This window comes from Mytilus trossulus, chromosome 12 (assembly GCF_036588685.1).
Source record: "Mytilus trossulus isolate FHL-02 chromosome 12, PNRI_Mtr1.1.1.hap1, whole genome shotgun sequence".
In the NCBI taxonomy this organism is placed as follows: domain Eukaryota; kingdom Metazoa; phylum Mollusca; class Bivalvia; order Mytilida; family Mytilidae; genus Mytilus; species Mytilus trossulus.
This window is the reverse complement of record NC_086384.1, coordinates 38,954,227-39,012,528: the sequence shown is the minus strand read 5'-3', so window position 1 is coordinate 39,012,528 and position 58,302 is coordinate 38,954,227. Positions and strand designations below refer to the sequence as shown.

The 58,302-nt window shown below is 32.2% G+C and overlaps 2 protein-coding genes across 2 annotated transcripts; both read right to left on the bottom strand.

Moving 5' to 3' along the window:
* Nucleotides 1–846: 846 nt before the first annotated feature.
* On the bottom strand, nt 847–11,121 carry LOC134693338 (uncharacterized). The gene is made up of 6 exons (XM_063554094.1): nt 10,706–11,121; nt 9,119–9,274; nt 7,882–8,005; nt 6,441–6,629; nt 4,072–4,331; nt 847–1,060 (listed from the first exon to the last, which is right to left on the bottom strand). Exons 1-5 carry the CDS (start codon nt 11,095–11,097, stop codon nt 4,143–4,145), a joined length of 1,050 nt encoding a protein of 349 aa, XP_063410164.1. The 5' UTR covers nt 11,098–11,121; the 3' UTR covers nt 847–1,060; nt 4,072–4,142.
* A 10,260-nt stretch (nt 11,122–21,381) lies between these two features.
* On the bottom strand, nt 21,382–41,095 carry LOC134693337 (uncharacterized). The gene is made up of 3 exons (XM_063554092.1): nt 41,036–41,095; nt 24,734–24,818; nt 21,382–22,214 (listed from the first exon to the last, which is right to left on the bottom strand). The coding sequence occupies exons 2-3, from the start codon at nt 24,789–24,791 to the stop codon at nt 21,403–21,405; spliced, it is 870 nt and encodes a 289-aa protein (XP_063410162.1). The 5' UTR covers nt 24,792–24,818; nt 41,036–41,095; the 3' UTR covers nt 21,382–21,402.
* Between the last annotated feature and the right edge of the window lie 17,207 nt (nt 41,096–58,302).

Sequence of the window (58,302 nt, the reverse complement as noted above, 5' to 3'; positions counted from 1 at the left end):
AACTAGATACCCCAATTATGAGTGTGGCTAAGTTTGGTGTAATTTGGCTCAGTAGATTCAGAGGAGAATATTTTTGTAAAGGCTAACGACGACGGACGTCCGACGCCAAGTGATGGGAAAAGCTCACTTGGCCCTTTGGTCCAGGTGAGCTAATAATAAAGGGAATGGTTGGACAAAGTCAACTGTGAACACAAAAGGTCTGGTCGAGTCAATTTATATGGTTATGGGGAAGGTATATAAATAGTCTTCAAGATATTCAACAGTTATTGATATGAAAAGGGTCTTGCATGTTCTCTTTCTTATCAAGACAGCTTTTTTTTCTTTCAGTATTATATAGTTAATGGATGACTTTATTTAATGGATTTAAAAATAGAGGGCTGAAACAAAATTTGCACTGAAAAATAGTCATTACAGCGTTTCAAAATATATATTCACTTTGGGGTGGGGTTATGACAATAGTTGATACATCTTAAAATGTCCAATATAAGATGGTAGGATATGACCCAAGCTAATTTTTCTCAATAGAATAAACAATTCCAGTACCAAAATAAAATAGACCATAAGTGCATAATTTTCATGAAACACCTTCTCATATTTAAACTATTTAGCAACTAGTAAACATGTATCAATTCAAGAAAACCTTGTAGTGTGTATTTACTTTAAATAAAGCCTACTTAAGATTTCTTTTCATTACTTAATGCATAGCCCCTTTAAATTTAAAAAAATAAATAACAGTAGTAAAATAGGATGTATAAAACACAAGTTATCTATATTAAAACATTTTTACTGATAAAAGACTGGCAAAAATGTCAATATCAGTGTACTTGTGTGATCTGTAAAAACCGTGTACAATATATATATAGCCATTAAAATCTTAATTTAAATATATAAAACAAGATGGTATTACTTTCATTTTGACTTTATACAATAGAGTATATTTCTCATTTACAAAATAATACAACGTCTTCATTCGTTTAGTCAATGTATTAGACTATGTACCACAAATCATTCTGTTCCTCAATAGGAGTATGTCTCTCTTCATCTTTAGATATTTTTTGACCTGGAAAATATAAAAAAAAAATGAATTATCATAAATCCAAAACAATAAATGGGAGACCAAAACAATATCATGGCTTCATTTTTTCTTTCTTTTTGATCTAAATAATAAAGGGTCTAGGACAAATTGAAATTGTATGCAAAAGGTCCTCACAATAAATCAATGGTCATGTATAAAGAATAATTGTAAAGAATGGTATGTTTTAGACTTTTGTAATTTATGAAAATGAAAATCTTCTTCTAGAAAAGTCATAGGTTCCAGATCTCTGACCCAAACTCATTTTAACCCCTGAATATTTTAAAATGACATTTTTTCAAATGCCTTTAGTACAGACCCATGGCAAAAAATGAATATAGTTATATGAGGTACCCAAAGTCAGAAGGTGTCAACAAGGTCACTGAATGAATATGTGAGAATACATTAAAGCTTTGTACAGAAAAAAAACATGATTGTTGATTTAATTGAAATTAAGTCATCAAACTAAATTATAAAAAACATTTAGAACAAATTTTGATAATGATTTTTTTTAGATACAGCTTGGTCTAAATCATTTCAGAAAGTATCATGTTAAAAACAAATGCATGTCTAGGGACAAAAAAAAAAAAACATGGATATGCTATAAATTACATCAGAAATTGATTTATCTCCCTTTAAATTGTCAACCAGAAAATTGCCTCATTTTAATGTTGCTTTGGTTTCACTGGCCCATATATATTCATGTATGTGTAATTTAATTTTAACATGCTAGTATTGTTGATGAGAATGTTTTTATGTTTTTACATTTCTTATAATGAGTAAATGATATTTCATTTTACAAATGCAAAATATGATATATTAAGCTGTTAAAAAAAACAACTTGTATAAGTATTGTTTTATAAGAAAAATGTTGTATTGTCTTTCATAACTCTTCTCTATAGGGACGCTCATGTGTTAACTTGTTTTTAATTATGCTGTATAGGTTATATGTTACAAGTTGCATCCATATTATGATTTGATAATTTGGAGAAGTTCTGATAATCTCCCCTTAGATAAAGTCTTTGATTAATTTACTTCAGGAATTTAATCATCTATTGAACTTCAACTGTACCACACTCAAACAGAAATAGAATGAATGTTGCATTTCTATGGCGATTACAAATATGTACAAAAGTAAATATATACAAATACATAATTTGTTTGTTTGGATTTAATTATTACTAGAACACACTTGCAAAATCAGGGGCATATACAGCTTGTGAACTGTTGTAGGATGCTTTTTTGTAAAAGATATTATGTATGGAGAATTTCATAGAAGGTACAAAAAGCCCCTTTCCCTTTTTCCAAAGTACCATATTTGTTTCCTTTCTGTTAAATTCAACTATTTTCATGTTTCTGGCCTCAGACCAAAATTATTCTTTTCCTTTGCTACAATGCATCTTTTGGTAAAAGTCAAATTAAATTGAAAAATTTGCACCGCTTAAAACATGAAATAAATATAACTACTTATATCAAGACCATTATTATAGTCTAATAACATTTGCTTCTAGGGCAATCCATCCATGCGTTTTCTTTTGAGAGCCCTATTAACATGCCAATGGTAGGATATGAATCTTGTATAAATGACTAACATGACTAACACTGACTAAGGCTAACTTGAGTGGTGTTCAGAGGAGTCCTGATCCTGCAATCCTGAGATGCAGAATTTACAGAAATTTTATCCCAAAATCACGAAATCGAAAAATATATTCCCAGATCCAGTAAGGATCAATTCCTAAATGCTGCGCTTAAAAACAGCCAATCCCAACGACCCTAAAAAGGTCCTGCCTCCCTCTAATATCTTTCCTACTTTTATTTTTGCCAAATCACTACCTTCACTTTTAACAATAAATTGTTATGCCCCATTTATGGGCATTATGTTTTCTAGTCTGTGCATCTGTGTGTTTGTCCGTCCATCTGTTCTGCTTCAGGTATAAGGTTTTTGGTTGAGGTAGTTTTTGATGAAGTTGAAGTCCAATCAACTGGAAACTTAGTAAATATAGTGCCAAATGTGGCATCCGTGTATCATGGACATATTCTTGTTTCCACATGTTTTACTTAAATGACCCCTAAAATAGTAAACATTTCAAAGAAAACAGAAGACAGATAGTCTCTTTATATTAAAGAAGTATAATAGTAGTTTACATGTAGATAAACCCGAAAAATAAGGAGGTATAATAGTTGTGGTTCTTGCAATCTAAACACCATGATACAGAGAACGCTCTGATTGGCTAGTTCATTTTTCTCTTTTGTTATCTATCATATGATTGGTTGTACTTGTGCATGTTTCAAATCAGAAGTTTTATCTATGACTAAAATAATCATTATTAATAATGGATGACAAATGTGACTTTGCATATAAAAAAGAAGATGTGGTAGTATTGCCAATCAGACAACTAACCACATGATCCACAAAAGACCAAAATGACACAAACATTAACAACTATAGCATGTATAGGTTACCGTACGGCCTTCAACAATGAGCAAAGCCCATGCATGGTAACTATAAAACACAGAGGCATGATGATTAATTTATTGTGGAAGGAAGAGAAGGGACACACAAAATGAGGCCTTCTCGTTTAATTTTATAGATACTGTAAATTCAGAAATTAATGCATGCCTTTATCATTGTTTATTATTGTGAATCACTTCTAACTAGTTAAAATTGAAATTTTATTAATTTGATTGCTAACATTTTTTTAAGTAAATCACAACTAAAATTAGGATTACAAGTCTTCATCATTACAAACATGATAAACCATGTATACTATTGCATTTTTTTTAACTTTAATAAAAAATTTGCAATTATTTCTGATTTTACAATACTACACGATGACAATTCAGACAGAGAGGTACAGCTGCATACCGTGTACATGAGAATGTCAATCAAACTCACAGATTTTCTTCTACATCTGTGCAGCTACTTCTTACAAAGAAAAGATAGTTATATTGCATGTAAACAAATATAAGTTTATATCTATATATTTAAAAAAAATTACCTGCAAAAGGCTGGCAAAAGACTGGCAAAAAGGGCCACCAAACTGGAAAATGTTCTTGTACATCTGTACGACTACTTTTCACAAAGAAATTCCATTAACTTTCCTATATCTAAGAATGTTTGCACCAGAAGTTTTCTGTCTTCTTTCCTTAGAATATTGTATTGATCACTGTATGTTACAAATGCTTCCTTTTGATGCAAATGTCCACTGCATAAATTGTCATAATACCCATCATCTGCTTTAAAAGCTGTAAGTGTCACCTGAAAAAATAAAATTGCTTTCATTATATAAATTATGTATTTATCATAAAACTAGAGGCTCTAAAGAGCATGTGTCGCTCACCTTGGTCTTTGTGAATATTAAACAGAGGATGCAAATGGATTCATGGCAAAATTGTGTTTTGGTGATGGTGATGTGTTTGTACATCTTACTTTACTGAACATTCTTGCTGCTTACAATTATCTCTATCTATAATGAACTTGGCCCAGTAGTTTCAGTGGAAAATTTTAGTAAAAATTTACAAATTTATAAAAATTGTTAAAAATTGACTATATACATGATATAGGTAAATAACTCCTTAGGCAGTCAATTGACCATTTTGGTCATGTTTGCTTATTCTTAGGTCTTACTTTGCTGTTCACATTTATCTATATCTATAATAATATTCAAGATTATAAAAAAAACTGCAAAATTTCCTTAAAATTACCAATTCAGGGGCAGCAACCAAGCAAGAGGTTGTCCAATCAATCTGTAAATTTCAGTGCTGATAGATCTTGACATAATAAACAATTATACACCGGTAAGATTTGCTCTAAATGCTTTGGTTTTTGAATTATAAGCCCAAAACTGCATTTTACCCCTATGTTCTATCTTTACCTGTGGTGGCCATCTTGGATGGATGTCCAGGTCACCGGACACAAATATTAAACTAGCTATCCCAAAGATGCTTTTGGTCAAGTTTGGATTAATTTGGCCCAGTTGTTTCAAAGGAGAAGATTTTTGTAAAAGATTACTAAGATTTACAAAAATGGTTAAAAATTGACTATAAAGGGCAATAACTTCTAAAGTGGTCAACTGACCATGTCGGTCGTGTTGACTTATTTGTAGATCTTACTTTGCTGAACATTATTGCTGTTTACAGTTCATCCCTATCTATAATAGTATTCAAGATAATAACCAAAAACAGCAAAATTTCTTTAAAATGACCAAATGAGGGACAGCAACCCAACAAAGGGTTGTCCGATTCATCTGAAAATTTCAGGGCAGATAGATCATAACCTGATGAATAATTTTACACCTTGTCAGATTTGCTCTAAATGCTTTGGTTTTAGAGTTATAAGCTAAAAAATGCATTTTACCCCATGTTCTATTTTTAGTTGTGGTGGCCATCTTGGTTGGATAGCTGGGTCACTGGACGCATTTTTTAAACAACATACCCAAAAGACGATTGTGGCCAAGTTTGGATTAATTTAGTTCAGTAGTTTCAGAGGAAAAGATTTTTGTAACAGATTACTAAGATTTATGATTAATGGTTAAAAATTGACTATAAAGGGCAATAACTCCTAAAGGGGTCAACTGACCATTTCGGTCATGTTGACTTATTTGTAAATCTTACTTTGCTGTACATTATTGCTGTTTACAGTTTATCTCTATCTATAAATAATATTCAAGATAATAACCACAAACAGTAAAATTTCCTTAAAGTTACTTATTTAGGGGCAGCAACCCAACAATGGATTGACCGATTTATCTGAAAATTTCAGGGCAGATAGATCTTGACCTGATAAACAATTTAAGCTATTTCAGATTTGCTCTAAATGCTTTGGTTTTTGAGTTATAAGCCAAAAACTGCATTTTACCCCTATGTTCTATTTTTAGCCATGGCGGCCATCTTGGTTGGTTGGCCAAGTCACTGGACACATTTTTTAAACAAGATACCCCAATAATGATTGTGGCCAAGTTTGATTTAATTTGGCCAAGTATTTTCAGAGGAGAAGATTTTTGTACAAGTAAATGACGCCAGATGACGGACGCAAAGTGGTGGGAAAAGCTCACTTGGCCCGGCCCTATGGCAAATATATGACAAGAATTGTACCTGTGAGAGAGCTAATGAGGTCAATTTCCATAAAATTTAATTTTTCCAAGGGACATAACCTTTTAAAAAAAATGTCTATCAGCCACCTTTATATAATTTGTCTGAATTATTGCTGACATTAACTTATTGATAAACATGATAAAGTTTTATAAAAATATGGCAGGAAAAGTAACTGAGAGTGGTTGCAAAAAAAGCAATACAGGACAGACGTACGGACTGTACAGACAGATAGTATTTCTAGGGTGTTCTGAGATGCTCTAAAAGGGTTACTTACTTTTGTTCCTTGTACAAGGAAGCCAAACATTCCATTCTTTCTGAACACAGAATATGGTAATGTACACAAGAACTGTCCTGAATGTTGACCTTTGAGGTTGGATCCAATATGTTGAGCATTTGATCCTCTCGGCATGTTTGCTAGATTTCTTGTGTGGCCACTGTCTTCATCTTGCCTGCATCCCTTAACCTGAAATACAAACCAAAAAAATCATGTGTGAATATGACTAAATATTATCTGGAGGCCTAAGTTTTGTTAATATATGCTATAAAAATTAAACATGTTAAATCAATTTAAGTCAAGGTGTTTGGTACCAACTTAAATAAGTGGAGCTGAATAGTATCTTACTAGTGCATGTAGTGATCACTTAATACTGAATACTGTTACATGCAATGCAGGGCAAGCTCATGTTGATTTGTCACATACATATGTTTTAATGGCATATTTGTCCAATTTCTGTATTGTACCTTCGATATTCGTTCACTTAGATACATGAAATTAACTGAAACTCGAAAATTAATACATTTTATGAAAAATCAACATGAGCTTGCCCTGCATTAGATATAACAGTATTCGTCCATACCAATTTTAAGCAAATTAATTTGTCTTGCAGGCCTCCAGATTTTTTTGAAAATTTGGTGTTCACCCAAAGAACCCGCGGGTTTGGCCACAACATAACAATTTCATGTTTATTTACAATTTACACAGTGTGTATAGTATGTTTAAATGAACATATGTTCTCATAGTTTATGACTTTATTCATTATAGGTTGACAAATACAGGCAAAGTTTAGATGTTTATGAAGTGTCCTATATTTTGACTTTAGTGGAACCTTAATATATAGACAAACTATTCAGATCACTCGACAATCAATTGCATGGGAGGTTCTTATGGACAGTCAATGAGTTGAATAGAACTCTAAGAAACCCATTATTAACTATATTCAGTAATGTAAAATATTATTGTTGTCATGATTGTGACAAAGTCTAATTTTTTCAAGTTTTGTTTCAGCAGATTTTCATTTGGAGGCCTTTTATAGCTAACAACGGCACTATTCCAGTTCACATAAGCAATGTCACCACTAGGACAGTTACTATTTCGCCAAATGCCATCTAATGCGAGATACATTCAGTTTCTGTAGCTGATATAGAGATATTTTCATTTCGAGGCCTTTTATAGCTGACTATGTGGTATGGGCTTTGCTCATGTTGAAGGCTGTACGTTGACCTATAGCTGTTAAAATATATAACTTCTGTGTCATTCTGGTCTATTGTGGAGAGTTTTCTTATTGTCAATCATTCCACATCTTCTTTTTTATATTTAAGAACACTTTTTTCCCATTGATTATTACAAAAGCAGAGGGTTAACGGAAAAGTGAGTTCTGTGGTGTTAACTCTAAAATTAAAGAAAACAGAACCAGAACATACATGTTTTTCTTTACCTGTATTACAGCACAAATCTTGTCGTCCCCAGTTTCTGTGGGATGGCATATGATAGCATCAGGTATGGAAACAAAAGTGTTTCCATTTATTGTCATTGAGTATTTTTCAACACTTGGACTACTTCTGTAAAAAAAAGTATCTACTTTTCGATTCTGATAATTTTATGAAAGCCAGAGAAAAATGAACTGCATCCTTTTCTTTACTGACAATTGTATGAAACTCAATTATAAAGACCTAAAACTAGAGGTTCTAATTAAAGAGCCTGTGTCATTCATCTTGGTATATTTGCAAGCAGCATATTAAACAAAGGACACAAATTATAGATGAGAATATAATTCATAGTAAAATTGTGTTTTGGTAATGATGTGTTTGTCAATCTTACTTTACTGAACATTCTGGCTGTTTACAATTTTCTCTATCTATAATGAACTTGGATCAGAAGTTTCAAAGGAAAACATTTTGTAAAATTTAAGAAAAATTTACATAATTTACAGGGAAAAAAATAACTGTAAGGAACAAATTTACCCCATGTCAGATTTGCTCTAAAGGCTTTGGTTTCAGAGATAAGCCAAAATCTACAGTTTACCCCTATGGTCTGTTGTTAGCCATGGCGGCCATCTTGGTTGGTTGGCCAGGTCATGGGACATATTTTTTAAACTAGTTATTCCAATGATGATTGTGGCAAAGTGTTTGGTTACATTCGGCCTTTTAGTTTTAGAGGAGAAGATTTTTGTAAAAAGTTTACCGATGCAGGATTCTTCGTGCCAGGTGAGCTAAAAAATAAATCTTTTTTCTTTACTGATAATTTTATGATCCTGAATGACGCCATGCAAAGAAGAAAAAAAACATACTTGAATCTTTGCAGGGTTTTCTTTCAAAAAAAATAATATATGTATAATTTTTACCGATTTTTCATTGAGTGTCATGACAGATACATTTTGTACATCTATTTTTGTCTAGATTCTCTACCGCAATCAATATAATTATTGTCTTAAAAAATTATGATTTTATACCTGAGATAAAAAGTTATAGCATTCAGATTTTTAGTGAGAATTTGCAAACACAAATTAATTATACGTCAAGTAAAATGTCTGAGAAAATTAAGGGGAGATTATTCAAACATTATAATTAACTTATATAAGTCTGTTTTATTAACTTCTTCAGGTAAATAAAGATTACTTGTACAAGTAGTACCCATGACTGCATGTATTAACAAAAATATACATTTGTACTTACACAATATTTAAGCCAAATGTTCTAGCAAAAGTAACAAAGAGTTGCTGAAACATTCCTTCTGACAATGCTTGTGATGTCTTTCCTTTTACTCTTCGGTGCATGTATAACAGCTGCCACACAAAAGTATTCAGACTTGTAGACAATTCTCTACAAATTCTATAAAATAGCCAACATAAATAATTCATTTCATTTTAGTATTAGGTGTAAATTGTACATCTATATGTTAGTAAATGATAATTAACAAGATATGGATCAACAAACATGACTCACATAAAACTACATGCATGATTGACACACATAAAACTACATGCATGATTGACATATATACTATACATGTATATTCAATTTTTAAAATGAACATTTGGTTCATCATGTTCATGTCAATAAACAATTTTTAGCACATGGACTATACATGTAGTCATGATAAATAAGATAATTGTATACTTTTTTTCACATGTTTCAATTACCATGATTAACAACATTTACAAAGTTCATGAGCAATATACAAAGAGTGAGTTATTTTCTAATACATTTTTTAAATATAAATCCAGAAATGTGCCTAAAAAATCAATGAAAATACTTACGTTCTTTTCATTTACCTAATGATGTTTGCTTCATTTGCAATGTTATAATTATTTTGCTGACATCATGGACATGAATCTGAACTTGTTTTTTTTTTTAAATTCCCCATTGATTGTTGAAAAATCAAGAAATCAAGGTACATGTAAGTACTGGTATATTCTTAGACTTATATATTATGCTTATAATCATGCTTATGGTTATTTGCTGGTGAGAAAAATTTTGGTCATCATAATTATGTACATTGCGGCCGACTGGGTTTTGCTCGTTGTCAAAGGCCCTATGTTGACCTTTAGTTGTTGACTTCTATGTCATTTGGTCTCTTGTGATTAGAGTTGTCTCATTGGCAATTATACCACATCTTTTTTTTTAAAGTTATGCAAAATTTACCTTGCACAAGAATCATGAAAATGCACAATGTTGTACATCATGTACATGTATTTGTGTACATGTTATTGTACATTGTCATTACATGTACATGTACAATGTACAGTATGTATGTATAAAAGCATAATACCCCATTGTACACACAATGACACAGTGACATGTAACTCCAAATGTTTTAACATGAAAGATATGTATGTATTTATTAACCCTTGGCTTTCAATGTTTATGTTTTTACTTCTAATGTTCCTCATAAATTTTAATCTTGTTAACATACACACTGTATATATACACTGCTTATGAAGCCCCGCCATCAATCAATCATTTCTTCTTCTTCTTCTTCTTCTTTTGTTACAGAAAACCATCAACGTACTGATGTTTACTTTCGGGCGCATGCCTGGTTAATGTTTTCAAAATAAATTTATGTAAACAATTTTTGTCAAAACATAAATTAACAAATATTTCTTGTTCAAAGTTGTTGTTTTTGGTCACATATTTTCGTATTTCATTACTGTACAGGAATTTGTTCTGTGTGTATGTCTATGATAACTGTATAACCTAATTGTCATGGGCAACACCAATTTGATAACAAGGGAGTATAAAGAATTTAATAATCTGTATTACCTTTCTCTTGCAAAGCGTTGACATCTATCAGAAATTGCTACAAAGTTATCAATCCAATTAGATTTCCCAATCTCCTTTATTTTCATGATTTCACTTATAGAAATATCGTCTATGTGATGACAGTCAATGTCAAAAACATCCAGAACTGCATGTTGAAAACACTCTTTTTTCTCTTCATCTTCTTCGCTTCGAAACCAAAATAAATTTACAACTTCAGAACGGATTGTCTCTTCAACAAAATGTAAAACACCCTTTGAGAAAACTTTGCTTATAGATTCTGGTGCACACGTGTCAAATTTTATTCCAATATTTGATAGTACCACCTCTGTCCATTCTGATGTGTTTGTCCTGATTGTGTCAAAGACACTAGTACTGTCAGTGTCGTTGGACATCCCGGGAAAAAATCTGCAGGTGAATAAAAGTAATGGGGAACGAAATCAATATAATGTTCGTATGTTTTGTTTATCTCTCCGTAAACTAGGAGAACCATCTCACGGAGGGAAAAGTGAGAAATTCTCTGTTGGTAATGAATGAAGGGAAAAAGTCACACTATATGTTTTGTATGAAAACTGGCACATATGCATACTTTTTTTTTATATAGGGGGAAATCCATCTTCGTTTTGTATGAAAATGGTATTGATCGCATATAAATATATATATATATAACATCTTCATGCCTTATATATCATGTACTGTAGTACGCCGCTAGATTAAAACTGACGTGGAAAGGTAACATATGCCCACCGAAAGCTCTTTTTTTGAGAGCCCAGGTGGTCGTGTGGTCTAGCGGGACGGCTGCAGTGCAGGCGATTTGGTGTCACGATATCACAGTAGCATGGGTTCGAATCCCGGCGAGGGAAGAACCAAAAATTTGCGAAAGCAAATTTACAGATCTAACATTGTTGGGTTGATGTTTAGACGAGTTGTATATATATATATATATAGGGGGGAAAATCGTAATACTTATTTTGTTTGGAAATTGGCAATAATTTTGATTGGTTTCACATTTGTAATTTGTAGGGCCCTTTGTAGCTTCAATTTGTTGTTCGGTGACGTGAGTCAACATGGTCAAGGCTCCGTGTTGCCTGTCTCACGGTCTGTCCGTCCGTCCTTCCGTCTGTCCGGCGACCACATGTCGCACCGTAAATGACAGCAACTTTCTGGGTAAAATTTCATGAAAATTAACATAGTTGTTTCTTTTGATGGTCAAACGATCTGTATACTTTGTGGTGAAAATAGGATTCAAACTTTTTGAATTACATGACTTTTTAACTAAAACAGGTGTGTGTTTTTCTCACATGCGTATTGCTTTAAACTTTACACACTTCTTAGTTATATTAATCTGAAGATCTGTATATTTTTTGGTGATGAATCAAAATTTTATTTAAGAATTATTGAGTTGTTGTAAAAAAAAAAAGAAGGTTTTTTTCACATGTTGCACCGTATCTCAAATACGTACGTACCATTAATGATTATTGCTTAAAATTTACACACTTCTTAATTATATTAATCTTAAGATCTGTATATTTTCTGATGATGATTCAAAATTTTAGCTTAGAGTTATTGAGTTTAAAAAAAGGGGGGAGGGGTTCACATGTCGCGCAGTATCACATAAACCATTACAGATTATTGCATAAAACTTCTCACACAAGACGGAGGGCGTAGAATGCGCTCATGGCACAGCTATTTATCAAAGTTAGGATAATCCTTCAATTTAGTGTTAAACAAACGAATTATCCCCACAAAAAACATGCATGCAACTTTGACGCATTGAACTTTACTAATTTGTTATCTCGTTTATAGTTTAAAAAAAACACGTAAAAATACGACGATTTACAGCCTACAGTTGTTCACGGTGATGTTACGTTTGTTTTAACATTTTGTGGCATTTTTTCACCTACATTTAATTTCTCACTTTAAGTTTTGATGATGCATACCGTAAAAACGAAGTTGGTGTCCCTAGCATTATTATTTTACATCATCAAAGCGAAAATTTATGTATCAACAAGAAACATCTATGAATTGGAATTAATGAATTCCGTGATAGAAGGTTGCAGCTCACAAGGAATCTACTTAGTCTAAGAGTTCCAAGTGCATGAAGAAAGGCAAATTGTCCATTTGTAAGTTTAGCGGACACCATCACGAGTTGAATGACCGATATGGAATATCCGTTTCACAAATGAAGCTGATAAATTATTCCATGTATATAAAATATAACATGTATAAAATTTCTCTTTTCTACTTGAAATATCAATGCTTTAGTGCTTAAAAGTTCTGATAGAGGGAACACATTGTTTGAAATTTTTTCGTCGTTCAGTATTTTTGTAATTTTACCTTTTAAATTGAGGCCACTTGAACGATACATTTTGAATTCAAAATGTTTGAAACAATAATTGTCGTTAGCAGTGTCCAGTATTAATAAATATTATGTACATTGGCATCATTTGGTTCCAACCTTACTACGACTATGTCAGTTTATTTTCGATTAATGAGTTTGACTGTTCCTCTGGTATCTTTCGCCCCTCTTTTAGACATATATTGATCGACGCCTACCTTGAAAAACTGCGCATTATCCTTTATCCGCCTTTACGTCAGTTACCAGACTCATCCTCTGCGTGAATCCATATATGTGCTGACAATGCAGAAGTTGTTTTAATATTAATGCAATAGTATTTCACATCAACACACTAATAACTTTTGTACTTGTCCATATTACTTGTCGGGAGGGTTACTTTAACAGAAGGAACTGAATTGACTGCAAAACCATTGTTTGAACGTTACTGAATGTCCCGAAGTGGATAAGTCTAACAATGTGGCTGAAAAACTGAGCGTGATTTTTTTTTATTATTGTTAAGAATTTTCAGAGGATTTTCTTATCAAACTGACCGATTGAAAAAATGGATTTTATTATTAGTTTTTTTGGCTAGAAGTCAGTCGAAAAAGTACCAATCCTATTATGATTTTACTCATAGAGGTAGATGGCTAATACGAACCTACATATAAAGTAAACAAGATTGCATACGATGAAATGTCTCGCCATTTCAAAACTTATCATTGAACATGTTTTTACAACAACTAACACATAGACAACTTTACATGATCCAAGAAAATGAGGTTAATGTCATATAAATCAAACAAGAAATACATGTTGAATACAATAAAAAAAAGTTGACCTATTGCTTATATTGGTAAGAAACAGACTTAACCACGAAAACTAAACATTGACCATGGAAATGAGGTCAAGGCAAGATGAACCGTGCCAGATAGACATGTAAAGCTTACAATTCTTCCATACAAGAAATAGTGTTCACCTATTGCTTATTGTTTAAGAAAAACAGGTAAAAACTCAAAAACTTAACACTGGACAATGAACCGTGAAATGAGTTCAAGGTCAAATAAAACCTGCCAGACTAACATGTACATCATCAAATATTTCCATGCACCAAATATAGTTGACCTATTGCATTTAGAATTTGGAAAAAAAAAATAATACTCAGAAACTTAACATTCACCACTGATCCATAAAAATGTGATCAATGACATCTGCCAGCTAGACATATTCACCTTACAACCATTTCATACACCGAAAATAAAAGATCTATTGTATACAGTATAAGAAAAACAGAACAAATTTCATTTTAATGAAATGAGTTCGAGGTCAACTGAAAACTGTTTAACGGGCATTAGGACCTTGGAAAGTCGTATGTATGAGACCAAAAACATCATATGCAGTAGCATCACCACTACATCTATCCTTTAAATAATCAGCTTTATGGTGTATTTTGTTAAAACAAAAGTGCACACGCTGAAATGTCTCGCCTTCTTAAACCAATCGTTGATATGTTGATAGTCCTAAATATATAGCTTTATTACAAGTCACATAAACTTAACCAAGAAAAATAAAAAGTGAACAATGAACTATGAAAATGAGGTCAAGGTCAGATAAACCATGCCAGGCAGGAATGCACAGCTAACAATTATTCCATACAACAAATCTAGTTGACCTATTACTTATAGTTTTAAGAAAAAAACAGACCAAAACACAACAAGAGTGCACACACTGAAATGTCTCGCCTTCTTTAATAATCATTGATATTATGTTGATACATTTTGTAGTTCTAAGAATAAAGCTTTATTACAACTGTCACATAAACTAAACATTAACCAAGATAGCTAAACAAAGACCAATGAACCATGAAAATGATGTCAAGGTCAGATGAACCATGCAAGGCAGACATGTACAGCTAACAATGCTTCCATACAACAAATATAGTTGACCTATTACTTATAGTTTAAGAAAAATAGACAAAACACAAAAACTTACCACTGTGCAATGAACCGTGAAATTGAGGTCAAGGTCAAATAAAACCTGCGGGACTGACATATAGATCATAATATATTTCCATACACCAAATATAGTTGACCTTTGGCATATAATATCAGATAAAAAGACCAAAACTTAAAAACTTAACTTTGACCACTGAACCATGAAAATGAGGTCGAGGTCAGATGACATCTGACCGCTAGACATGTACACCTTACAATTATTCCATGCAACAAATATAGTAGACCTATTGCATAAAGTATACGAAAAACAGACCAAAACATAAAAACTTAACTATAACCACTGAACCATGAAAATGAGGTCAAGGTCAGATGACACATACCAGTTGGACATGTACACATTACAGTCCTTCCATACACCAAATATACTAGCCCTATTGCTTATAGTATCTGAGATATGGACTTGACCACCAAAACTTAACGTTGTTCATGCACTGATCCATGAAATGAGGTCGAGGTCAAGTAAAAACTGTCTGCCGGGCACGAGGACCTTGCAAGGTACGCACATACCAAATATAGTTATTCTATTACTTATAATAAGAGAGAATTCAACATTACAAAAATTCTGAACTTTTTTTTTAAAATGGTCACTGAACCATGAAAATGAGGTCAAGGACATTGGACATGTGACTGACGGAAACTTCGTAACATGAGCCATCTATATACAAAGTATGAAGCATCCAGGTCTCCCCCTTCTAAAATATAAACCTTTTAAGAAGTGAGCTAACACCGCCGCCGCCGGATCACTATCCCTATGTCGAGCTTTCTGCAGGCTCGACAAAAAACTTAACCCTGAGCAATGTACCGTAAAAATGAGTCCAAGGTCAATTAAAACCTGTGCGACTGACAAATAGATCATAAAATTTTTCCATACACCAAATATAGTTGACCTATTGCAATTAGTATTAGAAAGAAATTTTTAAACATAATAATAAAGTACTAACACCACATACAACTGTTTTATCCATGTTTTTATCATAAAAAGTGGTACATTTAGAAAATGGTTATATTGTTGCCTTTGGCAGAATAAATAGTACTGTTTTTCCTGTATAAAGAATGCTTTTAAACTTTATGAATTTACACACAATGTGGGATTGGATTGGAACTCATTTCTATCTTTTATATAATATATACATGTTGTCCCCCAATTACACAAATTATCTTTCCCTTTTTCTCAAATGTGAACGAAAAAGACTTATCCCAGGGTTTGTACTAACATGCATTGATTAACACGGCGAGTGTCACATAGTGGAGCATAATCTGCTAACCCTTCCGGAGCACCAGGGATCATCTACGGCTTTTGTGGTGTTAGTGCTGCTCAGTCTTTAGTTTTCTATGTTATATTTTGTGAACTTTTTGTCTTTTCGTTTTTTGTTTTCTGCAATGAAAGTCACATTCGCAGTTGATTATACTGTAATAATCTTTAAATTGTGTATATTGAGTTTGAATATTTCTTCGCCTCTTTTTAACGAAACTCCGTAAAATTTTTGTTGAAAAGTGTATTATATACAAATTAAAATTATTAAAACTAAAGTTGGAACCTATAAAAACACTCATATTTAAATGATACAAAAGATATAAAAAAGATCCTGTAAATTGCATGTTTCTCAAATCTCTTCATCGTGTTTCAGAATGTCCTAAAGCAAAACTCCTCTGAATTGTTTCTCTTGCATGACCAGTTATTTGTTCCACAAGGACCTTCGCGAACTTTAACCTGAATAATCCAGTCATTATATTACGATCACTAAAATCACTCCATTAACGAGAAAAGAAGTGGATATAGAGGGCGCTGAATTATTCAAGTTACGCGAACACAAAATACAACAAAATTGGATCTTCATAGTATAAAATTGCGAATCATTCAATTCAATAATGTTCTAATTGTTTTTCTTTATTTTTCGCTTGTTGTACCCAATTGTGTGCGATTACAAAAAAACTTTGGTTTCGTCTTCTTTTTCTTTTTATAAAATTAAAATCAAATAATAATGTCCGTGGGACACAGATGATGTGCCCGCTTGATTAGACCTAACCAAAGAACGGTAAAAGTGACGCCATGCACTCACATTGCAATCTGATCTAAGTGTTGTGGTAATAAGCATTGTGTAGAGAACGGAAACCAATTTTTCGACGTATGGGCGGACGGGCGGACGTACGTATCAGCATACGTACGGACGAATAGAGGTACCCTTAATGCTCCCTGCGAGGATGGATGATGAGGGCATTCTTACTTAGATTACATTTGTGGTGAACATTGCTGACATAACTGTAATGTTTGCCACTTGACTAATTAAAATCCTTCAAATCACCTGATTATGTTACGCTTTCCCCAAAAATGGAATTTAAACAGTGCTCAATATTTAATGGATCGTCCTGAACATGCAGCAAAAATTTGCCACTGAACGTTTTAGCAACCAACAATCAATCAATTAATGTTTAATCCAAATCATTAAAACTAAAGACTGCAATTACACAAACCACACTTAAAACTTGGGTTATTTAGGAAAGATATGCATATTATAACCAAAACCTATGCTCCACATGTGGCACCCGTCGTGTTGCGCATGTAAGTACAAACAGTTGATATGTCTGAATGGGTAGTTCACATTCGGGGAAAGGAAACGGAATTGTAGATACGAAAATTGAAACATATTCGTAATCATCTATGAAACATATACTTCGCGAAACATGATTATCATTTGATATAACAGCTAGTAACATTAACAATACAAAAGTCATTTTATCAGATGCGCAATAAGTGTCTCTTCAGTAATGCAAGTGGCCCAAATATGTTAACTGATTCCAAAAACTAATACCAAAGTTGAAACGCTGAAATCGGTCAAATGGTTGACTTGTAGGATTGTGAAATACGAACCTGACTGAATGGCCTCCGAAGAATTACCGAAAACTGAGTGATGCGCCTGATCACTCAACGAACGAATACTCTGAATGACAAGACTACTCTGGGACAGAATTTCTGGTATGTTTAACTAACTCTTGAGACTTTCGAGCACGCGATGTACAATTTAATAATTCAGCATGACACACTTTTATTTCCGAAATACTGTTTTCAGTGTAAAGTCTTATCTTATTTATTAAAAGTACAAACATGTATGTGCCTGGTGTTCATATGATGAAATCATAATCTTTCAGTCAGTTTAATTGAAGTCTGGAGCTGGCATGTCAGTTAACTGCTAGTAGTCTGTTGTTATTTATGTATTATTGTCATTTTGTTTATTTTCTTTGGTTACATCTTCTGACATCAGACTTGGACTTCTCTTGAACTGAATTTTAATGTGCGTATTGTTATGCGTTTACCTTTCTACATTGGCTAAAGGTATAGGGGGAGGGTTGAGATCTCACAAACTTGTTTAACCCCGCCGCATTTTTGTGCCTGTCCCAAGTCAGGAGCCTTTGGCCTTTGTTAGTCTTGTATTATTTTAATTTTAGTTTCTTGTGTACAATTTGGAAATTAGTATGGCATTCATTATCACTGAACTAGTATATATTTGTTTAGGGGCCAGCTGAAGGACGCCTCCGGGTACAGGAATTTCTCGCTACATTGACCTGTTGGTGACCTTCTGCTGTTGTTTTTTTTCTACGTTCGGGTTGTTGTATCTTTGACACATTCCCCATTTCCATTCTCAACTTTATGTATACACTGATGTTAAATGGTTGTCGTTTGTTGATGTGGTTTATAAATGTTTCTCGTTTCTTGTTTTTTTTTATATATATTATACCGTTGGTTCTCCCATTTGAATAGTTTTACACGATTAACTGTTTGGGGCCCTTTATCGCTTGCTGGCAGAGATGGGTCCGATTACTTTCAATGTAATTGATTAAATTACAATTACTTTGTCATGTGTACGATTAAACTAAATTAATGATTACATCATTTCTGAAAGTGTCTGATAAAATGAATGATTACATTGGCAAATTAATCATGATTACATCTGATTACAATGAATTAAAAAGAAAACATTTTGCATGATGTCAATGAATATATAATATATAACTACAGCATTTTTTAGAAAGTATTGTGTTTCCTTATTATTAAATGATAACTTCAAACTTCATCTATTTAATAAACATCAAAAGTTCACTTCATACATACATGAACATTGTGTCACTGGTTATGTCGACCCATTTTAACTTTATCATCATTATTAAATCTCTGAACTATTTTGACTTCAATTGAATATAGCTTTTTAAAAAGTGTTTGCTGTTTGTCTTCTGACATATTATAAACTGTATTGTTTTTTGTTTTAAGGTGCAGTTTATGGGAGTTAAAATATGGATGAAATAAAGTGACCAGTGTAATCAAATAGTAAACAATATACAAGTACTACTAAAAATCATTGCATTTTACATGTTCAGTCTAAATACATACAAAAATTTGCTTATTTTAAACAAGATATTTGTCCTACTTTTAATAAATTTTGTGCTTATTAGTATATAATCACAAGTCTGATTTATCTTTTACCATACATATTGTCCTACAGCTATAGTCAGTTGGTAATTGCAATACAAAACAATCCTTAATTGGTTTCCTACCTGTCAATTCAAAGTTGACAAAATCACAACATTAACAAAAGATTATAATTAAGGGTTAAAAGAAAAGTATTACTTGAATATAACAGTTATCAGCAAATATATATGTATAGCAGAAATAGCAGCAACATCGCTTAGACCAGATATAGTCATTTGGTCACAGGGAACTAGGCAGGCGGTCTTGCTGGAACTGACAGTCCCATGGGAAGACAGAATAGAGGAAGCTTATGAAAGAAAGATGGCAAAATACCAGCAGCTAGTAGAGGATTGCAAACAGCAGGGATGGAGAACGTGGTGTTTGGCAATAGAAGTAGGGTTCAGGGGCTTTGCAGGACAGTCAATGTGGCGGGCACTTAGGACCTTGGGAGTGGTAGGAGCAGAGAGGAAGAAACTGATTAAAGAAGTGTGTAGAGAAGTAGAAATGGCATCACAGTGGATTTGGAGGAAAAGAGACGAAGTGTGGAAAAGTACAAAGTGTTAGAACAATGAACAGTTATTGTGTAGATAATGGACAGATATAGATATACAGAACAGCATTCAGTTACAGAAGAACAGCAATGACATCAGCTGAGACATCGGAGCCGTGTAGGCCATCATGTTCCAGGTTCAGATTGATCACCTGAGCCGGTGCACCTCTGGAGGTTGTTGTGGAATAGCGCCGAAACAGCCAAGGAAGGAGGACCCCACCTAATGATGGAATTGGATCAGCATTCCTTTGATGTTTACAAGGTAATACATCTTTAAATTGTGAATATATGTACAATATCTTTTACTAAGGCCAGACACATATAATTGTATTATATGTCTCTTTTTAGGCTAATGATGACTTTTCAATACTGTAACAGTTTATTTTTTACTGAAGTATACAAATTCATCAACATGATTTATAAAAAAAAAAGTAAACCAAACAATCTTTCACATATAAATTGAATAAGAATAACAAAAAGTTTCATTTATTTAACATAAACACAGTTTAAGATTTTTTTCATTGTGATCAGAATGTAATCATAAAGTAATCAGGATTACAGGGTATTTTGACAAGTAATTGATTACATTAAATTACATGTAATAAGATTTTCGGCTGATTACTGATTACAATGATTACTTGAGAAATTATAATCAATTACAGCTGATAACGATTACAATTACAACTACCCCAACTCTGCTTGCTGCCCGATATTAGCGAAGACTCAGTGTTAAAGACCGTACCTTGACTTATAATGGTTTACGTTTATAAATTGTGACTTGGATGGAAATTTGTCTCATTGGCATACACTACCAGCTGAGGTTTTGACTCAGTGTGAGTAATAAAAGATAAAATTAACCTCTGCATTAAAAACGAATTAATTTCCGATGGTATCACCAGCCAAGTCCATGGTCATTACTTTGGAACTGCCTGGAATTACGCAAGTTGGTGTCATTGATATTTCAGTTTATACCAAATTTCAAAAATTATTCTAAATCAAGGATACAATCTCCATCATGCTAAGCTCTGGTTATATGCACAGCATTAGCTGGATTTTCTTTTCGTTTAAGTTTCATTAGCTCTTCAATTATATAGGCCAGAAAAATGTATTGTCGAAATCCGCATTTATTGTAATTCAGTTGGTAACATGATGAAATGATGATTATCTCTTCAGTGATACTCATGGCAGTTTGATCTTTATTCTTAGTTGTTATTTTACTTTTCATCTAATTAGCTCTTAAATATAAAAAAGAATAATATATAAATATATAAATCAATTTAATTAGCAAAACTTTTAGATTTGAAATAAATAGTCTCATGTTTACATATTTTGAAGTTATCATTTTTGGGCATCAAACACAAAGGCTTTATCTCCATTACAGTTCGACACAAGAAGCCGATTTTCTTTCTTATCAAAATAAATTCCCCTTGGTGAGTCGATCCCTTTTAAAGTAGTAAGAATAACTCTGCATTTTGTACCATCAGGTGATATCGCGACAACATTGTTAGACCATTCCCCAGCAACATAAACATTGTCATGTCTATCAACGGTTACTCCATGTAATCCCGCGAGATTTTCCATCCTAAATTCCCAGAAGATGGCACCTTGCAAATCACAACGGTATAATATTTCACGATCCGTACACAGCAATCTCGTATCATCAACTTTCACGCAAGAAACATCATCTGAAGGTAACATGATTTTGCCTTTATATTTTCCCATTAAATCGACGATTTTCAAAATACGGCCACTTACAAAGTACAATCGGTTTTTATAACATGATAGTCCCCAACATTCATTTTTGCTATCTATTTGAACCTCCACTTTATGTGTATATATGTTTACAATCTGAACGATATGAACCATAGGATAAGATATAGCAACAGCATCGTTACGTATTCCTGTTATACCCCAAGGTTTATACGGCACGGGTATGTAACTAATATCGCTATTTTCTTCACTAAAAATTACTAACCTACTATTAATTATGTCAGTAAATATAAATTTATTTTCAAGGATAACACAATCAAAAAAACTTTGCTGTTTGTCCGCTGATAAATGTATCTCCTTGTTCAGATATACAAAAACATGAAGATCAGTTTCGACTATAGGTATCTGAGCTTCTCGGCAGACAACGTCCAGTTTTGTTTCTGAAAACATAGTTTGAGTGTTTCAATTTAAAACAGAATGTTAAGATCAGATTATTACATGTCATTTTTTAAATAAGACGTATGAACAGTCCTCGAGCCGTTTGCTCTTGGACTGATATTAACCATAATACATCTGCTAGGAAAAATGACTTGTTATGATATTTTTATAACATGCTTTAACAATGGAAAACATAACAGATTAATATATTGAAGTACATTGTAGAAGTTCAAAAAGTGAAATGTTCACAGGCGTCGGACGCCAAATGGAAAACATCCAATATAAAATCATTCTATTTCATATCTCAACAGAGTGGAAAACAACAGCTTAACACAGTTTTATATTGACCATAAAGTAAAATCAACAGTACACAATGCACACTGTTTGGAAAAGTTAAAAATCGTAAAGTAACTTTCTAACATGTCTAATATGCAATTTTAGAAAAATGCTTTTATTGTATCATTATTTTAACTTTTTGTAATTTTCATAATATATTTCCCTGTTTCTTAATACTAGTACTTGTTTTGTACTCTACTTTTTAGGTTTTCACTGAAAACGTATATATACTGAGTGCCAATGAAAACGCAACACTTGGTTTTTCAAAAATAAAATTTATATTAGAAATGATAATCTTTCAAAATGTTCTTGAAAATTAACAATTCTAACAATAGATCGATATCAAACAAAAATGTCTCATTGTCATCTTTCAGACGCTATAGGTAAACGAAACATCCAATGTCGAATCATCAACTTACAGTCCTAACAAAACATGTTACAACCCCGTTGTGCAGCGCAATCTCGATAGCGCCGTAGAACTAATCATCCCGGACGCTTAATGTAATCTCGAGAAATGTTGTTCCACTTGTCCCGCATATCAAACTCAAGCTGACTTTACGATATTGGTGGTGGTTTTCATCGTCTAAACCATGTCCAATCTGATGCAAAATTTGGTCTATCGGACCAAAATCGGGCGAAACACGTGACTTTTGTCCAAAATGGGTGCCACATGTCTATGAAACCACCACTGAAGGGTTTTGGTACACAATGAATGATTTTTGGTCTACAGAATTCGAGTTTTACGCCTTACGGCCGTTTAGATGTCTTTAAAAAAGACTTTGGTGCTTTTTAACAATTTATGCGCAAATGGTGCTTTACTGAAATTGCTCCAAATGATCTACTGTGACCACCATTGAACTCTCGTGACCTTTGTACACCAATCAGAGTCAATATCGAATATGTTTAAGACCAAATGTATCGATCTGGCTGAGCGTTTCTTGCTTTTTGTACCCCGGGATTTCGCTTATCATTAAATGATCATTTTGGTTGAATTTGTTGATGATTTGGGTTATTGTAGAGGCAACAACTTCAGTCTTCTCGTAATTGTATGCAGTGAAAGGTTTCATTGGATCATGCCCAAAACTGCATGTTGCTGTTTGTCACAAAGTCCTGGCATTTACTCAGATGTTTATTGCAGTTTCCTTACAATAAGGGCGGGAAAATTCATGACATTAGCCAAGCTTTAAATGACAAAATAGTGAAAATGGTGCGTATGTTGAAAAGCGGTGAACTCGGTTTATGTCCGTTCAAAATAGTCCTTACTTCGCATTTGTTCCAAAAATCACTCAACCATAAAGTTGTCGTCAATTGTCTTAAAAGTCATTTTAAACCAACTATACAAAGTTCTAATATAAATAAAATAAAAATTGTAAGATTTTTTTGAAAAACAAAAGTGTTGCGTTTTCATTGGCACTCAGTATATATACCATTGAGGTGTATTTCCCTGAATTCGCCGAGTAAATAACGCCGGGATGCCATACGGTAACGTTACGGAAAGGCATGTGATAAGAATATGCATGGTAAGCATGGTAAAAAAAAGCTTATCAACTCACAGTCAATGGATATGCTTAATATTAAACACTATAATTTAAGCAAAAGTTAAATAATGATTTAAAAAAAAGACAATAAGCGTATGAGAATATAAAATACTATCTGTGATGTACTTCTTGTTAAATCGCTCCACATGTCTATATCATTGAAGGCACTACGAATACCCTAGTTGCTACTTCATATCTTATTTGTTCCAAGTAGTTAAATCAAGGCACCGCTGTTTTAATTTTTTCCAGTGCATTCATGTTTTAGCTATATTTGCACTATGAATTTATAATTAAATGATACATACAATTTGAGAATGGGGAATATGTCAAAGAGACAACAACCAAAAGCCAACGACGGGTTTTCAACACAGCAAGCAAATCCTATAGGAACAATATTCCCCAATATTCAAGCAATAACCCTTTTATTGTATAGCAATATAATATTTGAAAGTAAAAACTAGGTCTTAACTAAGATTTCGTCGTTGATGACGTCATGAATTTTGAAGATTTATTGCACTAGTGCAATATTAGAAATTATTGCACGCTAACTTTTGGTTACTTTCTGTTGGAAATATTATATTGCTATACAATAATATGTATTATTGCATGCTAACAATGGTTTCAAAATCGTATTAAAAATATAATACCTTCAGATTTTCTCTTTTTGTAGTCCTGTGAACGGATAGTTTCCTGTGCTTCCGCCATTTGTTACAGTACGAATGATACAAGAATCTGAAAAGATCAATACACATTTGATATGATTCATCTCTTCATCAATATAGACATTATTACAATATCGCATGAAGTGGTATTTATATCCAAAGTAAGTAAGTAAGTAAGTAATTATTTATTATAGTGACATGTGTATCACAACATACATTTATACAATTATATACATAGCAATTTTATATTTACACCCGGCCCATTGGACCTATATGTCACTTTAAACAATATGATATCGTATCCGAAAACGTAAAAATTTACAAAATAAAAATACAGAATTAGAAGTAAAGTTGTTTTTTTCTATGAATAAAAGCCGAATTTACAAATTTTGCAAAGTACAGTGAATACACCCGCATCACACCATTATATTTACCATCATTCCGAAAATATTTGTGTTGGGCAGGAAAACCATTTTATTCAAAACGTATTGGAATAATTATTAATATGTTAATTCCTGAGACATACACATGTTATTTACTAGCAATTGGCCCATACCACTGATGGTGGTCAGCAAGTTCTCAAGGACATAAGCAACTCAATAGTCAAGAAATCAGTAATGGCATGATTTTTACCAATTTAATTATAAATTTCCCTGATGATATACGAAAGGTTTAAGAAACTAAGGTTTCAACTCGGCCTGGCAAAGTTCATCTAACTTCACTCAAAGTTAAATACATTAGAACTCTTTCGACTTCGATGCCAAACCTATGATTTTAATTAACAACATTCGTGTGATTAGGGTTTTTGTCAATTCCTTCTGATATTGAGCTAGTGGTTGAAAAGAATATGATGCTTAACTACACCAGTTTTATGGCAAAATAAATTCTTATAATTGATAATCAACACTGTTGTCATTAGGTAATTTTTAAGTAATAAGAACATACAGAACAAACATTATTTTATTTTATTTTTGCTTATCATGTATAGCTCTTTCGGTGAAGGATATAACTCGAAAGGAGTTTATCGTGCATAATTGCTTATAATTCATTGGAATTTCCATCATATACATTTTTGGATAAGTTTATCACATTGCCCTTATCATATTTTTGACAAAAATAATTTTGTTTTGTTTTGTTTTCTATTCTGACATCAGACTCGGACTTCTCTGTATGATTTTTAATTTTCGTTTCTTGTGTATAATTCGGAGTTTAGTATGACATTAGTATGACATTATCACTGAACTAGTACTCCGGGTGCGGGAGTTTCTCGCTATATTGAAGACCCATTGGTGGTCTTCGGCAGTTGTCTGCTCTATGGTCCGGTTGTTGTCGCTAGGACACATTGCCCATTTCCTTTCCCAATTTCATCACTTCTATAAGGCTATTAAAATGTATCGCGCAGCATATACATGACTTCCAACATTCCAGCACATACATGTGTTAAATAAGTATTATAAATAGCTGAAGAAAAAAATGTTGATGTAACACATGCTCAATTTAAACTAATCGTGCATTTGCTTTTGTTTTCTCTCACTGCAGCTACATTTTATTGTCTGTAACAATTGATGAAGATTTAGATGAAGCACGTCCTTTCTTAAATTTGAATTGTTTAAAATTTCCTCAAAATTTCCTCAATGTATTCATTTGGAACAATAAATTTGTCATTTTCAATCTAACACTTGAGTTAAAAGTTTTTTTTTTTTTTTAACTAAATCAAGTTTACAGTAGTCAATTAGTGGTTTTTGAAGAATCAATATTTATAAACTTTATCACAGTTCTCTACTAATAACACAATATTCTGTATGGTTAACAAACACGACGTTGCTAGTCAACTTCCAATTTTTCTCCCCACAATGAACCAACAGTAAAAAATTCTTACCACTTCGCATTAGCAGTCGTTACTCATTGACCTCCAGAAAATTACTGAATATTTATCTGACAAATTAAATAAAGATATTATCTGCTACTGAAAGTATGGGAAAATTTCATAATTTTGTTACTTTACAACGTTTCCTTTCATTTACACAAAAAGATATGAATATAGATCTGAAGTGTTAATATCCTATCCAATCTTTCCAGGAAAACTCAATAACATTTTGTTTAAGGGGTGATAAGTGATTTTTTCTATTATCACTTAATATATAACTATGCTCACTTATAGTTAACGTTTTACGTCCTCAAAACACTCTATTGTCAATTACAGAGAAAAAAAATTATGTAACTAAAATCAATAGAAAAGTAGTTCCCTTAATCATGAATTAAAATTTGTGAAACTTTAAATATCTCGTTGTTTCTAAACCACAGTGGATATGAACAAATAACCAACGGCCTAATTTTATTTCTGTAAATTTTGATAAAAAATTGAAGACTAAAAAGTTATTGAAAAAAGTTTACTCTATGAAAAGGAATTAGTATACATTGTATTTATGTTAGAATAATGTTTTTATGATAAGTTAAAAAAAGTCGTTCTCTAACAGTACAAGTCCTCCTCATACAATTAAGAATTCCTATATCTACTAGTACAAATGATATTTTAATGTATACTTAAAACAAAACAGTTCAAGAAATTATCGCTTTACTTTTATCTTCAAGTAGAAATTGTGAAATGCAAATGTTTAACCTCAGAATCGGGGATTGTACGACATGCATACGTTCGTAAAAGTACACATTAATAACACTATTTTTCTTCTTCATAATGAAAGCATCCTATTTTTTTAACACCTATAATGAGAAGGTAAGTCTTATTTTCATTTAATATATTTCACAACAATTTTATGTCCGAACATTGATTAGAATGATTTAAGTAAAAGGAGGAACGAACGATACCAGAGGAACAGTCAAACTCATAAATCAAAAATAAACTGACAATGCCGTGGCTAAAAGTAAAAACGAAAAACAGACAAACAATAGTACACATGACATAACATAGAAAACTTAACAATAAGCAACACAAAACCCACCAAAACTAGGGGTGATCTCAGGTGCTCCGGAAAGGTAAGCAAATTCTGCGCCACTTGTGGCACCCGTCGTGTTGCGCATGTTATTACAAATCCGGTAAATAGTCTAATTCGGTAGGTCAAGTAAAGATACACACATATGGTTCAAAAATTCAATTCGAATAGATTTCTTCGTGGACTAAATTATATTGAATTCCACCAAGTGAAAGTCATTTTCTGATTGTGACTCAATGAGAAAAACAAATACAATGAATTATCCCTTAATGTGATTACAGCTTGAACTCTTGAAATACTTCTGATTCACAAACCACCTGTTTTTTGGGGAATATCTAGTATGCATAGCTATTTTGTGTTGTTTGCGTATCTGTTTCTGGCAATGATCTCTATGAATCTTCTCAAAGAGACTCAACTTAACATGCTTAACTTGACTGAAAACTGCATGTTGAATAGCGGACATTCAAATTGAATTCTAAGCAAGAACAAAGGTAAGCAAGGCTGAAATTATGCAGCATTGCCCCATGTTTTTACTATTACTAACAAATAGTGATAGTACATATGACCAACCTCTAGGCCCAAGTGATTATCGTTGTTGTTTAGTTCCATAAGCATTTACATGTTGATAAATATAATGTAAATGATGAAGTAGAAGGTGTTCTAAATATTAATCACGAAGCTGTTAAAAGTGACACAAGGTATAACAGAGGGACATTGAAACTCATTAGTCGAAAACATCATGTTGCATCCGTCGTGTCGCTCATGAATGTACAAACCCGAGGATAACACTTATTAAAAAAGCGGTTTTCGGAAAAGGTAATAGTGTTAAAGTTACGCTACAAGACTATATCCGTCATCATATGTAAAACAGATATTCCATAACGGTCAACCTACATGCATTGGCGTGCATAAGTTATCAAATGGATGATTTCAACTTAACCGCGTTGAACTTCTGATTCAACATCGTTCTTGTCATTTGAAACCCCCTGTAAAAGAATTTTAACACTGAGTTATACTCCAGTGATTCAGTAGGAATACGCCATTGCGGAAATAATGAAAAATAGTGAAGTAACAAAAATTTCGAAATAGTAAAATCGAAGGTTCTAACACATCAAATAAAGAGACAGCAATTGTCTTATTCCTAACTTTATATTACATGCATTTTATAATGTATAGAACATTTGAATAAACCTGGTTTTATAGGTAGCTCATTTAAAACCTGTCATTTGTTTGAAAGTCACATTGCATTCCATACTTTTGACAACTATTTGTGAGCAAGAATACATAGACGTAATATGCCAAGGCTCCGTGTTGACGACCGAACTTTGACAAGTTGTGACTTGGCTGGGAAGTCTTATTGGAACGCATACCACATCTTCTCATATCTATATACTAGTAATTAGTAAAATTTTAAAACAATATGGAGTACAGCATTCAACATTGCGTTATATTATTGATGTTCATCGTACCAATGGATAAAAATTGTTGATTTTGATGGGTATGTTTGTTGTTCCTACAGAAGGTGTACACATAAACGAAGTTTTACAACTTTGAAATGCACCCTCTCTGGTAACAACTGCATTGTATTGTATTAATTGTCCTTGATATATCGTCTGCTTCATAAAAATGAAGCTTTCGGTGGCCGGGTGCTACCGTTCCACGTCAGTTTTAATCTAGCTTCGTACGACAGTACATAATATATAAGGCATGGAGATGGTTTTTTTTTGTCTCAGAGTAGTGTTTGAGTCATTTTTGTCCATTTGTTATGATGAAACTTAATCACTATAACGCGAACAACTATGTCATCAAAGAAAACCAACATCTGAACTTTATTGACAAATCACATAAGCAAAAATAGAATCATAAGAGCCTGTGTTGTTCACCTGATTTTTTTTTAACCATGGACACTTTTAAAAATCATCACTGATGGGGTTTAAAACTATTACGATTTAACTGCAAATTTCGATAATGTTAACTTTTCCTGCTGATAATTTTCCTTTTAAAAATTTGTTTTTATTTCATATTTCTTATATAGTTCTTCGAATATTATGCAAAAACGCAATTCAGCAGTTATGAGAAACATTTCTGGTAAAAGTCGACTGTTAGTTATGACATAGAGGAATCATATGTAGAGCTCTCTATTTTAAAAACTATTTTAAATCGAATTATTCTTTTTACATCGTTTTTTAAAATAATAGAAAAAACTTTCATTTTACCTTATGTTCAAATTGAGCCACGTAAGCCATCCTGGTTGACAATATGGTCATCCGATATATGTTGAAACTAGATTTCCCAATGATGACTGTTGCCAGGATATGTTAAATTTAGTCTTGTTGTTTCATGGGAAATAACTGGTTAAAGTTAGGAGACGACGACGGACGATGATAGACGAGGAACACCAAGTGTTAACAAAAGCACACTTTGCCTTTTAGGCCAGATGAGATAAAAATGAAAGACAATAATATTAATAAAGAAAATTCAAATCACAATAATATAATGGCAGCATGTCTAAATACCGAGCCACACCAAAGGATATAACAAAAAAAAACAAGTACAGAATTATTAAAAGACAAATACAAAGAACATTATAATACTAAATTGATAAGGGGAACAACCTCAGTTCCTAAGGCCATCGTGTATTATATGTAAGTTGATACGGAATATCTTGGTATCTGCTGATGAACCTTTCTTAGAAAAGGTAATAGACGTTTATAGGCATAACCCTGGTTTATCAAATTTCTGCTCAGACGCTTGTGACGTTTTATTAATCGGAGTAGCAGCTTCCAGCTCTTGCATACCGAATACGTTCGGAATGTATACGACGTCGGTAAACTGCTGCTACGGTGGCAATATATAAACAATGGTATATTCCAAATAATGTTGAGCAATTTATGGAAGATGATAGTAACCTTAACAATATTGAGTCAACAATAAGAAAGTTATTATGATCTATAGTTATGTGATCACAAGCATTCATTGAAAGCACACCTAATGTAATAATCACTGTATGTGTGAAAGTTTTGTTAACGTTGTTATCTTATTACACTCAAATAATTCAATTAATTTTCTTTTGAATTTGTAAAACTATGAATTTGTCTACATATGTCATTTTGGAGCCTTATGCGTTTGGGTTTAGCTCATGTTGGAGACCGTACGGTAACCATTATCTGTTAACTTCGATATCATTTGGTTTCTGGTTGAGTTCTGTGTCATTCGCATCTTTTCAACTTTTTATTTTTATAATGTTTCTCATATTGATGATAACTATACTTAGGATATAAACCAACTAAATAACAAACTAACTAGCTTTGAATTAGCTTTGAATAACTATGAGTACTCTTGTGTGCTTGTGTCTATTGGTTTGTTGTAGGTGCGGGCGTTTATACCTCGTACCAATTTATTGAATTAATTGCTACTATATTTACAGTTAGTCTTAATGTTTTTCTGAATATTTTCGCAATTTGCTTGCTATTAGGGGTTCCGATGTGAACATATTTGTTCACATCGGAACCCTTATAGCTGACGTCATTAGATCAAATAGGTAATTCACGAGTAAATCTGTAAGAACCGATTCCCCCCATTGATAATCACTTTGTAAACAGAAATGCATCTTAAAACCAATGAAGGTAAAAACACATTCTTAGGTACAAGACATAACGATATACATCTTAAGTAAAGGTACATAGTATTAGGTCCCTAACACATGAGATATGTAAAAGTTAGTAAAAGTATGGTAAATATTCTTTGAAAAATAAAAGAGAATAACTATGGTAATACATGGCGTTGATAGTTTATTTTCGATTTATGTGTTGTAACGTCCATCTGGTAGCTCTTCCCCCTCTTTTACGTCGATAATCCAGATCATGAACAACATCTTAAATTCATGATTTAAAGTTCAACTTTCAGTAGTTGGGGTATGTACTTAATAAGTAACGATTTTTTTGTCAAAACAGAGAGAATCTAATCAGGACGACGAACTGATGAAATCATTAATGATTGAAAACGCACTTTTCACCCAAAAATTATAGAAAAATAAAACAAACCCGACCAAAAATTGTCAACAGTTAAAGCTCCACTCATGATACTTGTTATGTGACGTCTGTTTAAAGACTTCGACTTCTAATCTCTAATAGCGCATCATGCAAAAAAGTTTACTAAATGTCTGTTAATTTATCCAAAGACAAGACTAAATATTTAGACAGTTTAATGTGCCATTTATTTTAACAAAGTATTTCAATATTCAAAATGATTAGAATTAAACTATCCTTTGAAGTAAATTAGAAATAAATATGATCATGCTAACACTTAACAAGTTTTCATTCTTTTTGGTATTAAAAACGACAATTGTATCTCCACTACAGTTGCACACAAGAAGTCTCTGTTCGTTCTTATCAAAGTAAATTCCCGTTGGTGAGTCGATCCTGTCTGAAGTTGTAAGAATAACCCTGCATCGTTTGCCACTTGGAGATATGGAGACGACATTGTTTGACCATTCACCAGCAACATATACATTCCCACGTCCGTCAATAGTTACCCCATGTAATCCGGTGAGTGTGTCAACCTTGAATTCCCACTTAATAGTACCTTGTAGATCGCAGCAGTACACTATTTCACGATCTGTGCAAAATAATCGTTCAGCATCCACAGCTATTTTGGAAATATCAGCTGAAGGTAATGGAAAAGAGCCTTTCGTGTTTCCCTTAACGTCTTTTATTATAATAACACCACCACTTACATAAAACAAAAGATTTTCATGAAATGAAATTCCCCAACATTCATTTCTGGTTTCTATTTGAACGTCCACGGCACGAGTACATATATTTATTATCTGAATAATGTGTACCCAAGGATATGAAATTGCTACTGAATCGTTTGTTACACCTGTTATACCCCAAGGTTTATATAACAATGGTAAATAACTAATGTTGTTATCATCCTCATTAAAAATTACCAATCTGCTATTATTTATGTCAGTGAACACAAGTTTATAGATAAGTATAATACAGTCAAAGAAACTTTGTATTTTGTCAGCTGATAAATCAATTTCTTTGTTCAATACAACAAAAACAGGAAGATCATATAGAATTCTGGTAACTGGTATCTGTGCTCCTCTACATGCATCGTCGTTTGTCAATTCTGAAATTTATACATATTTTACTTGTATGTAATTGTATTATTTAGAAGATATCTAACGAACTAGTATCACTGACTTTAATTCGAGAATCACTATACATGCTGTAGTAGGACTATGAATTGTATTTGTGTTTTGTTACGGTAATGTTCGTTGATTTGTATATAAAATAAAATATGAACCCCGAGCTGTTTTCGATTTGTTTAATATCATTAATTAATTATTTTGTAAAACAAGAAGAATCTTTGAAGTTCTTCAAATCTCATCAAATACTTCCCAATTGCTTTTTAACAATTTTATCTATCATAGAGTGTCACATCATATTCATCAAATTGATAATCTAAGTTGTAGGTTCATAACCATGTCAAAAAAGTAATCTTACATTACCCGAAGAACCTTTTCAGTTTGTTTGGTTTTGTTTGCAAATATTTTTAACTTACCAAGATGTGAAGCGCATTTATATTTGATCTCCTTTCTTTTTCCCAAACATTTATTTTGTTCAAATTCGCATGTTTCTTGGATTCCAATATGATGTACGCGACAAAATACGTTTTTTTTTTTTAAAGAAGAATAAAACTTAGCAGCCACAAATATATAAAAAAGTAAGACACTGACCACTTTTCATTTGCAAAATACTCATTTACAAATCCGCCGCCTCAAATAAGAGCTGCAATGTCATGTACATAACCAAAATGTGGGGAATTACATGAGATTTAATAATTTTCTACTGTTACTATTATATTTATTTTGCTATTTGATTTATAAAAATATGAAATTTTCACTATTCCATTGGACAGGGTAATATCCCATTAGATTGACCATTATCCCATGCGATTTTGGTTAAATCCTTTCGGATTTTATTTAGTTCCATGGGATATCTGTTCACAAAAAAACTCATGGGACCATAATTATCCCATGAAATGTTTAATATCCCATAGGACAATATAAAGTTCTATGGGATTTAATTTATAAATATATAGATATAAATGTACAGTTATGTATATGTTACAATGGGACAATAAAACTAATTAAATGAAATTAAAGGGAAGTCAATGAGGGTCATCCCACCCCGTTGAATTTGCGAATGTGCTTTATTTTGTGAACGATCCAGATCCTTACCCTAACTTATATATATATATATATATTATAGGAGACAATACAATAAATGAACTGAATTAAAAGGGTTGTCCCTAGGGGGTCAACCCATCCCCTCTTGTTTGAAAACTTGTAAAGGATCAGGACCCCCACCCCTAAACCATATATATTCTGGTATGGAACAATAACACACATCAAATATAGGGAAAGTCCATGGGGGTCACCCAACCTGACGTTTTGAACAACTTTTAAATGGTGGAGATCCAAGGTGGTTAGGTGAATTTATTTCCGGATACCTCAACCCCACCCCTGAACCATATATATTCTTGTATGAAACAATAAAACAAATCAAATGCATATATATGGGACCATAGGAATGGCGAGTTTTGGAAGACTTTTATTATGCATGTCTTTTCACTACTGTTTTGATTAAATGGCATGTTGAACCTTTTTTAGAAGCCCTATCGCCTCAGAGACAAAATGATGCACAAGTAAGGTAAAGGTACGAAATAAATGCAACTATGAGTAGAAGCCATACCAGTGGAGGATTCCAAGAGTTGGAAGTTCAACTTGTAACCCCCTTTGTTTGGACAATCAATAGATTTAAATGGAAACATATAGATGGAACACACCCCTCCCTTTTTTGTCCCCGGTTGAGAACCCCTTATTGAAATGTTTGGATCTACCCTGGCATACCGCCTAGCTAGCTATAAAGGCTTCAAAAATATGAAATAAATCAAACAAGGAAATTAACGGTGTAGACAACTGTTTTGAATTTTAAAAAATAATAACAATTTAAGTATGACTTCAAAATTTTGTGTGCATTTATGTTTGCTTATTTTCAATAATGGTCAAAATTGCCTGATTGATGATTGTAATTTAAGAAAAATCTGCATACATGTTATAAAATGGGAAGTGGAAACTAGGAATTTGTCAAAGAGACAATAACCCAACCAAAGAGCAGACAACGACCGAAGGTCACCTATGGGTTTTCAATGCAGTGAGAAAATTTCGGCACTGGTCTTCAGCTCATAAATATATATCAGAAATGAGAATGAGAAACAGCTCTCAGTTGCATTTATCAAAAAACCTTACAATAAGTTCTAAATATCAGGATATACAGTTATTTTGCACGATTCTCTCGAAAGAGGCCGAAAGATAACAAAGGGACAGTCAAAATGTACACATGGAGCTGAGAAACTGTTAAATTTATCATGCTTATTTAACATTGAAGGCCTCGGAATAAATCTTAATATACATACTCTTGTACAAAGGAATGTAAGTATACAATAGATATATGGTCTTTAAAATTAAGAGTATTGATGCTATTTTAATGTTTATGACAAGATCTTAATAAAGTACATTAAACATTATGTTAAATTTTGTAATAATTTTGTTTTGTTTAAATATTTCGGCGGTTAGTATGACCTCCTTTTTTGGTGATGATGTTTTCGTTTTAAGTTAGGGAAAATTATTTGTATCAACAAAAATTAAAACAAACAGTTAATCCAGAATTATGTTTTATCATTTTTTATGTTTAGGTTGTCAGCAAAATGAAAAGAACAAATATATAGTTCAAATATCAAAATGTGTATGAGCTGAGGTTCAAGGTCCTACCCGTTTTCTATTTTCATATCATGAATGAATTTACAGTTTATATCATGGATAGCAGAGAAAGAAAACAAACTTTTCAATTTTCCTGCTTCTGAAGGATAAATGTAAAACATCTTGTTTTCGGTAAGTTTAATGCTCTGTTTTAATAGTGTTTGTGCATTCATCTGTCCAGTCTTTCCTCTAAATTGTATCCTCTATAAATTTTTGGTGAGTGTTCGCCATGGATTTCATTAAGTTTCTTGTGGATTTTCATGTGTATACTCAAAATATAGTACTAATATTAATGGGATTTTAGCATGACGTCCTGTCAAATGCTTGTTAATCATGTTCATGTTTATGTTTCGTTCTTATGTTGTACTGTTATAACACTGTCTCTGGTTATGGGGAAGGTTGGGATCCCGCTAACATGTTTAACCCGACACATTATTTATGTATGTGCCTGTCCCAAGTCAGGAGCCTGTAATTCAGTGGTTGTCGTTGGTTTATGTGTTACATAATTGTTTTTCGTCATTTCTTTTTTGTTAAATAAGGCCCGTTAATTTTTTTCGTTTTAATTGTGTTACATTAATGTCTTATCGGGGCTTTTTACAGCTGACTATTCGATATGGGCTTTGCTCATTGTTGAAGGCCGTACGGTGACCTATATTTGTTAATGCCGGTGTCATTTTGGTCACTTGTGGACAGTTGTCTCATTGGTAACATACCACATCTTCTTTTCTATATTACATTCCAGAACATATGAGTATTTGGACTGTATGCGTACAGCCTGTCGAATTTTAAGAAATTGGTCAAGTTCATTAAAAACAAATGTACATTACAGATCAACCTAACAGAAATCTTATGAAGATTAATACGAAAAGTTTCATTGCAGTTGAAATAAAAGCACATGACTTTGTTTGGTTGAGCTGGTACTAGACAGTACAAGTATACTCAAATGGTCTGACTTCGTACGGTTCAAATATTGACATGGTGTGGAACATTTATACATGGCTTAACATTAATATCAAACACATTCAATTTATATTTTGTGAACTTGGCAATAAGGTATTGGATAGAACTTTGAAATTTTGAGATTATCAAAATAAAACAAATATCCAAATTTTACTTGAAACAAAGAAGATGATTATTGATGTATGTACAACTGTATATAAAAATGAGACAGCAAGCCAAACAACACAGAAAATAAGGACAAAACAATATAATTTTTTATATCAATGTTATAATTTCAATTTGTCCAAAGAGGTCAAGGTAGTTTTTCTTTGAATACAACACAAGTTGAACTTTGTCAGAACTTCAAAAGCTTAAAGAAATATTGTTTCTGTTGTTTGCGTTTTGTATAATATTTTCAAATTCTTATGGACTGTTTATTATAATGTTATGATTGTCTTAAGTTTTAACATTGATCTTTTTATATATATATATATATATTTTACATACTATATAGTGTATTAAAATTACATTTTTAGGCTATCTACAATATCTATATCATATATATATATATATATAACTTGGGAATATTTATCAAAGGTACCAGGATCATAATTTAGTACGCCAGACGCGCGTTACGTCTACATTAGACTCATTAGTAACGCTCGAAATATTTATAAAGCCAAAAAATACTCAAATGTTATAAAGAAGAATAAAGTAATTGATTATTATATAGTATTAGAATAGGAAGTTGTACGTAGTATATTGCTAATTTAACAACTCTCCATCAGAGACAAAAGGATGTAGGAGGTGAGCAACTGATGATAGTTATCAAAAGTACCAGGATTATAATTTTATACGCCAGACGCGACACTGGAAACCATGAACAATCAGTAAAATCCAGAACGCATAGCTATTTTAACTGAAAATTAGATTATTGCTACATGTATGCAAATAATTTTGTTTATCATAACTTTAGATTAAATTGGTTCTTTTTCAGGAGGATTGGAATTCATAACTTAGAATAAATGGAGAAAACAAAGAAACAAGACCAGAATAAATTCAGAGACAAAAGTTGGTTCAGTTTTTATTTTCATCACTCAGTCAATGATTTGAAGATCTTTTAAATATCAAAAGATATTGAAAAAGGAAAAATCACAAAATACTGAACTTCAATCAATTCGGAAAGTCCATACTCACATGGCAAAATCCAGTAACAAAACACAAAAAAAAACGACCGGACAAGAACTGTCATATTCCTGATTTGGTACAAGCATTTGGTACAAGCATTTGTACCAAATGTAGAAAATTGGGGATTAAACCTTGTTGTATGACGCTAAGCCTCTCACTTCTCATCAAATTCTGTTATTTTTACATTCATGCGGTAACTAAACAGACACAATAAATTAAATACGGTACATCAGTCATCATCATATAATAACAATGTTTTGAAAGCACAATAGTGTCAATGTAATGTTCTATGCTGAATGACCAGGAAGTGGAATATACGATCACACAATACTGGATAATAAGAAACAGTCAATGTTTTGTGTGGAGGCTAGGGATATTGTGCGAAAATTTTTAGATGTACTTAAATATGTACTAATATGCTATGCCTAATAATAGAGTTCTTCATTGATTTCAAATGGTAAATAATTGTGTTTCAAGAAAATATTCTATAATTCATTAATAATTCAATTAACATTTCCAAAGAAAACAAGATAAATTTATAATTTGAATCCCATAGAATTTTGTTTTCTCCCATAATCCCATGGGATAATGGTCAATCCCATAGGATTTTGCCCTGTCCCATGGGATATTGAAAATATCATGTTTTATAAATGAAATAGCAAAAAAAATATAATAGTAACAGTAGAAAACCAATGAAAAATATTGAATCCCATGTAATTCTGTACATTTTGGTTATATACATGGCATTATAGCTCTTATTTGACGGGGCGGATTTGCAAATTTGTGTTTTGGAAATTAAAAGTGTCAAGTGTAATAAAACAAATCAAATTAGGGAAAAAACATGAAAATACCTCTAACTTTATCATAGCATACCAATACCGGAAATCTGACTTTTATCGATCAATTTTTTTTTTTAAAATAAAAAGATTACGAGTTGTACAGTTGGGAATACTCATGTCTGTAGTTCATATTGTGTTTTCTCTGCGACTAATATATTAGTATTCTCAGATGTCACGACATTCAATATATTCTCTGGAGCATATCAGTAGTCAGACCTACATAGGGACCTATCCAAGTCTTGATTTGAACAATGTTTGATTTATTTCGTTGAACACTTAAATTCGTCGATTGTAGGATATGGATTGTTTGAGTTGTTTTAGGTACTGTAATGATTGTATAGGAATTTTCAATTTTTGGTCTATAAGCATGAATTCAGTAGGTCTATTATTAATCAATGCGATGGACCACTACGAGTATCATGAAAATTGATATAACATTACACATTACCTATAGATTTACTCTGTTTATGGTCCTTTGTACTGTCTACTCGCTGTGAAAGCTTTGAATTTGCATGCCCCATATGTTAATAATGTGAATGATCTGAAAGTAAATTTGATTGACCTGTGTTTATGCGATTTACAGCAGTCTATAAGTAATAAATAGTCATTCGTTCGATGTGTTTGAGCTGACCAGTTTGGCATTCAAATTAGGGCTGTCTGTTTTGATATCACTCAAAGTTCGTTTTTTTTTGGTGATTTTACATTCTAATTTAAAAAATTTGCTTGGTACATGTAGATTTAACGATTTTAAGTATCTACTAAGACAATGATAAAAACTTTACCTTAATATTTGTTTTAGTTTGCTCGAAATTTTGTTATCGTTTGAGGAGAAACATTATCATGATTATAATCTACAGACAAAAATGGAGAAAAAAATTTAAGAAGTTTCATTCGAAGTCAATTCCAAAATTTGCATTTGAATATGATGTTGGAGATTCCTGAAAAGTAATATTCAAAACGGAAAGTTCTTTATCAAATGAAAAAATCAAAAGTTCAAACACATCAAACAAATGGATAACAGCTGTCATTTTCCTGACTTTGTACAGATATTGTTTTGTGTAGAAAATGGTAGACTGAACCTGACTAATCCTCTAACTTGTATGACAGTCGCATCCCCTTCCATAATATTTACAACGATGCGTGACAAACAGACATAAAAGGTAAAATGTCAATAATAGGAATACATCAGTCAACATTGTGTTATAACCTTACTCACTATAAAACATGCAAAACCAATCAAATATGTAATAAAGAAGCACGAAAAAAAGGCAAACATATCAAATTAAACAATCTCAGTCATTGCTTATCCAAATCCACTAATAACGAATTGAACGCTTGTAAGAATTGGGACCGAATCCGTACCCTGACATGCACATTTTTAAGTAAATTTGGCGATATTTAGAATAAAAATCATTACATCGTTTTGCATCAAATAGGTCATAATAAAATGACAGAGTGATTTGTTTCAGCATATAATAAATAGATAATCAAATATCCAATTTAAGACAATGTCCCCGATAAGCCTTGTCAACATATATCAAATCAGTAATTGAAATTGTTTGTTTTCCATACAATCAATATTTGAGCGAACATACAAGTACATTCCGTCTTAGCCGTTTTCCCTGTATATTATTGCTTTGTCTCCATTTGAAACTGCTCTTTTGTCTTGACACTGCCGTTATCAAAAAAAAAAAAAAATCATATTTGTTTTCAGCTTTTGTTTTTAGTTTCATTGTCATAATTACCTAATGCAATGGTTATCGGAGATAGATCATCAGATGTTAGTTATATACAGTTTGTGTTGTTAGATGTTAATTGTATCTAATGTTTTGTGGCAAATACTACATTGAGGTTTATAAATCCCTTAATCGTTTTGTAAAATTGTTCTCCATTGAAACTTCAATTGGTAAAGGATAAATGAAGATTCGTTAGTAGAAAAGGATGTTTGAACAAAACCTAAATATACAAAAAATAAGTTTGTCAGTCAAAAGTCGTCTCCGATCGTAAATTCGTCGGTTGTTACATGTAATCCTGAAAATTTTGAAGTTCATAAATTTTAGTCAATTTGTTCAATGTTAAACAACACATAACTTTATTTTGATGACGTATACTCGTCTCGGTTGTAATCCTAATATTTCATTTTTGAGTTTAGTATATAAGGTAGCTTTATTCAGTAAGAAAACCAATTATCATAAGGTTGAGACTACAGATGTGGTTATATTAAAATACCATGAAAATGTACTATTTTCGGAGCTTTTATTTTTTTTGAGTTTGATGTATTTGTATTAAATTGGTAGTTTAAAAATCTAGACTAATAATTTGTATTCCGAATATCCTGTAAATAACTTTAACAAATCGAAAAATTCACTGTGAATAAACTTCATGATGTTTTTGAGAAAAAAAAACTTATTAAAACTTTTAACAAAACCATGTGCTCCCAGCAACAAAAATTAGTTAACAGAAAGTTAAGTGTAAGTCAGTTTCAAATAATTTCAAACTCAGATTTAATCGATATTTTGTTATGGAATATTGAACTCACCTCGTTGTCACTATAATGATGTTATTATGTCTTCTGTTCTGTCACGATATGTATTTCAACGCGCCATAAAGAGGAAGTTCAAATACTCATTGAATATACAGTATAGTGCACTTATCATCTAACTACATCGGTTTAAATACCCACAGTATATATATATTAGGCGTTTATATATAAATATATATATATTCACAATACAATGTTTAAATATTTTGATAATACACATGAATAGATTGTCATGATATATCACCCACGTTTAAACACAGTCACCTTATTTATTAGATGAGGCTTCTCCACTGTACTCGACACAATATAAGTTTTAAAGTCATCATACAACATGAAATTGTTTTACTTATAACAGTAGCTGCATGTAGCTTCTCAAAGTCTTTGTTCTTTATGTACCATGATTGTCGTATATTCGTACCTGTGCCATTGTGTAGGTACCAGACAAATAGAATAATCTGCATCGATTGTGTTCTATTTCCGATTTTTACATTTTGTCTGACTGTAGATTGACATGGTGTGTGATTTTGTTGACCGATACGATACAATGATAAATTCGTGTTCAAAACACTAGCAATATTGTATCGCTGTCATTAGTCTGTAAGTACTTTACACGTCGTATTATCTGTACCTATTTCATTCTCTAGGCACCAGACAAATCGAATAATCTGCATCGATTGTGTTCTATACCTATATATATATCTATATATTTTTCTTAATGTAGATTTCACATGGTTATTGCGAGTGATATAGCAAAGAAATAGACGCTTATGCTGTAAATGCAACCGGTGATATTTCAATTGGAGGCCATGCGAATCTCTCCGTCATTGTGAATTACTTTTGTTCATCTTCGCAATATATATATATATTACTTTCAAACATCAGTAATTTAGGTTGCATGTTTTTAAATACTGCGATAGCTGGTGTTAATATATGGTCCGCTTTTCTCACATCGGAGAAAAAACATTTTTGATTAAAACCAATCAAAAAATATTTTACGTAATGTACTTTGGTCGTAGTTAATAGAATACATTAAACTATCAGTGAAAACAATGTACTTTAGGATTGTCCTAATCATTTTCTCGATAAACACTGATGATATTAACCTACATGACTTAGACGAATCAAGAGTTTAGAGGTAAGTTTTAGTATTCTTTGACCCCATAGTATACCGTCGCTGGGCTTCTAAAATGTTGTACATTAAAAAAAATCAAGAAAAAAATATCTCCCAAACAGGCTTTGAAATTTTTTGGCAAAATGCATGCTTACAAAATGTTATATGTGAACTTGAACATTTTTGTAAATAGCAGTGAAATAAAAACTTTTACATTTCTGAATTATCCAAGAACTTAAATTATTTAAACAGAAATAAAGAAATGTACAATTATTTTTTTCCCAAAGCCATTCTACAACGATTTGCAAGTTTTCATACAACATTTTGGAAGCAAACTTTAAAAACAACTGACATTGGTAACTTTGTAATATGTCTTATTTTACACATTTTGATTGGTCTAACTGCATGCTATTTTGTAATACCAAAGATTTCCTCCCGCCCAGACCATTGGTGTAAAAAAGTATTTTTAGTAAAAAAGGCATATACGACATTTTAGAAGCCCAACGACGATAGATATAGGAAGATGTGGTGTGAGATACTTGTTTTAATTTTAAGGATATATTTTACCAGCATAGAAAGCTTGAGTCCATGCGGCAGAAAGCAATGGGTATATCCCAATAGTGCAACTTAAGCAACACGTTCGGTGTGACATGTGGATATAGTAATGCATTCTGTTTTACAGCATCTTATCATTCGTGCTTTACTGCCTGATTTCTTTTGTATTTAATATTTTGAAATATTTCATTAAATTCTTTGTATATGCAAATACAGTACAGGATGCAGAAATAAATCTTTCAAATATATCAATATTCTATATGTTTTGAACATAAAGAGGTTTTTAATACCTATAAATAACAAGTTATGGATCAATTGCAAGGAAAATGAAGATACGTCATTATTCATTAGTTTCTCCTTCTTAATGGACTACTAGTATATCATTTTGTTCAAACGGATTTTCTCCACGGATACATTTTGTTTTCGAAAATGAAAAACTGTCTGCCTCTGTTCTAAGTATCGCAAAGATTTCAATCAGTTTAAAAGGTAATTTCGGTGACATAGTATTGCAAAGGATAAAACTTTAAACATATTTTATTTAAAAAAAAATCATATATATTGGTTATGGTAAACTATGATCTACATTGTTATTTATCATTTACCATTACAAGTTCGACAAAATTTAGTGCTGTGAATAGAAAAACAGTGTGTAAACTTTACTTACTATGTCAAAATGAAGTATCTGTCCATTAGAGTTGCTCTTTAGACTATACAACCTGTTCTATAGCATATAAGATCCTATATTACATTATCTGTGTTTGATGCTTATTCAGTTAAGAAGTTATTCACGCGGGTTGAATATATACTGATTTCATCAGAAACTGACCCGTTATGCTTAGTATTTTACCCCGAGCGAAAGCATACAGAAGAGATATACGTTACGTTTGTTGAAAGTCTAAAGTGTATGAACCAGTTAATGAACCTAAACAAAATCAAAAGGTTCTTGACGTAAAGAAATAATGCCTCTTGTCTTTAAAAACAGTGATAATTGTAAATGATTTGAGAGGTGTGTCGTTGAAGGCACCATTTATAATTGCAAATGATCTACACATATACCACCCACAAACAACTTTACATAATATAAAGCAAAATTAATCGTCAACTAAGGTTGAACACCCCAAAGTCAATTATGACCTATCAAGTTGAGAATATAATTATGTCATTTGTGGTCATATTTTTCCAAATGTTTCTTTTCTCTTTTGTCAATTGCTTTAATATATTCTGCCTAGAGCGTTACTAATTAAGATGAAATGATTAAACGCGTTATGCAAATGAAAATTATCCCCTCTCCTATTATGCACGATAAACAAATTGAATATTCTAGTAAATTGTAGCTTTCATTTTAATCATCGAATTTACATAATGGCTAGACACAGGCCATTACTGTAAGCTTTGAATATGAAAAAGAAGATGTGGTAGGATTTTCAATGAGACAACTCATCATAAGGGACCAAAATGACGCAGACATGAACAGCTATGAGTCACCGTACGCCATTCAACAATGAGCAAAGCCCATACTGCATAGTCAGATAAAAAGGCCCCGAAATGACAAATGTAAAACAATTCACACAATACAGTCTAACTACCTGCCTAATGTACAAAACAAATGAAAGAAAAACAAATATTTAACTCCTGAATTGGGACAAGTGCATACACAAAAATATATAGAAATATGCACAGTTTATTTTCATCATTATTACTCTTGTGCAGACATCGTCCGCGTTAAAAGAACAATCGTTTAAATATTTTAGGAGAAGCTTTAATATAACTATGGACATATTCTTATACATATCTATTGTTTCTTGAGTGCGCTCATACTTGTAAATTTATCTTTATTTAATAGTTGACGTAAATCAATGATGTTGTATTCCTAACTTGAAGGAAAATACCTCACTTCATTTTATCTCAAAGTGCAAAAAGATTGCTATATATATTCTATTCCTAGGATACATGATAACATTATATCGGTTATTCTGTTGTATCAAGGCTCCTTGTGGAAGGACGATCTTAAACATATAATGGTATACTTTCTGAAATCGGAAAATTAGCTTATATATAGAACCTTATCTTCTCAACCTTGAATAGTTTAGCGTTAGACGGTCATAAGAATTTTAAAATTAAAAAAGGTAAGCAGTTGACATAGTAGAATAGAGAATTGATGGAGATTTTTCTATAAAAAGTAGTTTGCACTGGGATTATCTACTGTCTACTTTTGTAAAGAAGATTGCACAAAGTTTCTCAAATCAAATCAAATAAATGATCTATCTGGATAACTTTGTTTTGGTTACTATACAGGTTGTAATCTTTTTAATACAAAACCAAATAATCGTACGAGATGGCAGGCTATTTTACCTCAGAATTTAATTTTCTAATATTATATGGGTGTATGATATGAATTAACTGCAATACAGGGACACTTACTTGTTGTTTACGTAACGTATTGCAGCGTCACATGTTCATTACGTCTTTGAAAATCATAACGTCTTTAGTCAGAATAGTTAATAGTCAAACTTGATACACGTCTTTAATTATTTACACAAAAAAGCGGAGTACTACCATTAATCCCAAACATTGGTACCGTGACCTTTGGAGAAGTTGAGAGCAATTCATGGTGGACACAGAAGCGCCGTCACAAGATTAATCAACAGAACTAAAGAGAACATTGCAGAAAATAACATCGAAAGTCAAAAACTATCGGCAGCAACAGAAACACTGGTCAGGAAAAGGAGCTTACTCGGAAACTAGGATACACAGATTTTGGATGGAACAGAAGTTGGAGACATAGAATCGGAAATTTTGGACAGTCATCAATAATTATTCAATTTACATTAAGAAGCGTCTATTTATAAATTCAGAATATTACACAAAATTCGGAAGTTAGGGTGAGGTGGGTTTTAAATCAAGGTCTAGCAGGACATATTTCAACACTTCCAACAAATAGTAATAATGATCACAACACAAATCAGACACGGGATGCTATTCAAAGCACTTTACTACATCACGGAGCAAACGCTACTTATAACCCTTCTCCGAATTTCTATTACAGACTACCAAAGTAAGACTTTACTTCATTTTTGGGAGATATTTTACAATGGCAGACTTTTGGGGATTCAATACGAAGCATCACAGTGTACCACAGGGTAAGCCCTCACTAACTCAAACTATGACCAGGCAATCAATTAATAAATAGAGCGTTACGGTCAGCAAAAGAAAATTAGCAACGCACACATACAAAATCTTCTTTAATGTACCAAGTCCGTCATTTACCCTCAGTAGCATTAAATCATTTTATGACAGATTAGAAGCTTACATTAGGGGACTTTAATCTCTAGGTCAGACACAAGACACATACGGATCCCTTCTTGTATCCATATTGTTCAGGGAACTACCCGCAGAAATGAGGAAAAACTTGACACGGCAACATGGAAAAAATAGTTGGAATATAATATTGCTCCGTGAAGTTTTATCAAAGTAGATGTATGTAGAAAAAGCAGGAAATTTCAAAATATCAGATACTTTGACACATACCGCATCATTCCATATTGGAGCAACCCAAAGCTACAGCACTAGCATACAACAATACAGAGAAAATAAGAATAGTACAAATAAGGTAAAATTATGTGTTTATTGCCACGAACCACATTTTGCATCAGAGTGCACAAAAGTAGCCACAAAAGAAAAGCGCTATGAGTTTATCAAACAGAAAAAACTGTGTTAACTGCTTTATGTCACAAATTTCAGAGTGTACGTCTAAAAATACATCAAATGTATTCGTTCATAGTGTTTATTTACGTTTTTTGATTGAGTTAAGCCTTCCAATTGATATTTTATAGTGTGTTTTTCTACTTTGTGATTTTCTACTATTGTTTCAGAAAAAGGACGAAAGTTTGGTACCATTAAAACGTTTAATCCCACTGCAAATGTTTGCATCTGTTTTAAGTCAGGAATCTAATGTACAGTAGTTGTCGTTTGTTTATGTGATTTATACGTGTTTCTCGTTTCTCATGTTTTTATATAGATTAGACTTCTTTCGTTTTCCTGTATAAATGGTTTTACACTAGTAATTTTTGGGCCCTTTATAGTTTGTTGATCGGTGTGAGCCAATGCTCCGTTTTGAAGGCCGTACATTGACCAATAATGATTTACTTTTATAAATTAATTTTTGGATGTAGAGTTGTCTCATTGGCACTCACACCACATCTTCCTATATCTATACGTCGAAAATGTAACAGAAAACATGACACTAGCTTATGGTATAACAAACAACTCACAGAGAGCCAAACAACAAGACAAACCAGATGAGCCAGAATGATGAAGTAGAAACACACACAGCTACAGTTTACACCTCGTATGAAAATCCCGTAAAACCAAAAAACGGTATACTTTTGAAAACAGCTGTATCACAAGTTTCAGTAGGTAATATTTCAACAAATATTCTATTATATTAGACGAAGGGTCACAGAAACCATTTATCACCGAGGATCATTTATCACGGAAAAGGACCATTCGGGATCCGGGAAGACTTTTTTTTTAAATTTTGGTATGTCGATCGGCATTTAAATTTCTTAAAATTCGGGACCTCAGGATTTCGCACCCGAATGAGATAACCACCGAGGAGTATTCTCATCACCGTAAGTTTAGGACGGCATTCATAGTTTATCGGTTTATTTGTAGTGTTTTGCGAGATTAATTTTCTTTTCTTGTCTCTGAATTTTTAAAGTTTGCCCTTGGTATCTTCTGCTTCTTTTTTAATGATGTAGTTTAGAGATACTATTTATACGCATAATGTAGATAATGTTACTATTTTCAAACAAGAAACACAAACGGTATACTATAAGCTGTTTAAATTCCTTATTTTACACATATGTAATTATTATATTTAGAATTATAAATTAAGGGCATACGATACAGTTTTGGTCCTGTATTTACAAGTTGATAAAAATTTGCAGATAGGCTATTCTTTACCTAATTAAATTAAATATGATATAAAAAATATATCTTCATGTGCTACTTTTTGAGTTAAATGAGGTCAAAATTTTGTATATTTGCCCTTTTGAAAGAAAACCATAACTTTGTTGTTTTAAAAGATAAACACAAATCGTTTTTTTTTAATAATTTGAAATTTTATAAGAACTCGAAAAATTTGTGCATTTTTTGTTCAGAAATAACTCATATATTAGCAAATGGTCATGAATTGAGAAAAAACACATTTTTTACTGTATATCTATCAAAATTTAAAAAATTGTACTATTTACAGTTTTTTAAAATTTGGTCCGTATAATCTCTCTTCAAAATGAAACAAAATGTCGTTTTATAAAATGGGTGTCCATGCACTCGTTTTCTAATTAAATCAGTTTGAATGATAAAAATCAGTCGAAAAATGCACCTTTTCCCTATATGTCAGAGTTTGACATCGCGAAAATAACGTTTTACGTTAGCAACGTCCTTACCTCTCCTGTAACTGTATCGTATGCTCTTAATAGCCACAATATACACCAATCTCGAGTGTGTTTTTCTTTAATAATATACACTGGTAGATTAATCAGCAATATCGACGTTACGATCAAATATTTCTTACTTTGAGCTGATAATTTTAAAACCATTACCGTTGTGATTTAGTTAATTGATGGGAAAGCGAACGTATCCTAAAGTCGTCCATGAAACAAAGTAGCAGAAATATAAGAAATATAGATTCCTACACTGAAACAAGTGTATTACAATATTTCTCCACTCGAGCGCGAGGCGTGACGAGCTATCGAGAGTGGAGAAATACGTAATACACGAGTTAAAGTGTTGGAATCTGTTTCCCTGATGATTTTCGTCCGACGTTTAATAAGATTTTCAGAAATTTGTTTTCTTTATATTCGGAGTCATTAGGCATGATCGTCTTTTTTCATGACGTCACAATAGGAAAATTAAAAAAAACCAAACAAATTCTGACGTCATAATAAAATTTCGACTAATCGTTTGCCGAAAACAGATATTTCACTAGAGAAAAGATATCTTTTTGTCACACCATCAAGAAATGTGCAAATAGCACACACATTTGAGAATAAACATTTCAAAATTCAAAATACTTTTTTATTTTAGATAGAGTAAGAATAGTAATAATTACACTTCCATTATTTTATCATTTTTTGAATTATAAACATAAACAGTATTTCCATTAGAATTGCAAACAATGAGACGATTTTCATTTTTATCAAAGTAAATCCCCCTTGGTGCGTCGATCCCATCTGCACTGGTAAGAATAATCCTGCATCGTTTACCGTTTGGTGATACCGCGACAATATTGTTTGACCATTCCCCACCAACGTACACATTTCCTTGTCCATCAACAGTAACTCCATGTAATCCTGTGAGTTTTTCATTCCGAAATTCCCAGATGACAGCACCATTTAAATCACAGCAATATAATATGTCGCGATCTGTACAAAATAATCGACCATCATCCACTGTCACATAGGAAATATCGCACGAAGGTAAACGGTAACTGCATTCCACATTTCCTTTCAAATCGCAGGATTTTAAAACGTGATTGTCACTTACGAAATACAACAAATGTTCATAGTAGGATAGCCCCCAACATTCACGTCTGAAATTAATTTGACCCATCAACTTTCTGGTGCACACATTTATACTCTGGATGATACAGACCCAAGGAAAAGAGACAACCACGGTATCATTTGAAACAGTGGTGATACACCAAGGTTTATACGACAAGTTTATGTAACTTATATAATTGCTCTCATCATCGTTAAAAATTACCAACCTGTTATTATTTATGTCAGTAAAAACAAGCTTATTTTCAAGAAGAATACAATCAGAGAAACTTTGTTTTTTATCCCCCGATAAATCAATCTTTTTGTTAAAAACGACACGAATAGGAAGATCAAATCTGACCACTGGTATCTGTGCTCCTCTATAGGCATCATCATTTGTTGGTTCTGAAATTAAAACAGGTTCACATAAGCTTTACATGTATGGTCAAAACTGTAAATGTAATAAAACATGTTCATATTAATCATTTTGTTCATTAAATCAGAAGCAAATTCTACATTTAACAGAGAAATGATTTCGGCAAGAAGTTTACTGTTCAGAAACTGACATCTTCTGCTCTATATACTGGTAAACTATGATTGATAACATATCTCAATTTAGAAGACATCTTCTTACGCCGAAAATCGACATTTGCATAGGAATCAAACTTTGCCACTTTGTTTTCCGACTCATTCATCTATTTTCATAATGAAATTAAATCTTCATACAGAAGCTTTTCACAATTTTTTAAAGCTGAATGCATTTTTTTTATGAATAATCTGTATGGATAGGTTTATTTGAAATTTAGCTTAATCCTACTTTTCATTAATTTGTTTAAAATCCATGGTAGAAGAATTACGTTTTATGATTTGAAAGTGGCTCATAGACCTAATGAGTCGGTGTATATTATTGTGTACTATGTAATATATTTGTACTTTACTGAAATGTGATTACGCATGTCACTATAATAAAAATTTACTTACTTACTTACTTATTTGAGAGATTTACTCCCACCCTAATCAATGCCTTAGGTCGGAAGTAAAGTATTTACATAACTGTAAATATTATCATTTGCAACATCAAAGAGTTGTTATACAATTATGACATACGATAATGCTTAGTTTTGAACCATAACTGTTAACAAAAATGAACAATGTACTTCACAATGATACGACCTAATAAAGTAGCTGTCGTAATGAAATCGAAATAAAAGTATACATTACCTTCAGATTGAGGTTTATCTTGGTCCTGAATACGTTTTGTTCTCTCTGCGTACTCCGAATAGTCTTGTCCAACATATAATCGATCTACAAAAATTGAATATTACTATATGAACAGATTTCACAAACTTGCTAACAGAATTGACTGAGATTAAGAAAACAATTTCTGATCTGAAAAACAAATTTACTTTTCATATCTAAACAGAAAATTCACGTTATAATAATGTTACCACATAAAGCAGCAATCATATTGAAATCTAAAAATAATAAATACGTCACCTTCAGAATGACTTTGATCTTGTTCCTTTTTGCGTTCTATTCCCTCGGTGTACTCCAAATATTCAAGTCCAACTTGCAATTGATCTAAACCAATATTTAAAGTTAAAACAAATATTGTTCTTTCAATTATTTAGTTCTATTTGCACCTTTTTAATCCATACAATACAATGGGTAATATAAAAAAGTAAAACAACAAAAGTACTGAACTCCGAGGAAAATTTAAAACGGAAATTTCCTAATCAAATGTCAAAATGAAATGATAAAACACATCAATAGAATAGACAGCAACTGTCATATTCATGACTTCGTTCAGGCATTCTCAAATGTAGCAAATGGTTTATTCAACTTGGGTTTATAGTGCTAAACCTCTCACTTGTTTATTTTCTCACCTCCATAGCTGAAATTGATACAGATACGGATACGGTTAAGGTAATTATTCATGGGATAAGAAAATCCTTAGTTTTCCGAAAATTTCAACGTTATGTGAACAGGAAATTTATAAAAATGACCATGTAATTTAAACATGTCAACACCGTAGTGCTGACTACCGGGCTCGTGATACCTCGGAATATTATTGTTAAGCAGTCTCCATCTAAACTTTTTTATCTTGTTATCTCTTAATAATATAAATATAAAGAAAAAATGATTTACTAGACAATCATATTATATTCCATTATATATATTTTTTTATTTGATATTTTATTTCCCCATTTCAAATTATCCTAACTTTTATTGATTTTTGTTTTTATAGAGTTTTCTTTAATCAGAACTTGCCGCCATTCCTTCGGGAGGGGAGATTTTAATAATTATCCTAATAATTATCAAAAGTACCAGGATTGTAATTTTATACGCCAGACGCGCGTTTCGTCTATATAAGAATCATCAGTGACGATCAGATCAAAATAGTTAAAAAAGCCAAATAAATACAAAGTTGAAGAGCATTGAGGACCCAAAATTCCAAAAAGTTGTGCCAAATACGGCTAAGGTAATCTACTCCTGGGATAAGAAAATCCTTAGTTTTTCGAAAAATTCAAAGTTTTGTAAACAGAAAATTTATAAAAATTACCATATAATTGATATTCATGTCAACACCGAAGTGCTAACTACTGGGCTGGTGATACCCTCGGGGACGAAACGTCCACCAGCAGTGGCATCGACCCAGTGGTGTAAATATATATAAAAAATACCAGGATTGTAATTTTATACGCCAGACGCGCGTTTCGTCTATATAAGACTCATCAGTGACGCTCAGATCAAAATAGTTAAAAGAACCAAATAAATACAAAGTTGAAGAGCATTGAGGACCCAAAATTCCAAAAAGTTGTGCCAAATACGGCTAAGGTAATCTACTTCTGGGGTAAGAAAATCCTTAGTTTTTCGAAAAATTCAAAGTTTTGTAAACAGAAAATTTATAAAAATTACCATATAATTGATATTCATATCAACACCGAAGTGCTGACTACTGGGCTGGTGATACCCTCGGGGACGAAACGTCCACCAGCAGTGGCATCGACCCAGTGGTGTAAATAATTATCAAAAGTACCAGGATTGTAATTTTATACGCCAGACGCGCGTTTCGTCTATATAGGACTCATCAGTGACGCTCAGATCAAAATAGTTAAAAAAAAACAAATAAATACAAAGTTGAAGAGCATTGAGGACCCAAAATTCCAAAAAGTTGTGCCAAATACGGCTAAGGTAATCTACTCTTGGGGTAAGAAAATCCTTAGTTTTTCGAAAAATTCAAAGTTTTGTAAACAGAAAATTTATAAAAATTACCATATAATTGATATTCATGTCAACACCGAAGTGCTGACTACTGGGCTAGTGATACCCTCGGGGACGAAACGTCCACCAGCAGTGGCATCGACCCAGTGGTGTAAATAATTATCAAAAGTACCAGGATTGTAATTTTATACGCCAGACGCGCGTTTCGTCTATATAAGACTCATCAGTGACGCTCAGATCAAAATAGTTAAAAAAGCCAAATAAATACAAAGTTGAAGAGCATTGAGGACCCAAAATTCCAAAAAGTTGTGCCAAATACGGCTAAGGTAATCTACTCCTGGGGTACCTAAACTCTGCAATCAAATTCCATCTATTGCTTATTTTTTTCTGAAATAAAAAACCTCTGATTACTTTCCCTAACAATCCATGCCATCAATATTTATCAATCTACTTGTTAACCAGTTATGAAAGAACAAACTTTTGTTGCAAATGATATTTTTTCTGATGTTTGAAAAATGATCGTTGAATTTTGTTGATGATAGATTTTATGCTATGTGGTTTTCAATCAATATTTATCCGAATATCTTTAATGTGGGGGCTTTGTCGTATTCGCAAAGCCATAATTCCTTCTGACTTAACGACAAATAAAGTAGATAAAATACATGCTTGACGGATTTTTCAAAAATCTCAGATACCCAACCATTTTTTATGACAAATGTGTTATATAAAGTTTCCACCCATGATGTAAATGATTCCAAATGAAACCAAAATGTTTTAGAACGCTTCACAAGAATTCCCATTCCAAAGAATCATTGTCGTTAGGTCTTGAATTTGCCTTAAATTGAATCCAAGAAAACGAAAAAATGCCAAAAACATGAGAGAGTATTTTCAAATCTACGTTTAATAATGATAAAGAGTGATACTTATCTAAAGATAATGGGTTTCTCTTTTATATTAAAGACAATACACCTGTTTGTTTGGTATACAATACGTAGTTTCCCTCATGTACACTTAAACGAACATAAGTTTTATAAGATTCCAATGTCAAGCCGTCAAGATCTGGTGATTTATTTAGCCTAATCGTGTAAATAGCAATGGTACATTCATCTACAGTTATTTCCCCATGACATTCTTCAAAGTCATCAATATTCGTATCCCTTTCAATAACAGTATCCGATACCTATTTACGTAGAATTTTTTTACCAGGCATGTAGATGTAGTAGTCTATAACTTAGAAATAATTTATGGAAGCCATAGATTGTTGGAAATTTACACGTGGCCTAAGCCGTGATATTCAAATTTTATCCTGAGCATAAGCAAGGGATACAATTAGCGATAACACGCGTACGGCCAGGCTATGTGTAAATTTCCAACAAGCTATTGCTTCCATGAATTATTTCGATTCTAATAGGAAAAATACGGTCATTAAAATACTGACGCGATAATGGGTATGCTGTGTGTGTGGCTGTTCTTTTTTTTAGTCCCCATTATATACAAGCATTCTAATAAATCTATAGCTTGTATGGATTATTTCGTGAATAATTATATAACCGCTAAAAAAAATCTGTTTAATTCTTTTAATTCTTCCAACCCAACATTTGCCATTTTTAATTAACAGGTTTTTCTAGTAAGCTACTAGAGGACTAGTAACTAAGGAGGCACCATGTTGACTTGCTGAAATAAGTAAATATGCGAATAATGCAATACAATAGGAAATTAAACAAAATATACTTAAAAAAATCAATTTAAATACAATATTATACGAATTTGGATGGCTCACGTACCAGAAAACTTTCAAAGGTTTTCATTGGTATGACTTCATGTTTTAAAATGACTTAAATGCGCCAAAATCAGTAATAGACTGAAATAATAAGCGTTATTTTTCTCCGCTTATTCCACCAATGTTTCCCATATAAATTGAGCCCCCTGAGCTTTATATTCATAAATTGCTTCTAGCTGCACCTTTTATTATTTTAAATTATTTGGTTTCTTTTCATCTTCCTTTAATAGTTCATCTCCTAATTTCATAAGTTGCTCTAATTCGTTTTCCATCTTTCTTGTTGTCTCCCCGAATAACTTTGATATTATTTAACATTAAAGTATACAGTCGTCCCTAATTTCGATTTAGATAAAACGTTCGATTAGATTCATAGTACTTTTGAAACTATATTTTGATATTTGTATCATTTACTTCAAGTCATTGTCCTCCGTTGGACACTAGGTGTTTTTTTAGTCAAAGGGCTTGGGTTAAAAATGTGACTACCAAATTTAGCAATATCCATGCCAGTATTTTTTTTAATTAATGCCAGAATGATTTGACTAAAAAATTATCAAAGATGATACAAAACAAACATATATTCTTATGTTTTACTGTTATACTACTGTCACAGATTAGGGAGAAGGTTGGAATCCCGCTAACATGTTTAACCCCTTCAAATTATTTTTGTATGTGAATTTCCCAAGTCATAATTCAGTTGTTGTGTCACATATTTGTTATTCGTTCATTTTTTTAACATAAATAAGGCCGTCAGTTTTCTCGTTTAAATTGTTTTACATAGCAATTCGGGGCCTTTTACAGCTGACTTTACGATATGGGCTTTGCTCAATGTTGAAGGCCGTACGGTGACCTATAGTTGTTTATTTCTGTGACATTTTCGTCGTTTGTGGAGAGTTGTCACATGGACAATCATACCACATCTTCTTTTTTATAAACATGTATATGATAATGATATGACTGCATAAATGAGTTGTAATAAGTTAATACGTCACCTTCAGATTTACTATGATTTTGTTCCTTTATACGTTCTGGTTCCTTTGTGTGCTCTGAATATTTTTGCACATCATGTACCTCATCTACATGTCTGAAAATCTCTTTTTCTAATTAAAAAAGAAGATAGAGTTCACAAAAGAAACAAAATAAAACAAACAGATTATATAAACATATTTGTTTTAAGTTATATATAAAGCTAGTTTAATTCACAAAATGTAAGAAAAACCCATAGATGTTATATGAGGTCATATGATATAAAGAAAACTAGGTTATGCACTATATGAGTGCTTACCAATCTATTAAAAAAATGTGAGGGCACAAGCAGTGTCAAATGAAAAAAACAAAAAACATGAACAAAGCAAAGTATATAATGCCAAAACATTATACAATTGTTTTCACGTTTTGATTTAATAAATAAGTCTGAAATAAACTGCTAACATTAATAATGACAACACAAATCTCATCAGAAACTAACTAAAAAGCATAAAAATTCAATTTGATAAATCGTAGAGGGAAAGTCAGCATAAGTGTTGCACAATCCTTTGATAAATCTGTGACTATTTGTGAGTGCACGTGGTGAGATACAATAAAAATCCAATGCAATGCAAATTATTTGTTTAATTAATCTTAAATCGTACTGCCAATCACACAAAAATAGTTAATGAGTGAGCCCAATTGTGTTGTGTCCCTCACATGTTTATTGTAAAACTGATGGCGAGCTATGTACAATACACACAGGTTGCTTTTGCTATCCAAATATATTTCGCGCCATAATCCTTTTCTCAGTCTACGTATAAGAAGCAACAGCAGTTATCAATTATGAAGTTTTGTAAATTTATCCAGAACACGCACACCTAGATAAGATTAGATAAACAAAATTGCGAGACCTGGTCGGACGCGTCGACGGGGTAAGCTTGTCCTGTTTTGTAACTTAATTGATTGGCAAAACAAATACTAACGTTATGTGATATTTATGCATATTATACAGTTTATTGATAATAGTTATCTAAGGTACTAGGATTATAATTTAGTACGACAGACGCGCGTTTCGTCTACATAAAACTCACCAGAGACGCTCATATCCAAATACACATGTATTAAAAAGCCAAACAAACACAACGTTGAAGAGCATTGAGGAACAAAAATTCCAAAAATTCCGAAATTCCAAAAACATTGTTAAGTAACACATGGACTTTGCAGCTATTGTATTCTAGGTTCCTGTCTCAAGCCAAAGGCCTGTTTGCAACGAGCGAAAGTTTAATCGTAACACTATGATCAGTGTTTGATGTTAACAGTTTGTTTATGGGGTTGTCGTTTAACGATTTGGACTTCCGTCCCTTGTAAACAAATTGTATTACTTCATAGTAAAATCAATGCAAAAGAATGCATGATAGAAGAATAAGAATTGTTTTTTTTATACAATCGTGAGAGCTGTGCACTATGGTAGGGGGTTGGTTGTATAGTGTGATGATAAATTGTTTAAACAGTGAGTTATTGACAAGGATTTAATACATCTTCTTTAAATTAACAAATTCACTACAATTTGTATATTATATATCAATATACTAAATAAATAAATGATTGGGAATATGTTAAAGTAATAAAAAGTCAAGAGAATTTCAGAACGCAATTTGGTTCCGAACAATATCTATCACGCTTTGTGCATGCAGACTCCACGCGGCCTTCACGTGATTTTACTATTTTTAGAATAATTGCATAGTAACCAAATGCACTTGATTCAACCTTTACTAATTATGCAACATTTTTGACCTGGTCGTGATTAATGTCCTATAATAAGAACCCATGCAGCTTTCACCTGATTCTCTATTTATAGAAAAATGTCCGAGTAACCTGTCCATATGAACTTGATTGATTCTTATCATGTTATTTATATGGAGCGCCTAAATAAATGTCTTATTAACAGAATTTATAGTGTCAGAAATTATATTAATTTATTTATGGCATCTTAAACTGTAAATGCATACTATACGCTTTTATACCCCAATATAAAAAATAAAGGCTAATAGGGTGGTAAAGTATAAAGAAATTTTAACAAAATAATTAAACAAAAATAAAGAATACAGACCAATGACATCATAATGGGAAGAATACAGAAATTCGCAACTTCCATTGAAACACTATTTAGGCAACAGTTGCTATTAGCTCATTGGTGAAGGTCGAAAATGCTTCATTTTACATATTTTTTAAAGCAACTTCTAAATATAATGCATTTGGTTTCGCTCATTGTTGAAGCCCGTAAATGCTTAACTTTTCATATTTTTTCAACAAATTCTAACTAAATATAATAAATTTGATTTTCTCATTGTTGAAGGCCGTAAATGGTTCACTTTTCAAATTTTGCTGTGTCCATATCAACGGCAGCCATTTTGACCTTTTTCAAAAGAGATGTCAAAAACATTTCACTTAAGTCTAATATTCTGTCAGAACATGCTACTTTTACGTTGTTCCCCCAAAGGTTTCACTTTTTTTGCTGCATGCAAACTCCAAGCAGCCTTCACTTGATTTTCAGAATTTAGAGATTGAAAAATCCCGATGTATCCGGGTATTTAAGAACAATTCCGAAACAACAGAATGAACTTTCGTCAGGCTTTATTATATATCAATATACTAAATAAATAAATGATTGGGAATATGTTAAAGTAATAAAAAGTCAAGAGAATTTCAGAACGCAATTTGGTTCCGAACAATATCTATCACGCTTTGTGCATGCAGACTCCACGCGGCCTTCACGTGATTTTACTATTTTTAGAATAATTGCATAGTAACCAAATGCACTTGATTCAACCTTTACTAATTATGCAACATTTTTGACCTGGTCGTGATTAATGTCCTATAATAAGAACCCATGCAGCTTTCACCTGATTCTCTATTTATAGAAAAATGTCCGAGTAACCTGTCCATATGAACTTGATTGATTCTTATCTTGTTATTTATATGGAGCGCCTAAATAAATGTCTTATTAACAGAATTTATAGTGTCAGAAATTATATTAATTTATTTATGGCATCTTAAACTGTAAATGCATACTATACGCTTTTAT

What these genes read in the sequence shown, in the direction of transcription:
- LOC134693338 (XM_063554094.1), bottom strand. Translation starts at nt 11,097, where the DNA reads ATGTCCAACGACACTGACAGTACTAGTGTCTTTGACACAATCAGGACA. An exon ending in CAACGCTTTGCAAGAGAAAG is followed by an intron (nt 9,275 to 10,705) that starts GTAATACAGATT and finishes GCTATTTTATAG; the next exon opens with AATTTGTAGAGAATTGTCTA. An exon ending in TCCTTGTACAAGGAACAAAA is followed by an intron (nt 4,332 to 6,440) that starts GTAAGTAACCCT and finishes TTATTTTTTCAG; the next exon opens with GTGACACTTACAGCTTTTAA.
- LOC134693337 (XM_063554092.1), bottom strand. Translation starts at nt 24,791, where the DNA reads ATGGCGGAAGCACAGGAAACTATCCGTTCACAGGACTACAAAAAGAGA. An exon ending in CAAAAAGAGAAAATCTGAAG is followed by an intron (nt 22,215 to 24,733) that starts GTATTATATTTT and finishes CTATGTTTTCAG; the next exon opens with AAACAAAACTGGACGTTGTC.